The sequence below is a fragment of the Abramis brama genome (assembly GCF_963993115.1).
Source record: "Abramis brama genome assembly, chromosome: 9".
Taxonomy (NCBI): Eukaryota; Metazoa; Chordata; class Actinopteri; order Cypriniformes; family Leuciscidae; genus Abramis; species Abramis brama.
In genome coordinates this window covers 4309416-4381504 of record NC_139971.1, presented here as the reverse complement: position 1 = coordinate 4381504, position 72089 = coordinate 4309416, and the positions used below count along the sequence as shown (strand labels likewise).

General features: G+C 37.9%; 2 protein-coding genes across 2 annotated transcripts; both read left to right on the top strand.

Annotated features, from left to right (window-relative positions):
- The first annotated feature begins 31867 nt into the window (after positions 1-31867).
- Positions 31868-37116, top strand: rbm7 (RNA binding motif protein 7). The gene is made up of 5 exons (XM_084123828.1): positions 31868-32071; positions 32925-33087; positions 33911-33998; positions 35849-35942; positions 36052-37116. The coding sequence occupies exons 1-5, from the start codon at positions 31979-31981 to the stop codon at positions 36397-36399; spliced, it is 786 nt and encodes a 261-aa protein (XP_083979954.1). The 5' UTR covers positions 31868-31978; the 3' UTR covers positions 36400-37116.
- Positions 37117-41657: 4541 nt separating this feature from the next.
- barx2 (BARX homeobox 2) lies at positions 41658-58142 on the top strand. Its single transcript, XM_084124946.1, has 4 exons — positions 41658-42049; positions 50713-50983; positions 55503-55587; positions 56066-58142. Exons 1-4 carry the CDS (start codon positions 41863-41865, stop codon positions 56330-56332), a joined length of 810 nt encoding a protein of 269 aa, XP_083981072.1. The 5' UTR covers positions 41658-41862; the 3' UTR covers positions 56333-58142.
- The last annotated feature ends 13947 nt before the right edge of the window (positions 58143-72089 follow it).

The window sequence follows — 72089 nt, the reverse complement described above, 5'->3', positions numbered from 1 at the left end:
TCTTTTCTTTTGTGGTGCTGGAACATCAAGATTCACTTAAGTCATTGCACTAATGCGGTAATCCTATCTGAAGTACGGTTAGCTGAGAGTTGCAGAGAAACACATGCATGAACAGTGAAATGTACAAAATTGATTTAAATTGTTATATCTCCAGCTCTTTGCTATCTGCTTTAGCAAAGATTTACACTTTTAACAACAGAACACACAATATTTTCACACGCGTAAGGGTGGATTTCCTGCAGGGGTTCAGGCTGCAAGACTGCCGAATGACTAAAGAAACGTTGTCAGCAAGATGGGAAAACTGAACATTTATTGTCTATTACCACCCACTGCCACTTATACCAACGACGGAAATAAGTGCAGTTACAATAGCTTAATATGTGGGAGAGCGTTGCTATAGAGAGCGACAATATTGTATTGCAATATGTAGCACTTCAAAGTCGAGAGAGAGAGAGAGAGAGAGAGAGAGAGAGAGAGAGAGAGAGAGAGAGAGCAACAGTTACATTCTTGTTTTTTTCTTTCCCTGACCATGTGGCTTTAACCCAGATGTGAGACATTCAAACTGACCAATCAAATAATTACAACTTCCCCCATTATACAGTGGTGGTCAGAATTAATGGCACCCCTGGTAAATATGATAAAAAACGGTTGTAAAAAAATAAACCTGCATTGTTTATCCTTTTGATCTTTCATTCAAAAAATTTGCAAAAATCAAACCTTTATTGAAGTAAAAGAATTGAAATTGGGGGGTAAATCACATTATGAAATAAATGTTTTTCTCCAAAACACGTCGGCCACAATTATTGGCACCCCTAGAATTTTTTGTGAGTAAAATATCTCTGAAGTATATTCTCATTAATATTTACCTTTATTTAGCACACCAGGGTGACTAGGAACATGAAATTGTCCAGCTATGACTTGTTTCACAGGAGTATAAATATGACAAATACACAAAGGCCAATTTTTTTTAATCATCCATCACAATGAGTAAAACCAAAGAATATAGTTCTGATGTGCAGCAAAAGATTGTTGAGCTTCACAAAATAGAAAGTGGCTGTAAGAAAATAGCTAAAGAATTGAAAATCCCCATTTTGACCATCAGGGCAATAATTAAGAAGTTCCAATCAACTAAAGATGTTACGAATCTGCCAGGAAGAGGACGTGTCTCTATATTGTCTTAATGCAGGGTGAGGAGGAAAGTTTGAGTGGCCAAAGACTCTCCAAGGATCACAGATGGAGAATTGCAGAGATTAGTTAAGTCTTGGGGGTCAGAAAGCCTAAAAAAAAAATATCAAACAACCCCACATCCCCACATGTTGTTTGGGAGGGTTTCAAGAAAAATCCTCCTCGCTCCTCCAAAAATAAACTCCAGCATATTCAGTTGTCAGACACAACTGGATCTTCAAAAGGGACCGGATTCTATGGTCAGATGAAACAAAAAAAAGGGCTTTTTGGCAGCAAACCCACCAGGGGCCCTATCTTGCACCCAGCGCAATTAACTTTGTACACCAACGCATGTATCATTCCTATTTTGCACCCGCGCACAGCGGACTTTTCCCTCCACAGACGCACGTCGGTTAACTAAGAAATACACTTGCGCTCCCGGGGGCGGTTCAGTGCAAAGAGGAGGCGTATTCCAGCATTTTGCACGTTTAGAAAACAATTCCGCCACTGACCGAAAAAAACTAGTTTAAAGTCAGTGGTGCGTTGCGCATGTTATTCATATGCTATTTTAAGGGCGCATGCTTGTCCATAATCAATGTAGCGTGTGCACAACACGCATACACTTTGATTCTCTCATCTACACAGAAGCAGCAATTTTCATTTTTGCAAATCATACATTATTATGATAGATAGAGCGCCTGCTCTTAAAGGGAATGTGAGATGACGCCCTGATTGGTTTATTTCACGTTACGCCCAAACCACACCTATGAATAATGAAGCTACTTCAGACCAACCCATTTTAGATTTGCGTCGGGCGCAAGAGTCATTTATCCCGCCGGTATAATAGCAACAGCGCCCGAGACCCGCCCACAAAGTTACTTGCGTTTTGCGCTTGATACTTGCGTTTCAGATCGTTAAACTAGGGCCCCAGATGTGTTTGATGCAAACAGGGATAAAAAGTACCCCATGCCTACGGTTAAATATACTGCTGGATCTTATATGTTGTGGGCCTATTTTTTTGCTGGAGGTCCTGGACATCTTGTTTAGATACATGGTATTATGGATTCTAGCAAATACCAACAGATAAAAAATCAAAACCAGACAACCTCTGCTAGAAATCTTATAATGGGTCATGGTTGGATCTTCCATCAGGACAACGGTCCAAAACAAACATCAAAATCAACACAAAAATGGGTAACTGAGCACAAAATGAAACGTCTGCCATGACCGTCCCAGTCCCCTAAACTGAACCATATCATAGAAAATGAGTGGGTTGAACTGAAGAGGAGAAGCACCAACATGAACTTGTGAATCTGAAGGATCTGGAGAGATTCTGTATGGAGGAATGGTCTCTGATCTCTTGTCAGTTATTCTCCAAACTCATCAGGCATTATAGGAGAAGACTCAGATCTGTTATCTTGGCAAAAGGTATTTAATAACAGGGTGCCAATAATTGTGGCCGACGTGTTTTGGAGAAAAACATTTATTTTATAATGTGATTTACCCCCACTTTCAATTCTTTTACTTCAATGAAAGGTTTGATTTTTGCGAATTTTTTGAATGAAAGATCAAAAGGATAAACAATGCAGATTTATTTTTTACAGCCATTTTTTATCATATTTACCAGGGGTGCCATTAATTCTGACCACCACTGTACTAAAGGTGTGACAATTCATAGATCCCCGAAGTACACACATCTTGGCCTACAGGCCTTGATCACTATCAGCCCCTCTGTGCCTTTAGGAACTCCAAATGGTCATTGGGGAAAGGGCGGGTGGAAAACAGTAAAGCAAATGTCTTTGTTCATTTCAAATATCTTGTATTATTTAAATCCTACACACGGAAAAATGATAAAAAAGAGGCAAGTATTTCAGAGAGCGATTAACTGCCCAGAATATCATCATTATGTCTGCCTCCATCAGTAATACTATTTTAAGCCCAATGCAAAACTTGTGGACAAGTTCTATCTCATGGTTCATGGGTGAAGCCCTCAAGATTAAAAAACAAACAAACCTAATAAATATCTAGATTAATTTATTATCTCTCTTTACAGTCCATCACAGCACCCATAAGCCAAGTCTTTTTGCTGAAAAGATAAATGTTACATGATTTCTCAACTTTTAAACAATTGACAGCAGTGCTTTCGTAAAATATTAAGCAGAGTGTTATGTTTAACCATGCCTGTCAAGAGCATTTGGGACAAGAACATTGCGTGCCAACAGATTTTCTTGTGTAACATGCAATTCTGTCCAGAGAGATTATTAAAAAAAAAATTAAAAAAATAATGTTATGTATTGATTTCTCATGTTCGTTCAGCTATTAGACAGACTCTTTAACAACAACAGCAACGAAACAGCTCTTATTTATTGCAACCGCGTCACCACTGCCCAGCCATAAACCAGTGGAGCAAAGCTGACCTAAACAGATGACCTCAGCCCTTTAACGAACATGTGACACATCTTGATGAAAATCTGCCCTCGGCATTCTCTGTCCCTGTCTCCTAAGTGATCACTTACATGCTCTTTGTGCAGAGAAGCATTAAGGTGTGACTGACTCTCTTGCCTTTAGCAGATCAGACAAGAGTCTGATGTCTCTCAGCGCTGTTGCGCTCCTATTGAGGTCTTCTGTTCACTCTGAGCATGCTTGATATGTCTTTGAAGCTTGCCAGTATAGTTAGGCTACGTCCCATAAGTAGCTTTTAAAACCGACTCATTCTCTAATGTTTTCACTTTTTAACTTCTTTCTTTCCTTCTTGCACTCTATTTGTCCACTTTGTCAGGTCTCATCAGCACAGAGATGAAGAAATGCTCTTTCCGGGGTTTGTGTGTGTATGTGTGTCCATCTCCCAGAAGTTCTTTTCTTCTTTTCTTTGTACTTTGCCCTATTTTTCTTCCATTAGACTCAATCCCCCCCGGATGTAAGACTTGACTTTATGTTTTTGTCTTCTCAACATTTTCTACAACAATTAGCGTGTACAAGAAAGAGGCCACTGCCCTTGATAGGTAAGGTTTTTTAGTTATGAAATCCAGGCTAAAACCACTCATTTCATTTATCCTGGTACAGACATGATGTACTGAATGGTTCAAAAAGACCATTTATATAAACCTAACTGCAAAAACAACTCGCTCCAATGTTCTACAACTTTCTGATTTCAGACTAATACGTTTAAACATTTCTATACGTGTCTATTCAGGAACTACTGTTGCTAAACACCAGAGGAACTCAAATATAAATAAAATGTGTAAAAATGCCAAAACCTTGTTCTGTTCATGCTGTGTGTAGCACCTACAACTGTGTACATATATTCTCCCAGACAATCTTAGCGCTAGGAAAGAATGACTGAAGTTTAATTTTAGATGCAATATTGTCTCAGTGAAGACTAAAATTTCATAATTTAATAATGAATTAGTTTTTTTAGTCAAAACTGAAAATCTTTCCACTTTCCAATCTGTCCATGGCAGAGAAGATGCTGAAATGAAGACCTTTGTTTGGTCCATTGTCACTCTCTCCTATGTCTTATATAAAATGGTAAAATAAATAACAGATCTCCTTGCAAAATAACTGGTGTCTGTTTCCATGAAATTAAACAACAACAGGGGAAAAGCAAGATTTTTAAATCTACACTCAGACTGATCTTAACCGTTTTAGAAGCATATTTCAGTTTGGATCGTGATTGTCAAAATAGCTGTTTTTGGCGGATGGGGCAGCACAAACTATATTAGACCTAACCCAATGTATTAAAGTCCTAACCAAATACTGCACAACAAGATTAAAACAATAAACTAATTTTCCGAACTGCAATGTTTCACCTTATTTACCTCATATTCAGGGCTTGACATTAACACCCGCCAACCCGCCACATGCAGCCACTTTGGTGGGTTGAATGTTATATATAATATATACATTTTTCAATTGTAGTCTTTTAAAAAAGGCATCTGAAATAATAAAGTAATGTAGTGTTTGATAAAAAATATTGATTTTTCAATACATATCGATACTGAAATATCTTAAATGCTTTCAATACTAATTTTCTGCAGAATAGATACAGGATACCAGCTGCTCTTTCTCTCTCTCTAATCTCTCCGACAGCAAGTGACACACAAACCTGCCTCCACTCACTCGTTTCATTTGCTCTGGATGAATATTTTTAATTTTTAATTACGGAGTGGGATTGCGTGAATTTAGCATAATTTTACTCATTCCTGCAGATTTTGTTCTCACACCCAAAATGTGCACACATAAAGTCGCCTCTCAGCAATAAATCGAGTTTGCAGCTTATTGCACTTAAACAGTCATATTGTCTTAAAGTGACAGCAGCCTGATATACCTGCTGCCAAATTATGAGATAATATAAAAAAAATATCTATATGGCAGTTTTTACTGTATCAGTAGGAAAGTATCTTACTGTATCAGTATCTTACTGTATCAGTAGGAAAGCAATAGTTACATAGCTTACTGCATTCGGTGTCCGTCTGCTAATGTTACATTATAAAGCAGTTAAGTGTTTCAAAATCAGTGTATAACTAGCTATTAACGTAAATATTTTGGAGATTTAAATCGATTTTGACAAAAAAAAGTATGAGTTAGTTAAATTAGCGTTAACATTAAATCTGCGTGCAGTATTGGTGTAATGGTAATTATAATACTCTAACAATAACGGCGAAAGTAAGGAGGTGTTTGTCTCCTGTCGTCGCCGATTCGGGCTCTGAGTCCGGCTCGAACATATGAGGCCGGATAACATTTCCCTCAGCAATGTCCATCATTACAGGTGTTTTATTTACCTTACTTGTGAGCATCACCAAGCCACAGCAGGCTACAGCATACATGACCCTAGTTACCTGTGGTTGGCCTGGCCGTGCGTCACTCAGAAAACAACAGGCCAATCAGAAGAGAGGCTCATGAATATTAATTAGAAAGACCTGTTCTTGGCAGAGCTCCTGAGAAAGGAGCTGTACAAATATAGTGGGATGGTTTTTGGTACTTATACCGCAAATATATATTCATAAGGACATCAAGACCTAAAATAAAACTTCAGAAAGGTCTACAATATGGGTCATCGATGCTCCCTGGTTTTCACAGTGCATTGTGGGACTTTTTATGGTTTCAACATTTCAGTGCACTGGTAGGATTTTGCGATTGAGACGACCCTTAAAATGGCCGACTCCCTGATCAGTGACTACTGAACTAGGGAGCTGATTGAGATTCTAGGTCTTCATGATGCGTGATTTTTCCCCCACAAACCAGTTCAGATGAAATCCCGTCCTGCAGTTAATTTCATTGATTAAGGTTAGGGTTTCCTTTGACAGTTGGAGCATATTCAATGACGAGCTCTCCAAAGCGGATAGACAACCATTTCACACATTTATAAGACTGGAATACAGACAGACAGATGACTGGGCAGGAAAAACAGAATGCCAGGGAGCAAAAGGAAGAGAAAGAGGATGTCATGATGGAAAAGAGAGGGAGAGAATGGAGAAGCGGCATGTAAACTACTCATCCAGGGCTGGAGATGGTTGGCTGGCTGATCAGGGGGATGAGAGATGAAAGGGGCTCACGCTCCTCTCGTTGACTGTCTGTGCGTGTGAGATACAATGTGACAGCTGAGTGGAGCTGGAAGGCCAGACATGAATTCACAAATGGTAGCCCCAAGGATGAGCACGGGGTTAGGGATGAAAGCGTGGGGCCGAACCGATGTGAGGGTATGCAGGAGGTGAAGAAAAAATAGGGATCCCACATTTTTCCTTGCAGTGGTCAGTTGACATTCACATCCAGCACGCAAAAGTCATGATTGTAAATGTTTGTTGTGTTAGGGTATTGCTGTTCTTCAGATTAAGTTATACAGGCAAGTAATTGTCTAATGGCTTTAAAATGCCAAAGCAAGCAAGACAGTAGACACTTCCTGTCTGTTGAGACATAATTTAATTGTCTCCTTTAGGGAAAACAAACAGCCCAGACATGCTTGCATGTGTCTTTTCCAATGGACTGTGAAAGACAACACAACATATAAAGCAATTTAAGGCAGAGATTTTGCAATACCGTTTTTTTCAGCATGGTAGGTTTATTTGTGGCCTGATATCAATAGGCATGTTAAGTATGAGAGTGATAAAAAAACATTTGGAACGTGTCTAAAATGAGCCAAAAACAGGTTATTAAGGGGTGTTGGTAGAAACAGTTTTTACAGATGCAGTGCAATGGCGCATTAATGATGTACTAATGAAGAATTCAACTGATATATGATGCATTCAATGGTTTTACAATTGCTTAAATGTTGCTCACTCTGGTTGTGCTCTTTAAAATCAATTTTACCGTTTTTAGTCTTTTTTGTGTATTGTTAAGACAAGTGAAGCTTGCGTGGAGGGGTTTCCTCCTAAACAAACAGCTTACCAGTCTGGCCGGGCTGGTTTGATGATTTGAAAGGGGTTTTGAAACTTTTTGAAATTTTCAAACCAGTTGGCAAGATAAGACCAGATTGGCTAGTCTAGGAGAACCACCTAAATCCAGCAAAACATCTTAGGTTGATTTAAAGGGTAAGTTACCCAAAATTGAAAATTCTGTCATTAATGACTTAAATGTGCTGCGTTAACACGAGAATGAACCTCATTGGTTCTTACAAAAGCTCAAACGTGCTGTGTAACACAAGAATGAACCTCACTGGTTCTTGCTGAAGCTCAAACGTGATGCGTAACATGAGAATGAACCTCATTGGTTCTTGCATGTCAAGCAAACATGCTTGATCTTCCGTTTAGTACTGAGTTGATGAATGTTTATATGTGAATATAAATTTTATCCATTCATTATATAAAGCAATCGTGTGTCTTCGTGTCTCTTAGTTTAATGAGGTCTTTATGAACTTTTTGAAGTGTCAACGTGGTAGTTGCGTAGCTGCCAATGGAGTGACAGAAAGGTCTCAGAAAGATCTTTATTTGTGTTCCGAAGATGAAAGAAAGTCTTAACGGTTTGGAACAACATGAGGGTGAGTAATTGATGACAGAATATTCATTTCTGTCGGGACCACTATCGTCAAATATAATTGACAATTAGCATACAGTTAAGATTGGAGGTATGGTTCTGTTCTGTAATTAATTTTAATGTACAACATAATTAGAGAATTTTAGTCTGATTCAGGGGTAATCAGAATGCCAAATCCTGACTGATGAGAGGAGGAGCTGGGGATGGAGGAGGGTAATTTGTTACTGAGAAACGTGATAGCTGCTGGTAATACTGAAGGAGCTTATATATGTATACAGTGATAGGCGTCATATTCCTATAGGTAGACGAGGATCAGCTGAGAGTCAGCTGATGCGAGCTTGACTAACGTGACCTGTCAGAACTGACACTACGCTTCATTTTTGGGTGAACTAACCCTTCAAGCTGTTCAGTAAGGTTTTCATTCTTTTGTCATTAATATCTTATCATCATTTCAATTGCATCTATAAAATTCAAAACAAAAACAGAACACAGTTCTTAAAAATGAATTACATTTAATTTGTAAAGTTTTTATTAAATTGGTTTACCCAAAATATCTGTTACAGTTCCACTTTGTTATTTCATACATAAAATGTTTGTTTTTTTCCATGCAATTTTCAGCTAACTTAAATAAATAGCAATGCCATGATATAAAATTACCCATTTCATGAAGGTTTCAGTCATAACGACCACTCCTATTGGGAAGTACATGTGTGGCCAAATATTCTGTCCTGTCAAAAAGTAAAAAGACACAAAGTCAGTGTGACTTCTCGTGCCCCCATCACCACCACAGATGTGTTCTCATCTCTGTTATATTCATTTCTTCAGTAGGGCTCGGCATTCTGACACATTCATAAGGAGTCATGGGCATCTGAAGCCCAGGGGTTTTAGAGGAATCAATTTAAATTGGTCCGACGGATGATGTGATTCCATCGGAGGGACCTCAATGCATTACATCAGGGTCTGGGTTTGTGTTGCATCAGTAATTTTAATAAAAATACCATTTCTACCTCAGCGCGGCTCTAACACCATCGATAGGCACGACAGATTATAGATGAAATTGTAAGGTTTTATTTTTCTCCAGGGCCGGATGTAGGAAACAGGGAAGAGAGTATTAATATATCTCTCTTCTCCCTCCTGAGGAAAAAAGAAGAAGCAGCAACCCACATTTGCCTGTTAAAAATACCCACACCCCACTGCAGGGACAAACCTATATACAGCATCTGTGCCCCGATGAAGAGATTTCTCATGCCTCTCATTTAAAGCCCACTTTACCACTCTAAGATCCCTCCCTGCCGTCTTCCTCTGCTGTTAACCACTCATATCGATGCCCAATTGAATATGCCAGTGAGATCTACAATCTAAAAACTTAGGGTAGGGTAGTCCCCTACAAACTACAGTAACAGCATCTGTTAATGGCATATATCTTCCCTTTCCCCCTAACATAACCCAAATATTTGGGCCAATTTAAAATCCAGTATTTATGAGTAATGTGAACTTATTTCAATTAAATCCACCAAAACTTGCAGCTCATCATTCTCAAATATTTTCATGGAAATTTAACACATATATTAATTATATATTTTTTTTAAATTATTAGTTAGTCAAATACTAATTCCTTTCTGTCAAAAACAATCACTTAAAGGGTTAGTTCACCCAAAAATGAAAATTCTGTCAGTAATTACTCACCCTCATGTTGTTCCAACCCCGTAAGACCTTCGCTCATCTTCGGAACACAAATTAAGATATTTTTGATTAAATCTGAGAGCTGGCTCACTCCTCCATAGGCTTCTAAGACATTATAACTTGCTGGCCCAGAAAATGTATTAAAGACATCGTTAATTTAGTCCAAGTGACTACAGTGGCTCAATCTTAAGTTTATAAAGCGACGAGAATACTTTTTGTGTATTAAAAAAAAACGACTTTATTCCACTTTTCATTTCCTTCTCTCTGGGCCTCAAGTTTTTTCACGTAGTATAACTGCGCAGCACATCTGTGTTGTACGTCACCACGTAGGCTCACTATTGGCCGACGCTGGTCATGTGTGTGATGCGTGTGACGTGCAACACAGACGCACTGCGCTAAAACACTACGTGAAATAACTCGAGGCCCAGAGAGAAGGAAATGAATAGTGGAATAAAGTCGTTATTTTTGGGGGGTTTTGCGCACAAAAAGTATTCTCGTCGCTTTATAAACTTAAGATTGAGCCACTGTAGTCACTTGGACTATATTAACGATGTCTTTAATACATTTTCTGGGCCAGCAAGAAGCCTATGGAGGAGTGATCCAGCTCTCAGATTTAATCAAAAATATCTTAATTTGTGTTCCGAAGTTGAACGAAGGTCTTACGGGGTTGGAACAACATGAGGGTGAGTAATTACTGACATAATTTTCATTTTTGGGTGATCTAACCCTTTAAGCGATATTCATTTATGTAGTATAGTTATTTATTATGGTGATATTTACATTATTTTCTAGAATTTTTGTTTTGAATGTAACAGCCAATCAGGATGTATTGCTGTAATGGCCAGTTTTGATCTTGACCCCAAATGGGGTTTGACACTGACAACATAGTGAAGAGTTAGGAATAGTAATTTTTTTATGTCTTTGAAAGAAATTAATTCTTAATTAGCATTCATTTTTTTGTTTACCTGTAAGAGCAAAACTCATTCCTTCAGTCTACTAAAAAAACAATGTTGTGATCCTTCAGAAAGCATTCAAACATGATAATTTGGTACCTGTTTTGTTATTAGCGCAGCTGAAAATGGTTGTGCTGCTTAATGAAGTGTGGAAACAGCAATACAGTGTTTTATTTTCAGCTGCTGAAGTATTGAGCACATTTGCATTTCTCACAAGTCGCATTGCACTTGCTAGACAAGCACAAACACATTTTTCTAGAAACACATCAGTCTGATGTTCTTTTGAAATATGAAGGCTATTTCATACACTGCTGTCTTAAATTTTGAAATAAACTGGATCAAAGCAGAACAGACAGAGAAGTGAATGGAGCACAAGATGAGGAGCACACGGGCGTCTGTAGTTTTGAGAAACAGACCCCTGACTGGTGCTCAGCTGGAAGCTCCACTGAACACTGAACACTGCACACTAAACACCAGCTTCATCTGCAGCAGTGAAGAGAAGAGATGCTGCTGGCCTTTCGGGAGAGTTTCAAAGACAGTCACATCTGACACTGGCAAACAGAAAGCACTTTTTGAAAGTAGTCTCTAATGCTTATCAAGGCTGCATTTATTTGATCACAAATACAGTAAAAAACAGCAATATTATGAAATATTATTATATCCTTCAGAAATCATTCTATTATGCTGATTTGGTGCTCAGTTAATAACGGTTCTTACTATTATTATTATCAATAATTGAAAGCCCGCACAAGTAAAGATGGCAAATTTCAAATCCTGCATGCGTCAGCCGAGAAACTATCATTTGAATAAATGGGAATGCTAATGGATAGTTGGTAAGACTTTATTTTGATGGTTCCTTTTGAACAATCTGTTGATGTAACTTTGCACTTACATGTCAACTAACTCTCATTAGAGTATTAGTAGACTGTCTGCTTAATGCTAACTCTTTATTGTGATGCTCAAAACAACCATTCTACTGACTATAAGTAACTTTGCAAGTACAAGTCAACTTATTCTAACCCTACCAGTCTACTAATACTCTAATAACACTCTAATGAGAGTTGGTTGACATTTAGGTGCAACTTTACTTCAACAGAATGTGTTAAAGGGACCATAAAAATAAACTAACACCGGATAGTTTTCTCCAGGTGTTACAGAAATATTTGCTTGAACTCTATGTAAGGAAGGAGTACAATGGCAAGCTTAGGGAGGATTTTTAAATAGCTTTATTATTTTAAAATAGCTATGGCGCCGCATTAATTACAGGAAGTGGAGCAGTCGATGGTGTGGGATTCCCTCTCTTATTCACTTTACTACGCCATTACAGAGGGAACTAATCTGCGCAGCCAACTTTATCATGATTGGATGAGGGTGATTTATCGCTAGTCTTGGGGAGAGATGACAGGGGAAGCCCTGCGCTCACACTTCAGCTCTTGAGAAGAAGTGGATTAGTGTAGAAGGAGCATGCTAAATGTGCATTGCTTCTGTGCGAACAATGGCTGTCTCAACTCACTCATGCAGCCTCATTTGACTAATATGTTAATTCCTGTCTCATAGATGCATTACTGCAATAATTCAATGCAACTGACAACTAGGGGCTGACAACGGAAGATATTTTTCTGTAAGGGAGATATTTTTTCTCCTAGAGCAATTTATAGTCCACCTTTAAGGATGTGTAACCTCAGGAGATCTCACACTGTTGTAACAAAAGTTTCTGTGGTGTCAGACTGTTTAATACAATTCTGACTGGCACTTTACCTTGGACTAAGAGTAGGGAGGTGTGTGACATGTAAGGAAGCCTTTAAAAATACATTCACAAAGAGCTTTTAACAGACCCTGCACCAAAGCGCCGTAGCATCAGTCGCACACAGCGACAAGCTCTCTCTCTCTCTCTGCCTCTCTGACAAGTGTGCTGTTTCCAAGGCCGCTGAGCGTCTTTATATTTAATTTAAACAGTAGTTTGCATAGAATCTTGTAAAACTCAAAATGCACTTTATTGTACAATGCAACAGTCGGAAGATTTCTGCTCGTACACTGGGCAGCAATGTAGTCTTATGGCTCCGTTCACTCCAAGGACAATAACTATAAAATTTTAAGAGTCGTGAAACTTCCACACTGCCGCCGTCTTCAGTGAGAGAGAGAACTCTGATTGGCTGTTCAGCTTAGCGAATCAGTGCATGAGAAGAAAACCGAAAGCGATGAAAGCCTCTTACCTGACCATTCCGATACACAAACTGTTTTATAACGACATAAAAGTGATCCACATGATTCAAACTCAAAATGGTAAGTCTTTGCAGTGTGTTCAAACAACTTTTTTGGCCCAGACGCGAGGCAACAACACAGTCGGCTTTCATCGCTGCTAGTCGGTTTGATGAGTTATGCCATTTAAAGAATGCTTGAATTGTTATTTAGCTATTGGTTAATATATTATAAATGATGGCAGCAGAAAAGAAAAGTCTAATATGTGACCCTGGACCACAAAACCAGTCACATGGGTCAATTTTTTGAAATTGAGATTTATACATCATCTGAAAGCTGAATAAATAAGCTTTCCATTGATGTAATGTGATGAAAATCTGGAATCTGAGGGTGCAAAAAAATCGAAACATTGAGAAAATGGCCTTTAAAGTTGTCCATTTATGTTTGCGATTGTGCTGCATCCACTCACAAAAATAAATGTTTTATATATTTACGGTAGAAAATTTACAAACTATCTTCATGGAACATGATCTTTACTTAATATCCGTATGATTTTTGGCATAAAAGAAAAATCGATAATTTTGACCTATACAATGTATTGTTGGCTATTGCCACAAATATACCAGTGCAACTTGTGACTGGTTTTGTGGTCCAGGGTCACATATAATATAACATAACTTGACTTTAGCCGTTGTTATGTTTTAAATAAAGATTCTAAAGACTAACACTTGGAAAAACATGCACCAAGCATTCACAATTAGACCAGAAATGTGTATTAAGAATGTTAAAAGAGGCCATTTTAATGTTGACTTAATGAGTGTCTGAGTCTTGTTTGTTGTGTGTGGGAATCACCACAATATCCACCTAATAAGGGTCTTACAGCAAATTCTGTTCTTAATGTTACCAAATGACATTTCCCTCTGAGACTATCCCACATGGCCAAAGCAAGCTTCCTCAAAAGCTAACAAAAAAGAAAGAAAGAAAGAAAGAAAAGTGAAATTTACATTTGTGTTTTTGGCAGATGATTTCTTATCAATGCCGCTTACAAGAAAGCACACGATTAAGGAGGAAACAAGAACCAAAGTCTCAGCTTTAAATGGCACAGACACCAAAATAGTCAAATCTGCCAGTTACCAACTGGGGACGGATTCACGAAACATTCATAAGAGTAAAATTCTTCTAGACTGCAATGTTCTAATTTTCAAACATAGCAATGTTAATAATGTTATACAAGCTTTACTCTCGTTGCACGTTCATACTGACTGTATTAGAGGAGCAACTGTGAGTTGGTGTTCTGAACGTGACATTTCAAGACTCACATCTGTAAATACATGCGGTTGTCAATCCCAGTGTGAATGTTGTCAAAGAGATAGGAGCTGTACTTGCATGAATGAAATTGCAGCTCAATATGCGTTTCAAAGATGGCGGCCGAGTGAAATGACTTGCCTTAAAGGACAACTCCGGTGAAAAATGAACCTAGGGGTAATTAACACATGGTTACCGAGTCGATCTTTCCCTGGGATGCGTTTTCATGAAAATCGAATGTAAAGAGTTTTATCTCTAAAAACAGATTAGCTCATAACACTAGTATATGGGGCACAGAGTAAGTAAAAGTAAATCGCTAGTTAATACCACTAACAAGGCTCCAAATAGCCTCAAACCGAAGCACTGAGAACTTTGTAAGTGTACAGACAGTTTAATAAGAAGATACTTTATAAAGACAGTACATTACGCGTTTACAGACAGGATCCATCTTGGAAAACAGTCTCAACTAATCGAGTCACGAACGCCGTGCTAAGTGAGCTTGTTGATAGGAATTACATTTGTGAAATCTAACGTAGCACGGCGTTCGTGACTCGATTAGTTGAGACTGTTTTCCAAGATGGATCCTGTCTGTAAACGCGTAATGTACTGTCTTTATAAACTATCTTCTTATTAAACTGTCTGTACACTAACAAAGTTCTCAATGCTTCGGTTTGCATGTAGGGACCTTCATTATGCTACCGTGTTAGTGTGAGGCTATTTTGAGCCTTGTTAGTGGTATTAAAGGTCCCGTATTATGCCCCTTTTCACAAGATGTAAAATAAGTCTCTGATGTCCCCAGAGTGTGTATTTGAAGTTTCAGCTCAAAATACCCAACAGATCATTTTTTACAGCATGTTTAAATTGTCATTTTTGGGGGCTCAGAAAAACGCGCTGTTTTAGTGTGTGCCCTTTAAATGCAAATAAGCTGCTGCTGGACGACCCAGGGGGCGGAGCCTCACGAGCTCGCGCTCAGTCTCTCAGGACAATTTCATCTCATGGAATGATGATAATATCAGAAACTCTCAGTAACGGTGTTCATTTCGAGTTGGACAATAATGCCTACAGAGTCAGAGTGCTGTATAGAGATGAAACAGGTATAGTTTAGTAGTTTAATTACGGTTATTATAACGTATTTGTCATCTGCTTGTATGTATCCATTATTTATTAATAGCCTACAAGTCTGCTGTTTCGGATCAGGTCCGAATGATGATCAAACATATACTGATGAGTTTAATAAAGTTTATTGTACATCACACAAAAGATGAAGCGTCAGTTTTACTTCAGAAAATCACCGTAAGAGCTGAGTAAACACAGTAAGTTATCAGAAGTGCGCAAGTACATAAACGAATTTCGGTAGAGTTGAGGGAGCATTCCTGTGGGCAGAGGTTAGTCAAAAAACTGTTCTAGTGACGTCATTAAAGAAGGAAGTAGAGGGATGTAGTCCAAACGGGCCGTTCGATGTAGGCGACTTCTGTTAAATAAAATATCTCGCTTGGCATTGAACTTTGAGCTTTATAATTTTACAGATATTATTTATACTCTAACAGCAACATTACACACTAACTAAAGTTTGAAACATGGCATCGCGAAGAACGGGACCTTTAACTAGCGATTTACTTTTACTTACTCTGTGCCCCATATACTAGTGTTATGAGCTAATCTGTTTTTAAAGATAAAACTCTTTACATTCGATTTTCATGAAAACGCATCCCAAGGAACGATCGACTCAGTAACCATGTGTTAATTACCCCAAGGTTCATTTTTCACTGGAGTTGTCCTTTAATGGGACTTTGACCTAAGGTCCAAGTTAGTAGCTGAGGATACATATCAAAAAGAACAGTACATTCCAGGAGCAGCAAATGAGCCGAGTATTTTGTAGTGTTTATAGACGAGGACAAAAGCTGGTACCATGCCTCCTGTCTAATAGCATGGCATAATCTGCAGTTGCATTCAGGCACTATTAGCATAATGGGACCCAAAGAGAGAGACTCGGGGCTAATTACACTCTCTGCTCATTAGTGGACCATGGGGGTTGGAGCAACAGAAAGTGCTTGTAAATAACAGTAGTTTCAGCCTGGGAGGCGATGGAAGATGCTGGGAGGCTCGTGAAGGAAGTGTGAGGAATGGGACTCTTTCCAAAACCGACAGTTACATCGTTTAAAGGATGTGCCGATTGCGCTGTTGATTTGAGATCATTGTGTCAGCGTCATAACGGCGCGTAAGTCTCCAGATGGCTGTTTAGAGGGAAAGGCATATGATTTCATAACACCCAGAGATAAAGTCAACAAACAGCAGAAATCCTGGAGTATTAACACCTGAAAAAATCATTTCTGCATAGAGAGTGTGCATATTATTAATTAGGTTTAAATGAAATGTAGAGGATTTATAATAAATAAATAAAAACTCCATTAACATTTAACTAGCAGTAAAATGGAGTAACACAAACAACAGCACCTCTGGGCTAAATACTAAATCAGACCTAATTAAGATGGTGGAAATTATGAATATAAATGAATGCAGAGCCCTTCAGGATGAATAAGCAGACGCACACACAAACAATCACACTCTCACGATCTACACAAAGAAATTAAGAGTGACCTGTATAGGTGTTTATTACAAACGCATGTCAGACACCGCACTAATGAACTTTAATGCGAGAGGTAACCATTTATTAGAACATATAAACAGAGCGATTTCTCTCTCTCTGTAACAGACGAAGGTATTTTAAATACATCCTATAGCAAACATGTACTGGTGTGCAGTCATTACTATAAAAACATTATATTAAATGTTAAAATTAAATTAAAAAAGACCAGTCCCATGGTGCATTGTGACAAGGTCATTGAGAAAAAAAAAATCCATCTAAGAAAGTAGACAATGTGAGAGAAATGATTATAAATATACATACATAATCTTAATAATCTTTTGTATTTTGATGTGTTAACAAAAGCACATGTAAAATACTTGATTATCATTTAAACTGTAGTATAAACTGATTATAATTTAAACTTATTTAAAGTTAATACTTCATTACAAATGTGTAATTAATTACAAATATATACATAACACAAGTTTCAACAGAAATTACATTAAAGTATATTTTAGTTTAGCATAAATGCTTGTCAGTAGATTCGAAATAATTATAAAATTACATATAAAGATGTGCTTAATGCTGATCCACTTTTAGGACTTCAGTTCAACTGCATTTAAATCAAATGAAATGTAAAATGTAAACATGTAAAAAAATGTACATGTAAAAATGTAAAAAACGTAAAAATGTAATGTATTTTTAAATGTATTTAAATGTATTTTAAATGCATTTTTAAATGTAAACGTACAAAATGTAAACATATTTTAATTTAATTGTAAAAAAAAAAAACAGACAAAAAAAACACAATTAAGTATCTTAAAATATTACGTTACATTACATAGACACAAAGCGTACTTAAGAACTTTGTTTAAATGATGCTATAGTGGACTGCAGCTGATATGCAGTTTCCTATATTGGTGACTTCTGAGGCTCTATTTCAGTAAGGATTTAGTGATTACACTGGCAGTAGACAACATCTAGGCAACTAGAGTCCTAGAGTTTGTCTTTGATTTACCATTTTCACTCTACAGCTCATGACTTTCTGAAGGCATCCAGCAAGACATTGCTAAAGCAGTAACCCAGAACCCATCCCCATACTTCATTATGCATGTCAGTGTATCTCATTTGACAGATATGGGGCCTTGAGCATATTACACTAGTCATAAAATGCAGGAATTCTGTGTGAATTCTTCAGACCACAGTATAATATCCAACAAGTGATTTATGAATTCTTCCTCTGATTTCCCAATCGTCCACACACTGAGGTCTAATTACACTCAACGGTCTCTTTTTCCTCAGTACGTGCCATGCTCAAACTGATGTGCATAATTTACCTCCCAACAGTTTTTCAATAAGAAACACATAATAAGAAACGCTGCATAACCTTGTTGCATTCACCAAGCGCAGTCATCTCACTATCACTTTGAATATAAGTGAGTCTGGATATGCTAATTCAGTAAACACACAGTCGTGACTCCCTCCTGTTTGTCATCAAGAACTTTGGCCGTGAATACGGGAACAGGCCGTGGCTTGCTCTCTATTGCCACATTTTTTTATATTCATTTAAAGGGCTCAAAAAAAACAAAAAAAAAACAAAAACAAGATTGGTCTTTGTAAACCTGGAAATGTGCAGTCATTTTCTAATTATAAAAGTGTAATTTCTAAAGCAGGATAAATTATGCAACCTAGTAAAACCTTAAATGCAATTTTTTTTTTGCAAATAATATGATTGTTTAGTTATGCCAAGCTCTAATATACCTTAGGGTATAAATTGCGAGTAAAATATATTTAAAAAAATCCCTATACTTGGTAAATCACAAACGATCCTCTGCGAATGAGCAAAACACATATTCATTGGTCAAAAAAAAAAAAGTGGGATTTCTGAAGAATACTTACATTTTAAATATATATTTTATGAAGTTGTACACAAAATGACACATTCTGCAGAGCCCCTAGGGTCATGGTGATGGGGGAAAAAATATGTGTTTACATGTTTAATTCATTGTGTCACTTCCCATTTCTGTAATTATTTGTGAAATTTAATTTCAGAGTGAACATTTTTTCAAAGTCAACACTCTTTTAACTCCTAGTTTCAGTAAATAAAGCAAGCAGCTTTGTCATTACAGCAGATTTACCAGAGGCATATACAGTATTAGTCTACAATGAGTCAAAAAGATTGAGAACCAGTGTATTGGACATAAGTAAAGCAAAAGCACACAAACAAGAAACCTTGTCATTAAAGCATGTATAAAGGGGTCTTATGAAGTGACAGGACTAACAGGCATATTTACACTCTAAACAGTCCATAAGCATAAGAGTTCAATACATGTTCAATTGTGTTAGTTATGGACATAATCTCTGCTGGGTTAATGAACAGAACGAGTGTTTTCACTGCCCCGGGCAACATCCTACCTCTCCCATTTAGGGACAGCGCCTCCCATAATACAGAAATTAATATTTCACAGGGCCACAACACCCATCAGACAAATGCGTGTGGACGTCCCGTCAATACGTGGTTGAAAGATTGATGAAATATGATGGCTGTGGGCAGGCCATGAACCTGTGTGAGTGGGCGTTGACACGGGCTATTTTTGGGTGAGTTTTATATATTTTAGCTGGGAGCCAGAGTCGGGTGGGCAGGCGCACATCATGGTCTCCTGCTAAATTAGAGTTAACAGCTTCAATGCAAAGCACTGACTTGCCATCTCGAGATTTATTGGGTGCACGACAGTGGAATAATCTGCTTCACATCGAATATTCCATTTATCTCTAAATATCCACCTTGTGGCTTTTTATACACATTGATAAAGAAGAAAAATATCACAACAATAACCCTTAACTTGTAACCACGGTTATTCTATGATAAAAAAGTGTGCAAAAAGGCTGGACAGGCTGGTCTGTTTGCCAGTTTTATAGGGGTTTTGGACACTTTTCAGCTTCTCATTTCAAGGCCAATTGTAATTAAAATAATTTAACAGTGGTTTTAGTGATTAGAAGTCTTATTTTCCAAAATAAGCCGGAACAGTGTTTGTTTAAAAAACATGTGTAGAAAAAAATAATAAAATAATCAGCAATTATTTTATGTCAGTGCATGATTCTGTCATCATGTTGTCATTGACATTAGGTGGGGTATGTGATTCTCTTTTTTGTCCATTTTTTCAAAATCACTTGAAATCCTATTCCTAACCCACTTACAGCCAATGAGTTAGAAGCACTGAAATGAAAATTAAGCAATTTAATCATCTGTGGAACGGGCAGGACTCGAAAAACTCCAGCCAATCATTTCCAAGACCACCTAGAATCATTGGACAGTAATGGCGCTTTTCCACTACACAGTACCAGCTCGCCTCGGCTCTGTTTGGTTTTCCACTGTGTAAAAGTTGTACCTGTACCTGTTTCCAGGTACTTTTTTTCATACCACCTCCGGCGAGGTTCTAAGCGAGCTGAGGCGATACTAAAATGTGACGTGAAAACACAGCAGACTGCTGATTGGTCAGAGAGAATCATCACTATTCACTGCGTCATCATTGCACGCGCCAGACGGAGTATCCTGAATAAAAAAACAGCAAAAACAAAAACAAAAACATCCAAAAACAGCATACACTCGATTTCCTCCATTGTCCTGTGTGTGTGGGTAGCGGGTGTGTCTCGCGCGTCTCGCATAGAAGATTAAGTCACGGCAGTTTCCTGCGGCGTCGCTATGACGACCAGGTACTATTGTGGAGGTACTATCTGCAATGGAAAACGGAGCGAAAAGCGAGCCGAGCTGAGCTGGTACTGGTAATGGAAAAGCGCCATAAGTTCGTCAATCAAACGGTCGTACCATACCCCCTCCCCTCATCCTCCTCGCGCGCGTGACCCCTTCGTGCGCATGTGTCAGGCAAAAACTCCAACCTACGCTAGCCTGGCTCGCTCTCGCGCATCTGAGTTTTCGCTCGTGCATGATTGCGCGTCCATGTTCTTCGAATGGGTGGAGTCAGGGCCAGCGTTGGAGGAAAGAAGGTAGGACCATTTGAGTTGTGTATTTTCAAAATCTGCCGGCCGTTTTGCAAATCCCATACCCTACCTTTAAGTCAGTGAATCAGTGAGTTGCCGACTCGAGAACTGCGTGAATTTTGTTAAACGATTCAACTGACTCACTGAAAAGATCTGACTCAGAAAAATGTTTGCTTCACAAGCTGGACATTGCTACAGTCGTTTCATAACCAAAGAGAAAAATGATTAATCATATCAAGAAAGCAGAAACATCACCAGCACTGACATCCAATAGATCATATGCTAGAGGAGACTGAGTAAATAAGTAATGTGATGATCTAACCACAAGCATCACTTGCACTGATTGCCTCATTACAAATGATTAACATGCCTCTTCTGCTAAAATTAGCATGGCAATGTGTACAATTAATTAAAAATCTATTAGCTAAAATATCATTACACACTCCATGTACTCTTTCCGGGTGCTGATGAAGCAATTTCTGAATTTATCACATCTCAAAGCAGATGGATGCAGACTTAATTAGCAGAGACCAACTCATTTCAGACTGTAAAGATGTGTTCTCACACATGACTGTGACCTCGGCGTTGCGTGGCTGTGCCTCCTGGTTTATCTCTGAGGAAGAGAGGAAAAGGTGAAATGTCTGGATGAGAGAGAAAAACAGGACAGCCTCCAGAGAGTTCACTTCTTATTTGAAGGTTAGCTTTGCAATTTTATGCCGATATAAGTCTGCTACTTGATTCAATTATTCCATAAAGCCTCCGCCCGCAATTAATTTACACGCCAAGCGTTGCCAACAAGATTGAGGATTCTTTGACCTTCTTTTACACTCTGTAAAATGCTTTACTATACAAATAGATTTCTGCTATAATTACTTGGCTAAATGCAGGTCTCAGTCTTCTGCCCATTTCAGCTCTTGAGGCCTATATGCTCTTCTGTACCAATTAAAGCTCTGAAATCTGATTTATATGAATAAGAAAATCCTATACCAACACCTGTGTTTGTGCACCGCTCAAAAATTCTAACAGGAATTTTATAATGTAATTTTGCCAAGTATATGAGATGTTCCTGGATTAGGTTCACCAGTTTAGGTGAACGTGATTTCACAAGTATATGTTCCTGGATCAACATCCTTGTTGATCCTGGAACAACATTCCTGTCCCAAAACATACCCTTTGCCCATAACTTACCCCTAAAATCAGAGAGAAATGATAGGTGAATAAGAATGGTGTAGAAGGCCCTAACCCTTGTTGTAAACCTAAACTTGACATTAACTGTAAACTTTTCCCTCAAATATGATTGGTTGAGTGGAATGTTGTTCCTGGATCAACAAGGATGTTTTTCAAAAGATGACAAAAACACAAAATTACTCGGCAAAATCACCGCAACCCTGTGGTTAGAGAAGGAGCTGAAGACCCATTAAAGATACTGTTCCAGCCACGTGTCCTTAAATAATACCATGGACCAGATTTTCCCCTCAAAAAGGGAACCAATCACAGAACGGGGAGGGAGCAGCAAGACAATGATGATGTCTATGCGACACACCGAAGCAGTTTGTTTATATATATGGATCCAACATGGCATCAGATGCGAAGTTACCTTTCGATGCAGCTTTAGATAGTGTTCTAAGTAGTTTAGAACGCAGGTTTATTTCGTCTTCATCCTCGTCGAATTTCTGTTGCTCTACATACGTCATCTGGTAAAATTGAAACGATTGGCTATGAGCTACGTACAGGCGCATTTGATAGACATTCGTAGAGCCCAATAAACGGCTCTGGGCATTCGTAAACCACGCCTCAAATACGAGAAAATGAACATGTGGTTCCCAGACCACGTCTCAATGAGAAAGAGGTCTGACGTTAGCTAGGCTAGCATATATAGAGAGATTATGTGACAGGGTATCTGCACATTTTTGATCAACAAATTTAATGACTTTTAAGACCTTTTTAAGACCTTCAAGAATAAAAATTAAGACCATTACCATGGCAAAATATATATATAAAAATGACACTGATAGGGTGTTCAGGTTAACAAAGCACATTTGTATTTGAGCAACAGTGCAAATAGTCTTAATAGCCTTTGGTGGTCCAATTCATGCTTTCGTCAAACATGACAACGAAGCTGCCTTGATTCACACTTGACAGAAGTCCCCTTTTTATGTACAGAACAAGTCCAAATCGAGTAAGAGAAGAGGTTTTGTCCCTGCCACAACTAAATGTTTTTGCACATTCCTAGTCAGGGAACATTGCCCTGAAGTGCTCATGTCTTCGTTGGATGTATAGGAGTGATGTCGGCTAACCGTGTGCAAAACCCACAGCATTTCGGCCTTCAGTGTATTGGTTGGGGAGAATGTACCGAAGGCATTACTTGTACTGGGCCCCAAAGACACCAACGCGGCTGTAATGTTAGCCTCAGGGGCGTAGCCTAGCCATCATTTCAAAAGTGATTGACAGAATAACTACCAATTTTTTTTTTTCAGACTTGTTGACAGGTTTTTCCTTAATTGGCTTAAAATGCTATTTATTTTTTAAAGCAATACAACAGAAAGAAAGAAATGCAGATGTTCAGTATACCATATACTTTATATAAAAAAAGTGTACTTATACTTTATATACTTATGGTGAAATCCTGATCATGTATTTTACTATTTAATAAAGCTAACTAAGCTAATAAAAAGAAAAAATTGTGCATTTTAAAGATAAATTCATTAATCTGGTGCACTTTGAGTCACTCGAATCCGCTGTTAAAAATAAATAATCCACCGGCCAACCGCCCAAACCTAACGTTTATTCTCTGATTTAGATAACTGCATCTGATCATCGCATTACAATTATTCAAATGATCAGTGTTAAGCATGATAATATGGTTGTTATTTTGTAAAGTTGTTATTTTGGCAAAATTACTATTATTTAATTATACAAAATTATTATTAATTTGAAGGGCTTCGATAATATATCTGTGAAAATAAAAGATATTACGAATAAAAAAAGACTGAAAATAGCGCACGTTTGTGCGGGTAACAGTTGGTGAATATTTTAAATTTACAACAAAACTTGTTAATTATTCAACAAGAGAAATAGGCTGAGTTATCCGCATTGTGCAACACAATTCGAATACCACATGAATTATAGATGACAACTTACTTGCAGTTCTTGACTTTTTCGTGAATAAGGAGTGAAGAGTTTTTTTGCTGTTTTGAACTCATTGTGACCTCTATGAACATTATTCGGCGCGGCCGCGCGGTTGCGTGCATTTGGGCGTGTCGCGATGCACAAGTGACTGATTACCATGGAAACGTTAAAGTCACATATGTAGATAGACTATCCTTGACTCTTTGGATTAAAAATCTCGATGTAGGCTCGCGGACACCCGCGAAAACCTCAGCTCGTCGTGGATGCACTTGCCCTATGAAAAAGTGCGGGGGACGAATTTACATTTTATAAAAAGTGTGTGAGTGTGGCGTAATCCCCCGCGTAATTTACACCCATGGTTAGACTTTGAAGTAAGTTAGATACCGATGCTGCAAACATCTGAATGGGGACAGTTGGTGCCTGACTGTCGCGCTTGTGCTTCTCCCCTTTCATATGCGGTCAAGGGCTTTGCAGCCCACCGCACTTCGTATACCGTCGTTTTTTTGTAACCAGCCGCTATATTTCTCATCATCGAGCCAGTTATCATTAAATTTGCACTTCCCTATCTTAGCTCGCGTCTGCCACTCTGAGACACTTCTTCGTCTGTTTCTATGACAGGCCTACGGAAAACACTGTCCCCTAAATGGTGTGAGATGCCTGTGCAAAAGGCACACGCTACTTTTTAGTGTCTTTAGACAGAGACGTGCGCTGGTGAAATGGAAAATACCGGTAGTTTCTCCCGACAAAAGGAGAAACTCCGCCAGATGAAATTTAATGCCGCCCAGATGAAATTTAATGCCACTCTTCAAAAATTAGTGAAATTTAATACATTTTAAGACCTTAAAAAACGTATATTTTATTTAAGACGTTTTAAGACTTTTTAAGGATCCGCGGGGACCCTGTGTGAATTCTGTAAAACTTTTTTTATCATTTACTTTTAGTACTTTTCAAAAACCTTTAATTTTTCCTTCAAAAGACCCAGACATTTAACCTTAAATTATAAAACTCCATCATAAAAATATGAATTATTTTCAAAACTATGATAATGCATGGAAATAATTTATATAAACATTTCAAAGACTGTCACAAAGTTCCCGTCATTTTCACCAATTTTGCCCCTAATAGGCATCATTGAAGAGCATACATAGTGTACGCTCTTCATTGATGCCTATTAGGGGCTAAATAAAAGTTTGGGGTCCGTAAGATTTTATTTTTAAATCATATTTTTACTCAACAAGGATGTATTAAATTGATCGAACATTACAGTGAAGCCATTTATAAAGTTAAAATGAATGCTGTTCTTTTGAACTTTCTATTCATCAAAGTTTCCTAAATAAAAAATAAAAAAAATATCACAGTTTCCACAATAATATGAAGCTGCAAAAACAAACACATGTTTCTTGCGCAACAAATCAGCCTATTAGAATGATTTCTGAAGGATCATGTGACACTGGTGACTGGAGTAATGATGCTGAAAATAGATTAAATAAATTACTTTTCAAAATGTATTTAATTAGAAAACAGTTATTTTAAAATTGTAATACTATTTCACAATATTACTGTTTTTATTGAATTTTGATCAAATAAATGCAGCCTTGGTGTGCAGAAGAGACTTTTCTTTCAAAAACATAAAAATAAAAAATAAAAATAAAAATCTTATGAACCCCAAACTTTTGATGATAGTGTAATTGAGATGACATGATACATGTGACATATTCATGACAAGATTACAAGATTAATGACACTTATATATTAGATTAATGACAGAATATATTTGTATGGTGCATTATTTTAGTCAAGCTGCAAGTTTGGCAAATTATGCAACAAAAGAATATTAATTGTGTGTATTTAGGGTACATAAAATGTTAGCTATTAAATTAACCTTTACAGCATAAGGGAGGTGATTTCTAACACAGAATGCTATTAAACATAATATATGGAAATTACACTGTGTTGGGAATCTTCAAATAAATAAATAAATAAATAAATAAATAAATAAATAAATAAATAAATAAATAAATATATATATATATATACAGAATTCATGTCCTTCCTGACCTGTAAGGCCCTGAAGATTACGACATTAATGACATTAGATATTTTTGTCTCAGGCACTTATTGATTCCCAATTGTTATTCCCAGGGCTGTTTTGTTGCTTGTGTGTGTGTGTGTGTGTGTGCGCTCTCTCTCTCTCTTTCTCTCTCTCTCTCTCTCTCTCTCTCTCCTATCCCGTTCCTCACAGATCGCACCCTAATTTCCAGTGTGGTGACAAGGAGTGCAGGGACATTTGAGCAGAGAGAGAAGCCAACTGATAGACAGTTGTTGGGAGTTTTCGGGTCGTAACATCCAGGATGACTTCAGTCTAAATGTATGCAGATCAGCTCCAGTCCCACTCTAGACAAACAACTGAATTTAATCCGTAGTGACGACTTGGGTCAGAATCATGGCAATTCCTACAAATTAAACTCACTGTGGTGTCAAATTGCTCTTTTGGGTGAATTGTGTCTAATTTCACCCTCAACTGCACAGTCATGGTTACTCAGATTATGCTAACTAAGGATCAACGCTTTGTTTCCTCAACTTCTTGGAAGAAACATGAAGTGTAGCTATAATCTGATTCCTTCACTGAATCCACTCGACCTCAGTCACTCTCTGGTGCTGCAGGAGAGCGTTCACATATAAATGGGAGGTTTGACAGGAGTCATAATCTCCTTTGAAGCATCTGAAGCGTAAAATGCAGCAGACGCTGGAGATTGGAGACGAGATAGCACTGATCTTAATGTCACTCTGTTAATTAGCGCTATAGGCGCATGGCTAATACAACCCGACTCTTATTTCACAAAGCATCTTGATTCTAGCTCCTCTGGCTAAAGCTATCGTCTCAGCAGGAGATTGAGGACGATTGCAGAGAGAGAGTCTCTCCTGTGGGTGAATTAGGGCTAATGCAGTGAGTTTGTAACTCTTTGATTCATGATACGAGTGTCCTTAAGTCTCTCCTAGCAACACCAAAATGATTCAGCCTTACTGAAATAATTAAACACCTTCTGAGACAGACAGTTTGATTATACCAGTGGAAACCATTCTTCAGTCTATTTGTGTGTGTGTATTTTGTTGCCAGCTAGCACAGTGTGAGTGATGCAACTGTTAGCAGAGTGGCTGGTATGACAGTAATTGTGCCTCCATTCAGAATGGAAATGTAATAATGCTGCAGTGAAAACAAGTGTTTAATCCAACAGGGGGAATGTGTGTGGGAAGTTTCACACAAAACAATGACTTTGTGTGATACACTCTTCTTTATTTCCATCAATGGTTCCATGAACAACCTCTAACATCCAGGAAACTCTCAATTCCACAAAAGGTTCTTTGTAGTGGTTATTTATTTAGGTTATTTAGATTTTTAAATTGTTCTTCACACTATAAAAAAAAAAGGTTATTTTTTAAGAACTGCTCACTGAAAAGGTCTTTGTGGAACCAAAAAAATGGTTGGTATTGCTGTTAAAACAGTACCTCAAATCAAAGGATAAACTGGAGCTACTGTACAGGGATCAGGGGTGAGTTTCCCGAAATAGCAGACCTCTAGAGGTCCTCAAACCCACTGTCCTGCAAAGTTAATTCCCAACCTGATTTTATTTTTATTTTTAACAAAGCCACTTGAAGGCAAGCCTGCAACCTTAGCCGGAAAAAGCGTAACGCAGGAAGGAGATGAGGCCGTTTTTTTTTTTTTTTGTATGGAAGTCAATGGAAAGGAGTCTTCACTCCACTGATTAAAACCGCTTTTGTGAGGAAATAGCTTATCATTTAATGAATCATCGGCTAATCTTCAACATGTTTGCTCTTAAACATTTGTTTCGGATCGATCTATTCTTAGAGCTTACACCGGAAAAAAATGCTGTTTTACAAGGGAAGTCACTGACAATTGCACGAGATGCAGGTATAATTAGTTTACAGCGCTTCTTGTTCATTTCTATAGTATCCGCAAACAGTGATTGACTCTAGCTCAACTCTGAACAAAATTCAATGACATCAAGGCTGTAATGTGATTTCTTTAGTAGAAGAGCATTGGACCCTCGTCTCTCCCAATAATAAGACCATCTCTGTTTTCAGGCAATCCTGAAGATGTCGATTGACTCCTTCAGGTGTGTTTGATTAGGGTTGGAGAACAATGGATCCCCAGGAGCAGGGCTGAAGACCTCTGACCTATAAGTCAAGCTCCAAAATTACAAAAACAAACTAAACAAAAAACCATTAAAGTATCATAAAAGTCGTACATATGACTTGTGCACTCTGTTCCAAGTCTTCTGAAGTCATGTGATGGCTTTTTGTGGCAAACAAACTGAAATTTACATTTTTAATTTACCAGGTTTGTAGAAAATTCTGAATTAGCTTGCTTTCAATTCACAGGTGTGCATTTTAAATGAATTGGCCACATGACCCATAGGAAGTTGAATTGGAATTGGAATGCCAGGAAGAGGAATCTATCTATCTATCTATCTATCTATCTATCTATCTATCTATCTATCTATCTATCTATCTATCTATCTATCTATCTATCTATCTATCTATCTATCTATCTATCTATCAAATTCAAAACTGTGTCCTAAAGCAGTGCAAAGTCTCAGGAAATCAGTTTGGTTAAAGGAGAGTCTTTACGTCTGCTTGGGTTATGATACAACGTCTTCTGAAATTTCTCACAAAAGCAGAAAACTCTGGAAAACACAGTCAAATTTAATAACTAGAATTCTCCCAATCATTCTCTAGGACATAGTAATTTGCCTTTGGCCCTCTATATGACGCGCACACTGCAAACAGGACATGACATCAGTGTTTCGCTCTGCGCACTGATAGGACATGTATTCCCACTTATCTTCAGGACATTTCATCGCAGTCTGGCAGCCATTTCACAGCTACGACAGGCCCGACATCTGCTCCAGTCGAGACCCCCTATCACACATCTGCATAGTTTATGTCATGAGCCACATTCCGCCTATCACTCTGCTTTTAATACCATGTGCATGCCCATCCATGCACTCTGCAGATCCATCAATAATTACAGGCATTCACTTACAATGCAGCACAGGACAGATGCATTCCCTCGCCGTTGCATTAAGCAAGATTGATCATAGTGCGTCCCATGACACCTCAGGGGCATTTTAAAAGCAATCTCTCCCAAGCGGAGGGGGCAGAGAGGGTGTAAGTTGGTTCGTCTCTCACGAAGACACTGCGCGCCATTCTCAGCCATTCAGCCGGGCTGAAAGTGCCAGCGGCCGGTTAAGTTTTCATCCCGCAAATATTCATGTGCATTTAATGATGCTACATCACTTCATTCCACATGAATTATGAATACGATGAGTCAAAAAGAAAATTGCTGGGGAGGCGGAGGAAGAGGGAAACTGGGACAGAGGTTGAAGCCACCAGCGAATAATCGTGGCGATACTGGTGTTTTCCCCAAGGTTAGAGAAGAGGCATGCGTAGCTGATGGCCTAGATCTGGGAATCTCCACAGCCACGCTTTGGGTTTTTTTCACGGCCGTTCCAACCTCGCTCAAAGCGATAAACCCCCACGTCACGTTCCTCTGTGACGCTAAAATAATGCTGGCTGGCTAAAAACGCTCTAATATGATAGAGACATGGATGCCAGAGTGCATGTCTTAATCATGTTAAGTGTAACGGTTGACATTTCAGTCTGCCTCGAGCTGCCTTGGACACATTTTAATCAGGAATTCAATACGCTTAAGTGCCCCCTTAATATAAACAAACTAGAACTATTCTGCGCTCGCACGCTTTAACATTTCAGTGACTGACAAATAAGACTTTTCACAGTAAATAAAGAGAAAAATCTCTAAGAATGATTAATCACTAATTAATCACACCTAACATTAAAGTTTTTAATATATTTGTATATTGTAATACATTCACATTTAATCTCCAAACTGATGTAGAAATCTTCACATAAAACTACTGTAATAATTGTCACATTTACCTGTGCCTTCAATATATCAGGGGTCAATTTTTATCTATTGGCCCAATCAGACGGGTTCAAATTTTTGCTTGCTGTCAAAATGCACAGAAAGTTATTGTTTTCATTGTTTTTGACCCATGTAACCTTGCAAACAGTGTTTTGAAAGTTTTTCATGCATAAAGACCCTTTTTTTCTTTTCTTTTTTCACACCGTTCTTCTTTCCACACTTGCACTCTTGATCCCACTACAACTATCAGCTTTCCATCAGGATATCTATTTTAATAAGGCTAAAACAAGGTAGGCTACATTGATTTTATAAATGACTGAAAATAAAGGCATGATGCTAATTTGCACCACGCAGAAATGTTGCAACAAGAAAGGTCGTGACCATAGACTCTAAAAAAAAATCGACACATCAATTAAATATACTGGAATTTATTCTACCTTGCAATTAGCTAACACGGTCACTTGTTAGAGTAAAATGACACGCATTTAATTGTATTACACGAGGTCGTGACTAAGGCAGAAGACACCATCCCTCATCTGCGACGTCGAGCAGTCTCTGTAGAGCAACACTGAGAGCTCGCCTCAGGAAAAGTCGGAGAACTACAGAGGGCATCTTTCTATTGTTGTATCGCTCCTTTTCTCCTCTCTCACTCTGTCTTTTACTGACTGAGATTTGTACAACATACACACTGGCTCAACAGAGATTCAACAGAGTTAGCTATATTTTTATGTTTTAGGAGTTCGTCGTCTCTGTTGAATGTCAGTGAAGTTCTGAAGGCGAACATTGCCATCTACTGTTGGATAACGGAACTACACCTAAAGTTGAAGTGTGTGTGTGCGTGCGTGCGTGCGTGCGTGTGAGAGAGAGAGAGAGAGAGAGAGAGAGAGAGAGAGAGAGAGAGAGAGAGAGAGAGAGAGAGAGAGACTGGCTCAACAAAACTTGGTTAAGCGATGGCAGTGACTTGTTATAAATCCATAATTTTTCACATTTAAAGAAAACCAAAAAAAAAATTGATACTACAACTATACCATTTTATTGCTGCTTTAGATTTTGTGTGAAAAGGTGCAAATATGTGATTGTCACTTTTGATTGTAAGTTTAATTGTTACTTGTCCCCCGCTTAAACATTTCCATGGATCTCAGATCAAACTGATCTTTAAGTAAGCCTAGAGCCTATCCTTCAAATATGAAATAGGCTAACACCAAACACAACAACAGCATCAAAACTATCCATCTCCATAGTTGAGTCAATGAGTCTTGAAAACAGAGCATTTTGCATATTACCATAATAAATTATAATACACATTATTTCAAGCAAAAAAATTAAACATTTAAAAGTTATTTTTCTTTTTTTCTGCACGGTCTTCATTTTGAACCATATCTGGGCCATGGAGTGACTCATTTGTAAATATCGCATGAAAATATTAACATCTCACTCCATCACTGTGTCACTTCTTTTCCAGTTTAAGTTTACTTGAGGAATTCCAGCTTGTTATATGTTATATGGAGCTCACCTACGTTTTATTCAGGACCGATTTTGAACTGCCAAACCTGAAGTCTGTAGGCCTACCTCATTTCAGTTTAATTCAAGACCAATACTTAGTAGTATTTATATTCTTTATAAATATGCTACTTTATCTAAAAGTAGTTTTTAAATAAGGTTGAAGACTAAAACGCCGAACACATGCTGTTCTTTATCTGTGACAGAGCCAACCGCAGTGTCAACAAGTGCAGCCTTCTGTGTTCTTGAGGTTTGACCGAAAGAAATCATTGTATTGATTTTTGCTTTATTTAAGGTAATTGCTACTTTTTAGCTCACGGTGAGTTAGATTCTCTAAAAAAAAGTGCACAATAGCGCCTCCCTGTGGTTGGAAGTGCTGGAACTGTGTGTCGTGAAGCGGCTGTTCATCACGACAGTTATTGCTCACACACGGCAAAAGCGTTTTAAAATACAGATGGGTTGATGATAAATTCAAGCTAACTGAGTTAACGCAATCAACCGGGTGGATTATCAATATTTTACAAAATGGGAATCGCCGACGAGGCTGACCGGACTCTGTTTGTCGGGAATTTGGACCCTCAAGTAACAGAAGAAGTTATATTCGAGCTGTTTTTACAGGTAAGTGCGTTAGCGTCATTGATTAGCTTGCTAATGCTAACGATAGACTGTTTGTTGTTGCTCGATTTGCAAACTAATTAGACGCGTGTTTGACAGATAAGTATCATCTTATATGAAGTGCCATCACCGTGTCTCTGTTATTTGACTCTTTTTTTTGTTTGATGTTTTATTTGATCAGTTAACCTGTAAGAGTATATTATGTGTTGTTGCGCTGTTGATATTATGTTATCGTTGTTGTCTTTTAACACACTGTCGCTCTAGTCATTCATTTACATTGTCTTTAGTGTGATTAATCTGTCGTTCATTAAGGCAATACACCACAGGTGAATAGAGTAAACATTTCAACGAATAGTTATCGCCATACCTAGATGATTAATCACAGTAACGTTACATTAAGACAATTGTTTTGTATTGCAGGATTTCTGTAATGTAATGTTTAAATATGCTATCATTATGCATGCATTTCAACATTGGATGAAGCCAGGTTTAAAATCCTTGTTTCATTTTGTTGAATGTAAATCAGGAAAATTATATATGAATAAACCTTCACAATAAATATCGTTTGGTGTATGCAAGTGTAGATTACTGCTTCTGTGCATGAGATAATCTTTGGGCGAAAATGGCCTTTAAAGATATGTATTGTAATTGAAATATACTGACACAAATAGATAGTGTAATAAAATAAACATCTAAATATGTATTTTGGATCTCTTTCTTTCCACTGGTCTTAAAGAAGACATGTTGAAGAAGCAGAATAGGCCAAAATCTCAAAAATAACCTGTGCATGAAGTGTTTTGCCAGTAGTGCTTCCTTAAGTGACATCAGAACTCTCTCCTGTATTTCTTTCCAATAGGCTGGGCCGTTAATCAAAGTCAAAATCCCCAAAGACAATGATGGAAAATCAAAACAGTTTGCATTTGTGAACTTCAAACACGAAGTGTCTGTGCCGTACGCCTTGAACTTGCTCAATGGAATCCGTCTGTATGGACGGCAGCTCAACATACAGTTCAGATCCGGTAGGAATTTCCATATTATACTGCTTTATTTGGTATTCATCATCATCATCATCCATCATTCCAGCATAGCCACTCACCAATCATTTCATGAGTTAGAACAATTTTTTACAATTGTCTTTAAGAACATGATGTTAAAAAAACCAAAACAGTAGTAATTAAGGTTGTGCCTCCATTTTAAACAAATTTAAAATTAACATTGAAGCCATTTATTTTAATGGTAGTTTTTGGTCATTTTGTGAGTGATTGTGCAAGTGTGCAAATTATTTGAAATAATATAAATTGCTCTTTCTCTGAAATGTTCTGCAATTTAGAAACAATGCATATCTGATGGTAAAACATTATTGAATCTGCATTTACAGTAAATGCCAAATGGAATTAATAACAAACTATATGAGGTGAATCCAGTACTAAATCAAGGAGATAATTGTTATTTTGAAAATGGATATATGAGCAGGTTGTATGATATGTTGGATTGGTCACTCAAGACTCACTCTTTCATATTTATTGAAAGGGGAAGAGAAACCAGTTTGTTTGTTTTTTACAAAGGAAGAGAAACCGGCTTGTTTTAAGACAAAATTGTTAGGCTAAATTGTAAACAATGTATTGAAATGGCATCGTAATCATAAAAAACCGCAAACGAGAACTGTTGATGTTTGCCATGAATATAGCCATAGCTGCATGTTAAATCATAAATAAATGAAACGATGCTTCACATTACAGAAATAAAATGGGCTGTGAAAGGGTTGTTATATTTACTTTATACATTAATTAGAAAAAGCAGTAACTGATTAATCATCATCTGAATCTGTTGTGCTCCTAACAGGCAGCAGTCACATTAATCAGGAAGGCAAAAGTCCGGCAAACTCTCAAAACCCCAGTCCAGCGAATACTCCAGGTCACCGTGGTGGAAGGTAATCTTTGTTATGAATGTAGTTATTCAGTGCTTATGTTTCCACCTGGTCAGAACATCTGTTTGAAGTGATCCCGTCACGAGATGTCAGCAGAGACGGATTTACGTACATGGTCTCTTGTGACCATTTGTGATTGGATTTCATCAAGTGGCGGGTCTCTGATTTCATGACTGCGTTCTTTACTTATTTTCTTTTGAATCTTTGATTGTGTGATTGTATATACAATACTATTCAAAAGATTGGGAAGATTTTTTTTTTTTCATGTTTTTGACACAAGTCAAAATGTGAGGTTTTCTTTTGTAACTTATTTTAAAATGAAATTTATTCCTGCAAAGGAAATCTGAATTTTCAGCATCATTACTCCAGTCTTCAGTGTCACATGATCCTTCAGAAATCATTATAATATGCTGATTTGATGCTCAAGAAACATTTCTGATTATTATCAATGTTGAAAACGGGTGTGATGCCTCATATTTTTGTTCGAATCAAATGACAGTAGTAGAATAGCTACAACAAATTAAATTCTGCCAAATTTTAAATGTAGCAATTTATCATCTTTTTTTATTTATTTTTATGTAGCAATGACATCCTGATCATTTATTCAAATGTAAAGAACATTAGATTATTCGTTTAACGACATTAATGGTCATATGAGAATTTACTTTCAGCTATTCGGCTAATTTGACATGTTCTGCGGCTCTTATAGGCTGCGTTTACACTCTCAATGCCCAGTTCTGATTTGTCGACTAAACACTCAACGGTGACCCGGAAAAGCTTAGGCTGAAAAGAAAGACGGCACAATTTGCAATTGGACGCAGACAAAATGATACAACCTTTTTTTTTGAGCACCATCTTTAAAGGTCAACAAAACATTGGGTTGAGCCTTCGTCTTCCCTTGCGCCATAGAAAAGAGTCATGTGATCGTGGTTGGTGTCCACCTGAGTTGATGTCATTCGCCACCGTCACTTTTTCAATGTACTACCCTCATTAACGGGAAAATTCACTTACATGGCAGATGCAAATGCACGACTTAATATAATATATATATATTAATATACAACTTATTTCTACATGTGGGTGAGGCCAGAAAACGATTTGAGAGTATCAGAATCCATGTGCTTTTTCCATGCCGTAATTAGTGTACTTGGACCATGCACTGTAGATGCGGCCCTAGACAAAATTAGTGTTGATTTGGTGAACAAGAAAGGGGTGGACACAAACATCCAATATTACAGTGTACTTAACAGTATTAATTATAAGTGGCAAGTTTTATAGTTTTGTAATGTTTACTATTTGAATCAACCCAATAAATTCAATAAAGATTTTACCCTTTGGACATATCCCACAAGTTGGCTGTGATCCTAAAGCTGCGCTCAGACTACAATGTGGCAACAGCACGACGGCCTTTATAATGTCTCCTCATGTAATGTCTACAGCAGGTTTCCACAACACAGTATTTTGTATCTCACTTCCCCGTGAGATGACATGCTAAATCTGGCATTATAATCTTAGGAATATCTTGTAGTGTGTGATGCGCCACGGTTTTCAAATCTTGTAGTGTGTGCAGGTTTGAGATTAGGAAGAAGAGAATCTGTGAAGATTTCACAATCGGTTAAGATTTTAAAACTCCTGTAGTCTGAGCCCGGCTTAACTTTAAGAAATGTATTCACGGGTGATTTAAGAACTTAAGTTTTGTCTTAAGAACAATGATAAGAAAAAAACTTTTTGGGGGGGTGGGATGCAAATTATCCTTTTATTTGTATTTTATCTTCTAAAATAAGAAAATGTCAGTTAAGAAGAATTGTTTGTTGAATGTGTGTTGTTGAGCTTGTGTCGTGTTGTTGTGGCAGAACCCCAGAGCAGATGAGCTCTCCGTCCTACTCTCCTCCTCAGAACATCCAGAGGTCTTTCAGCTCACCGGACAGTCTGCAGAGACAGGCAATGGTGAGAACACCTCCGCATTCAAACTTCTGTTCATTCATGTACATTTTACTGCTGCATGGACATGTGTAGATGTATACCCTGTAGCATTTAAAGTTGTTTTTTTGAATAGATGAACAACATGTGGCAGGTCCAGATGCAGCAACAGTTGCAGCAGTTTAACGGGGCCTTCCAGCAGAGCATGCAGCAGCTCCGGGGCTCTGGAGACGGTAACCCATGGCAACCGGACTGGTCTGGCCAGCGAGGTCATCGCCACTCTCCCCAGGACAATAACAACCATCACGGCAGAGACCAACGCCACGCAAACAGCGGGAACAACTACGACCGCCATCGGCGGGACAGCCAGCGGGGAGACTTGCATCACCAGGACGAGCGCAGTGGAGGAAACCGAAATCACACCCCTGAGAGGCGCAGAGACTCACGGGACGGCTCACGGGACGGCCGGTGGAAGCGCTTTTAAAAATCTACTTTAGTTGCACTTTTAGTTCTCCTGAAAACCTTTTTTTATCAACTGTTTTTATTATCTTTTGTTATCCTCAGATTTTTAAATCTGTTTAGGTGGATTACATATTATCTGTTAAAAAAAAAAAGTTAGCAGTACAACGGAAGGGGAGGGGGGGGGCAACAAATTTGACACAACAAGGTTAAGGCATTTTGACCAGAATCTCTTTGTTGAGAAACAAGAACAAAAAAAAAGAAAAGAAAAAAAGACTAAGGTCATTTAGTGTGACGGCCTGTTTTAAAAAATACATGTTTTGATCTCAGGGGGACGCCTATGTTTATATACATTTTTATTTTTAAGAATGTCCTTTTTGAGAAACTTCTGTATGTACAACATCAAAGTGCATAAAATAATCAGATTTGCTATGGTGGATTTTTGTTTTTATAGAAATTTGTAATTTCTCAGGATTTCACAGAAAAGCATCTGAAAACTAGTTTTTCTATTCTTTATGTTTGATTAACAATGTTTAATGTTTTTTAAAAAGCAGATTGTTTTACTTTCCACGTTCCTCTTTTGGGATGAGAATGGGATTATATTGACTCTTAATTAATCAAGACGCTCTTTAAAAACTTGGAACAGTAACTAGTTTTAATACTTTTGTAAATACACCATTTTTATTGTCAAGTGCAACATTTGGTTATTTGTTCGTTTTCATAAAAGTCACTGTTTCGCTGATCTTTTTCTGTTGTGAATTAATTTATTGCACTCCCTTACATTGCTTTACGTCCATATTAACACCATGTTGATTGGTTGCTATGATTCAGCTCGTATTTGTTAACTGATTATTACAAATTTCAAATGGTTCTTATAGTGAATTTAGTAGTCTGTACCAGTAGGTGGTGCCATACTTCCTTCCAGTTGAAGATATTTAGGCATAATATTTATAATTCTGGCTTATAATGTATACTTTTAAAATAATGAAAATGTAGGGTGTTACATGTAGGCTAAGTTTTTTCGGTAGATTTGAAAATTGTTTACATGCCCTAAAAACGTGAATGACATCAGTTTTAAGTTAAGTTAACAAGTTAACTTAAATTTAAGTATTGCACATAATAAAGTGTCAAGTTTTAAATATAAATTAGATCTACAGGAACATCCCTGCCATATCAGCATGAGGACAATTTTGCTTTTGCTTTTTTTTTGTACAGTTTGTTTTCGCGTTCTTTATCGAGAGCAATCTCATTCGCTCAGATGTTGATAGTTTGTTTTTGTCATACAATTAACTAATTATTTTTTTCCAAGAGTGCTTCTTGATATTTATAGGGAATAAAAAATAAATTAAAAAAACTATTTGCCCATTTATGACACGCCAACGTTATTCAATCACTCGAGAATGAAAATAAAACCCTTCGCCAAATTACTGTGGGCAACAATGATTAAAACTATAATCTAAATAATAAATATGGAATTTCCTGCAACCAGAGAAGTTTTCAAAATATGTAATTTGCCTTTCTAACTACCCTAAACTTTTTTTTTTTAATGCAAAAAATGGCACATTTATGACACGTCTTCCGTTCAAACATTAATTATTGAATCACTCGAGAATAAAAATAAAATCCTTCCCAAATTACTGTAAATAGTAGGCTAAATATGGAATTTCCTGCGACCAGGGAAGTTTTCAAAATATGTAATTTTCTCTTTCTTACCATAGCCTAACTACCTTTTTTTGTGTGCAAAAAATTTGGCAAAGGTATAGTCTGGGAAGTTGAACGGGAACATTAATAGTCGTGATGTGATTAGCAGAAGTATTGAGCTGCCGGTGGTCAGTCTTTTAATGTCCGATATAAGGTTTTATAATCTGCCCTTCCGAAAGTGCTTTAGCTGCTAACAGCGGCTCCCGGTGTGTGTGAAGCCGTAGGCTACATCCCCGCAAAGCTCCTCGGTCCAGAAGCGCCATGCATTAATCTGCGGAGGATCGTGTTCTCTGTGTAATGAATCTGCCGGACTGAATAAAGCGCTGGTTAATAGGTTGAGCTGCTCGGCGTCCGCGATCCCGGAGGCTTGAACTGCAGCTTCACACACTGTCTCTCTTCACACTAATATAGGCTAGGAATTGACTCCTGTGTCTCTGTGAGTATTTTTAAGTGAGTAGGCTTATCTTCATGTTCTATAAGGCTATACATTTTCTCTACAAAAAAAACAAAACAAAACAAAAGTAATAAAAAAATTTTTTTTTAAACTTTTTCATTGTTAATTTTAAGTTGAAATATTCTACCTGTTAAAAATAAAATTTTAATGTAGGCCTATGTATGTGTACAGATCGTGTTATGGAAAAATAGATGGATTATAGATGTCGTTATAGGCTACCACAACATCAGTGTAATATATATAGCCTATATATCAACGCAATTATTATTTTTGCTTTGTAAGTTAAATGTTAATTAATATGTTTGTCCAAAAAGTGAAAAATTTCATTACCTTATTTTATCCATCCATCCATCTAATATTTCATATCTATCTATCTATCTATCTATCTATCTATCTATCTATCTATCTATCTATCTATCTATCTATCTATCTATCTAATATTTTATATCTATCTATCTATCTATCTATCTATCTATCTATCTATCTATCTATCTATCTATCTATCTAGCCTATCTAATATTATCTATCTATCTATCTATCTATCTATCTATCTATCTATCTATCTATCTATCTATCTATCTATCTATCTATCTATCTATCTATCTATCTATCTATCTATCTATCTATCATCTATAATATTTCATATGTATCTATCCATCCATCCATCTATCAGTTCACAGGTGCCGCCGTGAGTCCACTTCACTTCCCATTTACTGTCTGTCAGTTTATCTTGATATTCTGTTTTATCCCTCTGTTTTAAAGCCAGCAACAGTTGTTCTCATTTCTTCCCTTTGATCGAACAAAAAGAGCTCAAAGCTTTTCCAGTGGAGATCTTTATATTTCCTTTACATAATCCCTCGCTTTGAACACGGCGGCTGTTATCTCGGACTCTCTGCGAGTTATATTTACTCTCATACATGGGAAAATGATAATCATTTGGACAGAGACACACAGAAACCCGACACTCACATCAAAGCAGCGCTCCATCTGTAATAAGCATCATAATGTCAAACTAAACTGCTGCTGTCTGGAAAGAGCTGTCTTTCTCACTGTTCTGTAACAAAAGCGAGAGAAATATCTGTTCACCTCCATCATTTCACACGGTCTGCACTGTCTCTGACACTGATATGAGCAACACTTCAGGAACACCTGTTGATTCACCAAACACTCTACAGAGGCAAAGCAGGGGGAATATGACTTCATTTATTTCAAAATATTCTTTTTACAACGATTTTTGCTAAATAAAAGGGAAATGTTTCTCACTGAATGTTGCTCATTGTTTCTGCCTAAAATGAATTCATGATGTTAGCTAAAACGGTGTGTTTTATTATCTTAACTGTAGCCTACATTTCTGAAATATGGACTTTACTTGGACACAGTCACCTCTGATAACAGATCAGATTCTGTGAAGCTGCTTTGGAATTGTGTTGTGAAAAGCGCTATGCAAATAAATGTTAATTTAACTGAAAATGAATTATCCATAGAGTTATATCGCCAATTATACATAGCCTATAGGCTACTTCAAATGTAGAGATTCACGCTCTTTTAAGTACTATTTTTGGGATCTCAGTGACTACTGAAAGTTTAATAGCCTACACAATATAGCCTACGCTATTTATTATTATTATTATTACATCAATTACATCATTATTAAATCATTGCTCCTCCAGAAACTAATACTAACCGCTAACAACTCAAAATAAAATGCATTCCGTCTGTAATTTATTCAATTCAAGTTACAACAGAAGTGTCGTTAACAATCGAATATTTGATTAGACTAGACTACTACATGATTAAGTTTAATGTTGCATTAAACATTTCCCAATTTTTAAAGTTAAGAAAACAAGTCATCATTTGATCAAATATAGCCCTGCATTACAGACTGGGTTTGGTATCTTTTCTGTCCCGCTGTTATCGTTAATAATTATTAGACAACCCGTTAACAGTCAACAATTTTTTATTAAAATATATAACCAGAAAGAACTGTGTGTGTGTGTGTGTGTGTGTGTGTGTGTATATATATATATATATATATATATATATATATATATATATATATATATAGGCTAGTGATCATTTTTGTGAGTGTTAGATATTAATAAAAGTTATGCCATTTATTATTACCATCTTTGAAGAAAAAAAGAGCCCCGCGCTTAACTTTGCCCTGATTTGTGAATGAATGATGCCGCTTGTTCTGGCAAGTGAATAGTTGCTGTAGGTGATCGCTGAAAGTTTTAAGACTCGCAGGCGTTTCCGTATCGACAGGAGTTTTCCACAACAGCAGCAAAAAATAACCGCAATAAAAGAAATCCTTAAATGATTAAAATTCGTTGCCTTTTCAATTTAAATGCTAACTCTTTTAAATAAATAGCATGCCTGATCCATGTTTACTTAAGTACAAATATATTTTAGGCTAAAATATAACATTTTTAGCATGAATATTTTAGAATAATTCGGTTTCTTTTATTTTCTAGATAGATAGATAGGCCTAGAGATAGATAGATAGATAGATAGATAGATAGATAGATAGATAGATAGATAGATAGATAGATAGATGCCTAATAATTAGAAATGCAGACTTTTAAATGGACACTAAATTAACTGTAATTCCGTTTTGTTGTTTACTGTAAACAATCAAATCTGGCTGAACCTCATTTGCGATTTTAGGAAACAAAGCTTATTGCGAACCTTTATCATTTGTAATAAAGCACATGTGTTTCCCCTGCAGATAAACGGCTAGCTTTGTTTTAGATAGATAGATAGATAGATAGATAGATAGATAGATAGATAGATAGATAGATAGATAGATAGATAGATAGATAGATAGATAGATAGATAGATTTCATATTTAATATTATTTCTACCTTTTTTTCTTTATTTTTTTACAAGAACCAGCACAAAAATAATAATACTGATCATAATAATAGGCTACTTATTAGAAACACTGCCTTTTAAACGAGCACTAAATGAACTGTTATTCCATCAAATCTAACTCAGAGTTGGGGGTGCAGAAAACCGGTTCATTGTTCTTATGTAGAGAGAGAGAGAGAGAGAGAGAGAGAGAGAGAGAGAAGAGTGTGTGATTGACGTGAAGTGTGTCTGCTGTGTAGTGACAGGAGAGCTGGTTTATATAGCGGTGACTCAGAGCGCAGCGCGCACTCGCTTCATGAATGAGACACTGCAGACACTAGCAGCGAGAGCACGCCAGGGCTGTTCAGATGAGACGTCGTTTTAGATCAGCAGCACATGCAATAAGTTTTACACAACTTTTAACGAGGCGAATATCAGAGCTCTTGTCTCGAGCGTCCCGCTGAAGGCGCGTATCTGGACACTATGCATTGCCAAGCAGAGCTGAGACTCGCGAGCAGCGCGCAGCTGAAAGCAGTCAGAAGACGATACAAGACTTTCATGATCGACGAGATCCTCTCCAAGGAAACATGTGATTACTTCGAGAAACTTTCTCTTTACTCGGTTTGTCCCTCTTTAATCGTCAGACCCAAACCTCTGCATTCATGCTCGGGTAAGTGACGCCAGTTCACAGGTTTTCAAGAGATTTTTTTTGTTTATTATTTGAAATGCTGAGTAATTTTGAATGGGCATTGATATCTTTCACTTTTCTTGTCTTCTCACTTTCTCTTTGACTTTTATATTTGTAATAATTTATTTGCCCTCATAAATGAAAAAAACAACAATACTTGCACTGCACTGCAAATTCAACCCATTAAAACTAAAAACTGACGCGTTTAACTTTTTGAATTTTATTGCAATTACTACTAATAAATAAAATCGAGCGGAAAATATAGTCATAATATGAGAAGAAACTAAACAAATTATTGTGACAAGTTAAATGGAAGGTTTAATAATGAAAACATTTCTACAGTGTGCATGCAACATGAAAGAGCATTACATATATTCATGTTGCATGCACACTGTAGACATGTTTTACATATACATATGAAATATTTGAACAATATTTTTTGAACAATACTAATTTGAAGCATACTTTTCCCGAGTTGTGTGTACCACGTATTTTGCTTTCTTATAATGTGTTCATTGCAGGAACTGCACGCTTTTTTTCCTCTTTACGAACTAATAGTAAGGGATACAATATTACTGAACCCATTGTTTGCGAAGGAACGGCCTGGAAACTGATGTTTATTATTGATATTTTTGCCCTTAATTAAACTACGTCCACTTGAAAATAATAAACTTGCATATAGTTACCCATAGACGTTAAAGCAGTCTGTCTTCTTGCGCAATATAAGCGCGCTTTAACATGTTCATATTCAAATTAGTTGATTGGACGCATTCAAGTACAAAACATGTTAATAGGTCGTGAGTTAAACTGTAAACACTGTTTGTGCGGTAAAGTTGAATTCGCACCCACAGCAACATCCACTGACGAAAACACACGAGATAACGAAACAGCTTACAGCGAAATTACATTTAATCTTATAACATAAAATTGTGTGATTTAACATAAAATTGTGTTTTATTACCTTTACATTAACTTTGTCTGATTGTTGACTGATATTGTCAACATCTAACATTCATTTCATATATACATTACACATATTTATTTTATTGGCACCAGATAGAGCTCAAATTATATTAAATTAAATAATAAAACAATGGCCACAGAAATGTTTTGACAGTTCAATAGATTAATAGTTGACACTCCTTTGAAATATCACCACACCTCACTGATGATTTATCATTGCCAGACAACACTCTCATCATATTTCATCTTTAAACCGTTTTCTGCACCATGTTTTGAGCGTTTACCTTCACTGACCTCAGGGTTCAGGTGTGTGCACATTCTCCAAACTGCATTTGTTTCATTCATTTAAACTGACACATTTATAATGAGTTGGGTATCTGTGGTAAAATAATGACATATTCTCCTCTTACTTGCCCCAAGGAACACAAACTCTTGGAAGCCACAGGACATTTATCTATTTAGAGAACTGTTGCCACACACTTGACTATGCAACATAGGATGCAGTCAGGTGTGACATCCTGAAGCAACAGGTGTGATGTCATTCCATCGTGATGAGGAGCATTGTGTGAAGTTCACAAGACATTTTCAAAAGTTCCTGGCATGTCATTAATCCGGGTTGTAACACATCAGCCAACATGGGACGTGTACAAAAGCGTTTGACCCTGAAGATCATGATGGTGTCGTGCAGTATTGGTAGCGGCCCGCGTGTAATTAGGTTTAAGGGATTGATTAAGTGCATTTGTGACCCATCCAAAGGTTTAGCAAGGACTTGTGTGGTTTCCGATGCGATTTTCACAGATCAAATATTATTCCGGTTGTCATTTGAAAACAAACTCACTGTTCCATATACACAATGTATATAATCGTGACCTATATTAAAACTTGACATATGCAGAAAATGTACAGTATTGACAGTTATCCATACCAGTGCAGGCCATTTAATTATTTTGTCTGTTTCTTGTACGACCGGATAAAATCTCCTTGTCTCGTAAAACTAAGTGTTACTTTTGACACTTGTAAGACAAGCAAGTTTTTCAGGTCAGAATGACTGATCTCACAGCAAATCCTGTTTTGCTTTGATGGATAGCTTTATGGGTACATATTTATCTTGTTTCGCTAACCTTAAAGACATTTTCCTTTATTAATTTTGCTCATTTCACAACCAGGCGTCACCATATTCAGATGATGACGAAGCCAGTATTGGAGATGTGAGGTTTGATATTTTCACATGTATTTGTGTATAAAACTGAGTAACAATTCATTACTCAGACAAATTGCTTTCACTTTATTTTGATGGTCCCTTTAACACATTCTGTTGAATTTAAGTAACGTTGCACCGACATGTCTACTAACTCTATTAGTAACTCTCATAGTATTAGTAGACTGGTAGGTTAGGGTTCGGGTTAGAATAAGTTGACATGTACTTGCAAAGTTACTAGTCAGTAGAATGTCTGTTGAGGAGCATCAAAATAAAGAGTTAGCAGATATTAAGAAGACAGTCCATTAATACTCTAATGAGAGTTAATTGACATGTAGTTACTTAATTGTACACTGTAACAAAAATAAAGGGTAACACTTTATTTTGATGGTCCCGTTTGAACATTCTGTTGACTCTAAGTTATATTAATTACATTAAGGGTTAAGGGTGCAATTTCGCAAGATTTATTCTATAATAAGTACTTGTAACAAGGACACTGTAGAGTAAAGTGTTACCGACAAATGAAAGTGATTTAGCAGCAAGTGTTGCAGTGCAAAATTCCAAACTAGGCCAGGAAAGCGCAAAGTATCCACTCCAGACTCGATGTGTGTTGACAGAAAGCATCTTTGCTCCCTCATTCCTGCTGTGCAGTTTGTGAAATCGGAGACACTTCCTCTGGATGGATGGGACCACGATAAAAATAGCTTTAGCAGTTTACTCACTTTCTTCACACACAACCCTTCAAACACACACGTAGCCCATGTAAGCACAACACATCATGCACACAGACGTATACATACACATGTATGAAGTCATACACATGCATGCTTGAATGCGCACATGCTTCCTTGTGTTTGTAAGTCCAGCTGTGAGGTAAAGGCAGTGTGAGAGTTTTGGCAGGCTTTGGTGAGGATAGAATATCCAGCCCGAATATCAGAACGCTGCGCGCACTGTCTCTTTTCAATCTGAGGGGTGTGAGATATTCTATATGCCAGCACATCAATGGATGGTAATGCTTAATATAGAATGTAGCTGGCATTAAGACTGGCACTCACTGAAAGGCCACTGGCTCTGGACTCTCCCACATCATCATAACTCTGAGCTCATACTGTAAACGCTGTCGCCACTAGGGGCCGCTGTACGACACGTCAAAATACTACAGGAGAGTCTGCAGTCAATTAGCAGAAAATGACATGATATTTCATAAACAAAACAAGTAATTATACGTATTTAAATCTAAAAGACGTTTAGGCGGAGGTCCAATTTTTTCCCTGTCGACTTCCAAACTCAAACATGATTGATTTCAGCCCCGACTTCTCATATGTGTGCAATACCCATAATATGAAACTTTATGTTTAGATATGAAGATACATTTCTATACCTACCCCTAAACCTAACCGTACCCATAAGTTATCCCTAAAATCAGAAGGAAATGATAGGTGAATAACACTGATGTAGAAGCATCTAACCCTGGTTTTAAGCCTAAACTAGACATAAACTGTAAACTTTTCCCTAAAATCTGATTGGTTGTTTGGAATGTTGATCCAGGAACATGTTGTACTTGTTGAAATTGTGCATACCTCTCTGAAATGGTTCATATAGGCTATACCATTAACTACACCAGGGCAGTGGGATTAAATGGCCTATACACTGTAAAACCGCACTCTTTTAGGGACGTGCATTTATTGCATGGACAAAGAACATAATGCGTTTAAAATGCATTTACACAGTTCAGTTGATTGATAACATTTGCCCTCTTCAATGCTGTTAAACTGAATGCACAAAGCAAACTGTTCGCAACATTGAAATAGGAGTGCACAGTTTATCTGTCAATCAACTGCGTGTGGAAGTTTCATACTATAATTGTATATATTTCTATATACGGTATACACACATCGTATTAACACCAACCCCCACACACCCTGGTCCTACCACTTACAAACTTGATGTGAGAGTGTAATAACAGGTTTTAATATTTCGTTTGGAGACATGTCTTTAACTAGAACGCGGGAAAGGCTTTTAGAAGCATTTCTGAAAGGAGGAGATAGTGTAATCTTCTATGACAGCATGCTGAAAAACAGCCTAATAGGAGGATGAGTCTCCCTTAGAGGAGTAAACCATCACAACCGTCTTCACATTTATTAACTGCAGACAAAGCAATGTCATTCAGACGAGAACCAGTTATGTTCACACACATGTTCACACACAATTACGGACGCATTTTGTCACAATTGTCAGACCTCACCCATGATGCAACCCGGAGGGTGTGGCTTTACACATTTATGGAAATGCATTATCAGGGTGAATATCTAATTCATGAGATCTTAGCTGTATTCACCCTTCGGGCAAACATGCCAAATCATTCACAGGGTTTTGTTTCATGTCTAAACATTTATAAGTATTATAGACAGAAGTATACACTGCTTGATTTTTTAGTTTAGAAGTGATGTTGTTAGATTTCTGGAAGAGTCCAACAGAAATCCATCAGCTGCATTAACAAACATTATCTTGCTTGTGCAAATTCGGCTTCAGCAAGAGACATTTAGAAAAGATACACTCTATCCATTCGCTTGCAGAGTCTATCTTGTGTGTTTTTTTCTGTTCTTCAGAACTTGCTGGATAATAAATATTGAGAAATAAAAACACAAACGATTAAATCTGTCACCACACGGCCCAACCAAACAAACTGTACCGTGTTATTAAGAGTTCAAATGTTCATCAAGTGCCAAATGAAATCATCTCGCTGGAATCCAATCAATCAGGGAAAATAAGACAGGACTGAAAGAGCGCAATCAAGAGCTTAACGTTTGCTACTGTTTTTCGGCCATCAGTGGGAGAAAGAGCGAGGTTCAGCTTGATTGCGAGTCATGAAAACTTGTCACTTCGTTCACAACACATGAATGACAGGTCAAGATGTTGAACTCAAAGCATAAAAGATTTCCTGAACTCGGCATGTCATAACAAGGAAACGCAACACCAAAAACTGTCTTGGATATTTTTAGGTCAAATGAAATGTTACTGCTTTTTTTAGAACACAATTTTCACACTACTTTCCTCAAAACATGAGCACGACTTAATCCAGAAGTGTGGCGTTATAATAATAAGGCCTCGGGAAAATGATCTCATTGACTCGTTTAAGTAAGTGAGCTAATTAACTGAGATCTAGGATATTGTTGATTGTCTAATAAAAGTGAACTAGTGTAAATGTGTAACAGGTTTATGATTAATTTGCTACAAATGAGAGAAATAGCATGTCTATGCGTCTGCTGTTGTGATAATTATACAGAACAAATATTTACAGGCTTCTTGACGGCACACAGTGTCAGGGGGATAGATAGATTTGAATTGAGTGATAGACGTTATAGATTTTGAAGAAAGAACAGGGAGGGAAAGAGGGAAAAACAGAGTTAAACAGATGAGCCAGAAGGGATGTCATGTCTAGACATGTTGCATTGACAACAATGAGATCATCCTGATTTGTGTGCAAGTGTGAGTACATGCATGTTTGTGCCTTTGTGTGTGCGGAAAAATGTCCTGTCCTTCCACTATGTTTCTCATTAAAAATGTACATGTTTTGTACAGACTGTATGCGTGTCTGTATGATTCATTCTTCAGAACCATAGAGTGCTGCAGGGATGGCATATTTTTGTAGGCCGAAACCCAGAAACGAATTGGCATTTTAGCACTTCCGCTTCCATCGTCTCTTAGTCATTGGAGTTTTTGAATGGGTTTGTGGTTAAAAGCCTGAAATAAGGTCTGTGGTGAACACAAGCTCAAGACACTTTCACGTTTTATTCTTAGTTTTTCCCTATCACATATTTTACCAATCATCACAAATTAGGAATAATTCGTATAATCCTTTTAGAAGGCTACATTTTTGTGATACCACAACACAACTTGGTTAGACATATGACTTTTTTTTCTCGAGCAATTTTAGAGTCCAATTTGTTTTGTAAAATATATATTTTGTATAACAGAAAATGTTAAGCCGATCTCACGGCAGTTCGTATGTATTTTACGAGGTGGCTAATTCGTATGAATTCGTACAATCTCACTCGTATGACTTTTGCTCAATCGTACGTATTTTAATTCGTATGAATTCGTACAAATGACCGACCCCTGACCCCGCCCCTAAACCCACCCATCACTGGGGTTTAGGCAAATCGTACGAATTAGCCACCTCGCAAAATATGTACGAATTGGTCATGAGATAGAATTGAATATGTTTAGTTCATTACATTTCCTTTGCAGTAAAATGAAACTTCTATAACTTTTTTTATACTTTAATTTTCTCACTTAAAGCTACTGTAACACTTTAGCCTACATCCCGCAGAGTACTGCGTAAGTAAAACGAATTTACATCGTAACTTTCGGTAGTTATAGTGTACCTATAAAGTATGTACGTGTCGGTTTAAGGGAAAATATGTAAAGTTTGGGGAATAAAGGGGTAACAACCAGGAAAATTAGTAAATTATTTGAATAAGTATTTTAGTAAGGGGTACTTATTCTACTACTATGATAGGCAACAATCTTATGTTTGGAGAAATTTAGCGAGAACATACACTGCGGGCCTTATTGTAATTACTTGTACATATAGCCTAGGCTTTTTTAAATTATGGGGTACATATCAGTGCATTTATACAGTCAGCTGTTTTAGTTTGGGCTTCCGTGTTTCAAAGCACTGAATAATCTGTAATAATACTTATATAATATAATAATATTAATAATATCTTTAAAAAGAGACCAGCCTAAGGTCTGTATTACAGATAACTCGTGAATTACAACCATTTATGTTCATATATGCTCAAAAAAGGAGGGTGAAAGTATTTAAGAGAGGAAATGTAATATATCCCCCCCCCCCCCCACAATATTTTCAGTATACAACTACAACTACAAAACCTTAATGCCTTTAAATGTTTCCTTCAGGTCATATTCAATAAGGAAATGATATTCGATCAAATATTTTGGCTTTACCACAGTCATTTCTTTATCTAAGCAATTAAACGATCAGATAAGACTGTAGAGATTACGTGAATTAAGATTGTGACCAATTTGCCTGTGAAAGGGACATGACGTGATGTATTCATTTCACAAAACGCTCTTCCATTCTCACTTTACTTCAATAAATCACAGGATCAGTTTTTTTTTAGCTTGATGACACAAGCTTTATTTCTCTTGGAGGTATTACGCTCTCTCTCAGCTCAGACGGGTCCCGTGTTGCATTTTATGGACTCTGGCGTCTCGCTGATGTCTGACTAAAGAAAGAGCAGGAGACAAGGAGAGAGAGTTGGAAGTATTAAAACTGTAAGGGAGGGCGTACAGATGCCCCAGTGAAAAAATTATTACCCAGAGTGCATTGTGTCGGTGACAGCGTGTATAATTATCCTCAGAGTTCAGTGTGAAACAGCAGTTACATCACCACAGCAGACCTCCAGTTCAGCACCTTACATCTCACAGGGCAAAACTCTTAACACTTACCTACACCATTACTGACGCGGGGCGAGACCATTACAAGCTTTGAGTTCACTCGGACATGATGGCTGGTTTAATAAAAAGGGTTTCAACTGGCTCACTTTAGCAGCTTGTAAATGGCGAGTTTGTCTGAATTGTGAGATAAAGAGTTGCAATTACCTTTATAAATTGCAAGGTTATATCTCACAATTCAGATTAAATTTTTTTTTCACAATTCCGAGTTTATAATGCACAATTCTGAGATTTTTTTATTATTTTTTTAGAAATCTGAACTGCAAGATATAAACTTGCAATTCTGGGAAAAAAATTGAAAATTGTTGAGCTATAAACTCGGAATTGTGAGTAATAATTTCCAAATTGCAAGATATAAAGCACTTCCAGTTATTGCGAGTTAAAAAAGTTGCAGTTACATTTTTTTTAATATAAATTCGCAAATGTGAGAAACAAATTTAAATTCTGAGTTATAAACTCACAATTGTGAGAAAAAAGTAAAAATTCTGAGTTAAAAACTCGCAATTGTGAGAAAAAAGTCAGAATTCTGAGATATAAACTCTGAATTGTGAGAAATAAAGACAGAAATCCTAGTTATGAACTCATTATTGTAAGAAATTAAGTCAGAATTGTGAGATATAAACTCAAATTTTGTGAGAAATTAAGTCAGAATTTTGAGATATAAACTCAGAATTGTGAGAAATAAAGTCCAAACTGCAAGATATGCGAGTTATTGCGAGTGAAAAAAGTCGCAATCAGCTTTTTTATTCCGTGGCGGAAACAAGTTTCCATAGTTTCGAGCCTTTTTTTATTTTTTTTTATTTTGAGGCACCAGAGGAATGTGAAGCCAGCCTACAGTGTTTGGCGCGGTCGTTGACGTTGCTTTCGAGTTACACATTTTAATCAATGTGACCTTATTATAAAGAGTTGCCTCTTCATTAATGTTTCCGGCAACAACATCTGTCAATATTTGTGTGCTATCAGTGCTAACAAGAGCGTTTCGTTGACTGTGTTCTCCCAGGCTCTACCCCTCTGAGATCGTACCCTCTCCTCTCCGTGATCACACACCAGCCTCAGTCTCCACACCTGCCCCTTCTCTCACCCCAGCACCCGCTCACCTCCGAGCCCACGCACAGCGAGACCCCCGTCAGCATCAGCAGCGAGTCAGAGACGGAGCACTCCGCCCCGCGACTGAAGAAACCCCGCCGCAGCCGCACCATCTTCACGGAGCTGCAGCTCCTGGGCCTGGAGAAGAAGTTCCAGAAGCAGAAATACCTCTCCACTCCCGACAGGTCAGAGGGCTTTTACACTTGATTTTACTGTGTGCGAGGGCATTTCTCCACACTGTGAAACATTATTGTTGGTTTAACTTAAAAAAAGGAAGTTACCTGGTTGACTTAAAATTTTGAGTCCATTGAAATAAAATATTTGAGTAAATATAGTGAAGGAAATTGGTTAAATTAACAGAAACTCAAAATGTTATGTTATCTGAACCACATCCATTCGCACAAATCAAAAAAGGTTGATTTGGCAAAAGATAAAAAGTTGTGATAAATCATGAAAATATTTTTTTTTACAGTGCAGTATTCGTGCCTCGTACATGGCCTGTCAAAGTTATACTGGAAAAGTGAAAACGTTATTCACAAATTCAATTTTTAAAAATATATATTTATTGGGTGGAAAAATGTATGAAAAAAAAAAAAAAAGACATTTAAAAAAAAAAATAACCTGTTAAAATGATTCAGATATTTTTTTTTTTTCATGTTTATTTCTGGGAATTGATTTGAACATACCAAATTGGCATTAAATAATGCACAAATTACAGAGAAAAACATTTTAGAATTTGGCAATGTGCAATGATGAATCTTGCTCAATGAAACAGAGATTTAATGTTGACTTTAAGAAAGCATAGTAATTGTGATATGCTATAAATTAAAATAATGCTAAGTGCATTTAAAGCCTGGAATAAACACTTTAACCTGAAGCAAATCACTGTTAGCCAAACTATTATATTGCCCAGAGTTGTAGTTAAGACGACAGTAACATTTCAACCATGCTTCGAATAGCAAAAGAAGCCTTTAAAAGAAACACTACCCCATTCAAGACAACAGGGACACATGCCAAGAAAAGCAAACAAAAATGTATTACATTGATTTCATGCCAATCATTTAAAGCACACGCAGGTGTATTTAAAAAAACTTTGGGGCTTTGTACAATGAGATGAGGTAATTTACGTGTCGTGGGTCTTCTCGCATGGGACAGTTTTTTTTCCGGCAATAACACATTTTCCATTTCAGTTTGGCTCTGCGTTTAGATTTGGCCGGAGTGGATGTGTTTCCATAGAGCCCTAAGGGTGTATTTGGGTAAAAATCCCAAAAAAATCAGTTCTGTCCCACCTACAATGATTCTGAGCGTGTCTGCCACACACACACACACACACACGCACAATTCTCAGAATTTTTGGTCAGACACAGCCGACATATGAGCTGTCAGACATAATTGTCTGAAAACTGTCAGCACCACCAGACGTGCAAAGTCAAGACAGCCGCCGCAAGACTCTCTCTTACACACTCACTCCACTTATTCACTTTTGTTTTACAGATAGCTCTCTTGTCTGTCATAAAACAAGAAAACAAATATTGCCATGCATCATGCAGTTGTGGTCTCATATCGACTCAAAGATGAAGTATTGTTTGATTGAGCATCCATGCAAAAGATTAGCTAAAATGAGTTATGAAAGTATACACACACACACACACATGCATGCATGTGCGTGTGCGCACGTGTATAATATATATATATATATAGTAGTGAACAAAAGTGTTGTCCGGTGGGGATTTTCTTTTTTTAAAATGACCCCACAACTTTGATTAAACCATAAAAATGTGAAGAAAATGTTTTACTGTATAAGTGTTACATGTTTAAGAACAAAACATTAAACTTTATTAAGGTATTTATCTGACAAAATTGTTTACAAAAAAAAAAAAAAGCATAAAAAAGCTTTATATATATATATATATAGACTAATCAGACTGATAAATAATAATTATAGTATGTAATAAAAATAAAACTATGCATGATTGATCCCGATATAGTTAGCAATATATTATTCATTCTTAATTTAGAATAAGTAATTTTCTCAGAAATCACTGACCCAAGTATGCAAAGTTCTGCAAGAAAAGCTGGCATGGAAGAGTCTGTTCTGTTGGGTCCTGTCGGGTCATTTGGGAAAAGGTTTTGGCTCAAGGCCGCTTAGTTCACCGCTAGGTCATGGTTAGCCTCTGCTCTATCACTCTGTCACACACTTTGCCTGAGGAACGAACAAATTCATTCATGGCTGAATGAAAAACAAGTGAGGGGAATTCCTCATCTTCTGGCAAGTTTGAGGAATGGGCCTCAAAACGCCTCGGGTTTGTGTTTATCAATCTCAAAGACGACCTGAAGGTGTTGTGCTGTTTTTGGCTTGTCCGCCTAGGCCACACAATCAGAACATGAAAGCAATGAAAAACATGATGCAATATGGAACGTAATGATTTATATCATTATATCACAGTATTTTTTTTTTTTTTTATGAGGCAGAGATGATTATAATCATCTTCATCATCATTATGAATAAATGTCAGAACCCAAACTGAGCTTAAATTAGGCTCATAGTTGCAAGGAGTGTGCCGGCATAGGAATGCAGCGTGTGTGTGTGTGGTTTCTCTCTGAAGAATAATAAGCACAAACACAGAGGTGCTTTTCTTACCACCAATTACAGCACAGAAACAGCCACAAATGACAGACAGCTAGACTGCTGCTTAAAAAAAGAAAAATCCCCACCACTCCTAGTCATACGTTTTGCTTAAACATACCTCAGTGTGATATGACATGTGACACTTAACAAATAAATAAACACATTTTTCATGTTTTACTCTGTCAGTCTGCAAGACAATTAAGGTTTCTTTTCTTTTACCATCAATAAAAGCACTACAAATACAGTGGTATTACCTTATGAATAGTACATGAAAATACCTGGTGCAAAATGTAATTGGTGGTATAGTTTTAATTTTATGAAATTATTTTTACAGAATTATTATTGTTGATATATATATATATATATATATAAAATTTTAAAATGTATTTATTTGGTAATTATGTGAGAATGGGATGAGAGAGTCTCACTATAATAAAATGTAATAATACAAATTAATCCTAAATGTTTTATTATATTAAAAGAGACCACAGAATTAGAGACATAATGTTTAGGAAATTGATACCCAGATTCAAAATACATAAAAATATATTTGCTGCAGCAACGTAATAAATTAGATGTAATAAAATACCATAGTGTTCGCATCTTTACCATAGTACTGCCATTTAAGGACATTTACCATTTAGTTTTTCATACAATGGAAAAGCTTGTCTCTCATGCACAACTTAGAAGAAAAAGGAGGAAAATGAGATAATAAACAGATAAAGAGGGAGAGAAGAGGAAAGAGCGAAGTCAAGGGCTTTTGAGAGCGAGTGTTAATCTGCTCATTTCCAGAAGATCACTGCACCTCATGTGACTCTCTGAGAGGCTCAGCAGAGGAGCTGTGTAATCCTGTGTGACTCTGAATGTAGATGTAGCAGAAATCTGTGCACTCGTTTGATATGTGGCTCTCTCGTTCCCTCAAATCCCATCTCGCATGTCCCCTCCTTGCCTATCAAGTTCCCGCAGACCAATCGCTGCATTAGTCATGCTCTGCCTGCCCAAGTGCCCCGAAAAGATCTACTATTGCCTTCGGGCAAGTCAGGAGCTCCATGACTGGATTACCTTGTCCTTGTTCTGTCCAGATAAAGCGTGATGGCATTCCACGGGAGGTCTGCGATTACATTCGGCCTGGGAAGACTCTTCAGTTCAGAGCTTGGCAGAACTTTCTGATATGTCATGCCAGCTTTGGGAATTTTGCAGTGATTAGATCTACATCTGCACTCTAGATGGCCACCCACTGGCTTTTATGTGTAGGACGACAGGTGACTTTGGGATTTCGGTCAATTACTTCCAGTTCTGAAGTTTCCCGCCTTCTTTGCAGTCATTCTTGTTACTTGCTTGAGGGTTTCACAGGTCAGAACGCCACATGCTCTGCTCCTAAACTGACCTACCACTGCCTATAGGTTCACAATACTCAGAAGTGTCGGATTTGGAATCACACACACATATAAGCTGTAGATATAACACATTTTTCATTTATTAAGATGAATTGATTTATTTATTATTAATTGCGAAAACAGCATGTCACCCATAATATATTTTGTCAAATACTTCAGTGGGATAAATTAATTCCCAGCCTGAACAATTATGGATTTTCATTCCATAATGTCACATTCAGCATTTTCAGAGCTTTTTTTTTTTTTTTTTATCAAACTGCTTCTTATTACACATTCAGTTTTATTAAAAGACATAAACCAAGCAATTTATCATTTTTTGCACCCATATTTTAAGTATTTGGAACATTTTTGCACTGATCACCGGTTCATTTCTGACTTGTTGCACTAGATATACTGCACTCCGCATGTCATACAAATAGGGCATGGTTAACGTTGACTCACAATTAAATTATTTTGGGTAAAGTAGTCCGCTTTTTAAAATTATTTTGAAATTATTTCTTTATTATTAGTTTAATACCACCTTATTATTTGGCATAAATATGTATCTTAGGTTGTAGCATAATTTAGTTTCTTACTTTTGGTGTCTTTGACTTTTGGAACAGAATAATAACCTATTTGTGTTTGATTTATGCCCTTTCTTTTAACCTGCACTTTGTATGTGTGTGTGTGTGTGTGCAGATTGGACCTGGCTCAGTCTCTGGGACTCACTCAGCTCCAGGTGAAGACATGGTACCAGAACAGACGCATGAAATGGAAGAAAATGGTGAGTCGAACGAGCTCGCTCAAGGCTAACATCACAAGTTCATAGGATTGTCTGCTTAGATAACTTAGGTCGTTGAGATACTGTCATCTTGTATCAATAAAAACATCTGTGTTGAAAATCCACCAAAGCTTTCTGTGTGGAAATGGAAACTCTGAGACATATCATTAAAAATCCATTAGACAGTGTTGAGCTGCCCTTCTCGGCACTCAATACAATCAGTGTGTGTAACAGCTACGGCCCCGGGCTGCTCGGTGAGTGTGTGTGGGACAAATGAGCGATGATTTAGAGGACAGTACAGGTCTACGTCAGCGCGATCGACCTCTCAAAGCGGGAACAAAAGATCCAGAGCGAGTTCACCTCTGAGAAAAACGAGCGTTGAGGGCCAGCCCAAATGGCTATATATCTTCCCTTAATCACTGTAATAACCATCCTCACCTTTGACTAGGCCCACATTTTTCACGTGTCCCTGTTTCTCTAGGTGCTAAAAGGAGGACACGAGGCTCCTACCAAGCCTAAAGGCCGACCTAAGAAGAACTCCATCCCGACCACAGAGGAGATCGAGGCCGAGGAACGGCTGGCGGCCAAACTGGTGGAGGAGGAGAAGCTGCATGTGGAAAAGGAGGTCTTCCAATGTCAACCTCAAGATCTCAGTACATCCTCTACATCCACCGAGTCGGTCTGTCCAGAAACCCCGGCGCTAGAACAGGCTCCTCCATCTCCGTCAGAAGAAATGACCACCAGCTAAACACAGCCATGCTGATGCACAACCAAAGACAGCTACTGAAAGACTTTTCAAAGACAGTTAAACGGCTTCCCAAGCCTGATTTTAAGAGGCACCAAACAGTATAGGGGTGCTTTAGACACAAAAATGTGAGTGTCATTGCAAAACAACAAAACATCAAACCAAGTGGCTTGTATTACCAAAAAAGTTTCATTTCACACACAAAAAATATGCTTTTGCTGGTGTTAAATGATGAAACAATTGGACAAAATGTTCAAAGTTCACCAGTGGTTACATACATCCACCAAAAATCACATTGAGCCCATTTGTTTGCTGATTTTGTTGTCTAATGCAATGACATGCAGGCATTTTACAGTACGCCGAAGTGTCCAAATACTTTCCACTACATATGGCGATGCAGTGATCAAGATTGTAACATTGCTTTAAATGTTTCTGTCATACAGCTGCCTTTCTGAAATGTATTTTATAAAACATTTTATAATATGCTGCCAGATACGGCAACATCGCACAGACTCACCGGTTCAGCGCCTTCTAAATGAACAAACAGTAAGTGTTTTTCTCTCTCTCTCTCTTTCCCTGTAAATAGTACCTGTTTAATTGCGCCTGTAGTTTACAGTGCACCTGTGTACTGTAGCTTGGGATTCTGTGCCAAAACACATATATTTGAATAGCTAAAGTGCCCTTTGAGGTATTTTTTCCTTTTTTTACACATCCATGAAGCTGCTGCCATTAAAAGTTAATAGGATGGGTTAGTATGAATACCAGTGTAAACATGTACAGAGTTCTGGATTTCACGTGAGAAAATGTGGCTCTTTTTAAAGCAGGATTGTCCAGTTTGGGTAAAGATTAGCTTTATCCATTCAACATCTCAATGGATAAAGAATCTGTCAGCTTATACAGAAAAAGAACATAAATTTTGAGAAAACATTAAAGGGAATATTGATTTAAGTAAAGCTTCCAAAGTGCCCACTCTCTGCCAAACGACAATGTGTTTTTCTTTTTCTATTTGCAGAGAAAAGGAGTTTATTTTGTTCGTTTTATGCGTGACATGCTTCGAATTCATTGTATTTCAACCGAATCCTTTCTTCAAATCACTTTTTTTGTGTGTGTGTATAACCTTTGCACGGCCATTTAGTACTATTCTTTGAGGCTGAAACACATGATATATGAACTCCCAGATGGAGCATGCTAGCTATTGTATGTTTTTTCCCATTTCATTCCCTTTGAATGAAAAAAAAAGAGAAAAAAAAGAAAAGTTGAACCCTTTTCCCCCTCTGTGGTGTGGCGCAGTATGACACCACTAAGTGCAGGCTGGTTTTATTACTGTAAGAAAAACCACTTAATCTGTCAGGGGTGCAAAGCAATTAATAAATCAAACTCGAACTAGTAAAAAAAAAAAAAACGGCCAAGAAAAAGGAAAATCTGCGGGACATGTCGAAGCCCGTGGCAGCTCGGCACATGCCTACATCTGACTGACGGCCCACAAATACATCACAGCCTCTTCTATCCTGCATGTCATAAGCTCTTTCAAACCAATGTTGCCTTTTGCAAAGATTTTATTTGTATAGTTTTTTTCTGTGTTTGGCTAACAACAAATATTGAAAATATATTCCTTCTTTGATATAAAAACACTATTTTTCTGGTGTACATACTGAATTTTATTGGGTGACTATACCTTTGTTTTTGGAGGAGAAGACTATATAGATAGATATTTGAGGAGAATCCTTTTTCACCCAAACGTTATGTCGTTTTTATTGTATGTGTGTGTGTTTGCATATTTAATAACATTTAATAAAGATGCCATTAATTTTGAGTCAGTCTGATATGATGATTTCATGTTTGTTGATTTGCTAGACTGTAGAACACTGTGAAGAAAATGTTACTTTGAAGCCGTTTTCACTGAGAAATTGCTAGTAAATTTCACAAATAATAAAAAATGGCAAGTATCACATTAAATTAAACATGCAATTTTGAAGTAGAAACACTGAAAGATCGTGTCCTAAATGGTACACTTCTTGTGCACTTGCGATCATGTGAATGGCGTGCACATGTCTGTTAAGTCCACAAGATTTTAGGTTTAGGTTAAGTCCTAATTTTAGGTTTCATAAGGATGTTTGTGAGCACCCCCCTTTGTAGCCGATTTGCGCCCTCGATGAACACTATCGATGCACACTATTGCCGAGGCCTCAAACTCTGCAGCAGACTTCTACCTGTGAGTCTATGGCCCTGTCCCAAATGAAACCCTAAACACTCACGGTCTTCCTACGAGTCTGCACTTTTGTGACGTAACGCCACTTTGACTGTTGGGAAGAAGTCTGGTGAGGAGCTCGCATCAGTGCGGTCTCGGCAATAGTGTGCATCGAGGGCGCATATCGTCTGCTCGTGAGCACCCTTCTGAAACCTAAAATGACAAATGGGACACCCTACGTTCTCATGTACTTAACGGACACGCATAGCCAGTGTAAGTCGCAAAAAGATCGCAAGTGCACATGAAGTGTGCCATTTGGGACAGGGCCGAAGAGGCATCACGTCATGAAAGTGTGGACGGAGGAAGATCGCAAAGGCGTAGAGTTCCATTTGGGACAGGGCCAAAGTATTTTCTTGTAAAATGTTCTCCAATAATCTTTGTTTTATTTATGACTTTGAAAAATCGTTTTAAACAGTGAAGTTGAGTCTCAATCAGCTCTCTCATTCAGTAGTAAGTGCACTAGGAGTCGGTCATTGTCAAAATGGTTCCAGTGCGCAGAGTTTTGTTTCATAGAATTTCCCAGAATGCAACATAAAAGCCATTTAGTATCATTTGCTCACTATGTTCACTTACCAGAAATGTTGGCATGTCCTCTGAAATCTCACAAGTTGATGAGCACTAGTGTAATATATAAATAAAAGAAAAACGAAACAAAAAAAGTTACCAATTATATTTCATTCAAAACAATCCTGCAAACTTTTAAGTGCTAAACAGGGATTAAAGGCATAGTTCACCCAAAGCTAAAAATTCTGACAGCATTCTCTCACCCTAATGACGTTCCAAACCCACAAGACTTCATTAATCTTCACACAAAACACAAATGAAGATATTTTAATATTCTCTCATGCATTATTCTTTGATCTTCCAATGAAAGTGTCAAATATGCTAAACTGAAACTCAAACGTGCGTGATTGATGTGCGAGAACTAACTTTTGTTTTTGTGCGCCAAGCAAATATAATGTGCTCTACGTATGTACTGTATGTTCATCGCAGTAGGATGAGTCTATATTTAAAATACCACAGTAATCTTTTAACATTTACATCTTCACATTAACCAGGTATATTTTTATGCTCAACCTTGCTATTGTGTTGCAGGCATTAAGTCACCAGCATTGACACTTTATGGATCAGATTCATGTTCACGGTATACTGATGTATTATGGAACTACGAATATGGAGCAAAATGAAACACAAAACAAAGTGGAAAAGGTTTTGTTGTAGAAACTGCTTGCAGCAAAAAGTCTGTGAAAAATGTACTTAGCCGTTTTATAGGCCTGGGTCAACTTCAAGTCAATAAAACAGTCAATAAAACTGTAATTTACCTGGGTTGTGCCTTAAAAACTGGTAATACATTGATCATTATAATCTATGACACAACTTGATGAACATAATATAAAGAGGAGTGATGATTTGTCCTATTATTTTCTATATAAAAAAAAACATCCTCACATCCTTTTCTTTACACAATTATTTCTTGAATAAACAAGTTTGACTATTACAGGCGTATCATTCACTCCGCACTTCCTCCACGCTGTCCTGTAGTGCACCTCGCTCAAACAGGTTTGTACCGTCAAGTGCATTTTTGGTAGTTTATTGCACACATTGATGAGAGCAAAGGCAATCACCTTGGGCTGTATGTGAGCTTGTGCATGTGTGAACATACACACATGTGTGTGTGTGTGCAAACTAAAGGGGTCAGGGTCAAAGGTAGCTTCAAACCCTGAGGCAGAGGATTACGGCTGACAGGAAGTTGCAGTGGAAATGTCGATGATTGAAGTGTCACTGATTATCACTAAAGAGAGAGACACACTGTTTGGCTTCAACTTTTCGGGTCATGTAACACAGTCTGCAGTGGCAAACATTAGTTAACAAGAACTAACAATAAAAAAAAATAGTCCTAAAGCATGTATTAATTTAATTAATGTTAATTTCAACATTAACTAAAACGTTAATACAAATCAAAAGTTGTGTCGGTTAATATCATTTAATGAAACAAGCAATGAACAGTTAACAAAGATTAATAAACACTGTAACAAAAATGTATTGCTCATTGCTTAACCATTGTTACCATGATAAGTTTGCATGATGTTTATTAATCAGTTATAATCACTTTATAAATGCTTTATAACAAAATAGTTTTCATAACAGTAAAGATTTATCTCTGGTTTAGAGTCCATGACTTTCTGAGCAAAATTGAAAAACAACAACAACAAAAAACCATAATATGAATTCATATTTAAAATATGTATGTAATAAAATGTATTATGTATAATATGAATTTGATATGTAATATATGGTAAATAGTATGATTAAAATCTTAAAAATATACGGCATTGTTAATTTCCACATTTACTAATACATTTGTAAAATCAAAAGTTGTATCTGTTAATATCATTTAATGAAACTAATAATGAATAGTTGACTAAGATGCTCATTGTTAATGTTAGTTAATGCATTAACTAACGGTAACTAATGGGAGCTTGTTATAAAGTGTTGCCTCAGAAAGTTTATTAATCAGTTATAATGACTTTATAAATGTTTAATAATAGTACAATTTTTAGTTTAAAGTCTTTAACATTCATATCTGCTTTGGAATCTATGACTTTCTCTGAATAAAACAGATATGTTAAATCACATTTAATATGAATTAATATGCAATATACATGTAATGTGTAAAATATAAATGTAATGTGGTAAAATATACTGCAATAAAACCCATTTATATAAAACAACAGGGCTGCTGACAATACATATGCACTGTCATCAACACTTGTCTTGTGTTGCTAAATTGTCATATATTTCATAAACTGTCTTAATGTAACAAATTGTGCAACAATCATCAATGGCTTCCATATCTTTAATCAGCTTTTAGCTATGCAAGTAATCATCCGTGACTATTTTAGATAAAAACCCTGTAAATGTTTGGAAGAGATATCTTAAACACATACAATTCAAAATCATATTTCATAAAAAAAATGTTCTTATCAAATGCATTATAGGTTTAATCTAAGACCCAACAGCTTAGCATCGGGTCAACCCTCCGTGGACTATATGTGATGATTTACTCATGTACATCTATGTGAGGAGATCGCATTAATGATCCTGCAGGTACAGCCACCCCAGATAGAGAGGTCTGCTAAGTCTCTTTTAGCATGGCAGGTCACAGCAGGCCTGTTGCATTCTGGGTAATTGCTGTGTGGTATGGTCAGTTTATGGAAATAGCCCGCAGGTATTGCTCTAATCAGAGAGGCAATCATTTTGTCTCCTGGCCCTCAGGTTCACCGTCAGGTCAGTGGAGTCTGGTAACTCTGAGCGACGTCATCATCACCCGCACCTCCTGACGTCTGTCACATGACACACATCTATCCCCACCTTCACTTGTCAGTTTAGCTTTCGCGATTAGCATACTGCTAAAAATGAAAAAAAAAAATGAAAAAAAAGCACACGACTCGAGCTAACATCCGTGTGTTTCCTTTATCTGTGCTGTGACAGGGGAGGTGATTTCTACATACCAAGAGAAGAAACCGCAAACTGTCCAGAGGAAAGGATCCACCCTTCTATCGTACGAACAATGACCCTGTTGTCTTCACCTGCAGATGAAAACCTGTCATTATCAAGGGCACATACTTAAACTAACAGCAAACACACTGTTCTGTATCCATAATTCATCATGATGAGTTTCATCACTCTGACAGAGAACGTTTCACAGTGATTACATGTTTTTACAGCAATGCTGTAACTTTCCTCTGATTATGTAGTCGAACTACAAACATTCAACGATGGAGCTTTAAAGTGCACTATAAATAATCTTGTCTGAAACCGGTTTAAATATAATAAAAATTGTAATACTTCCCCAGTTGATTAATCACTGTACATTAATTGAATTGTTTTGTATTACAAATTTTCTAAAAATGTTATAAGTATTCAAATGAAGCAAAATGTAATATGCACTAAATTTTCAGAACCGAAATCTGAGCATGTTCTTGTTTCATTTTGTTGACATATAAAAGTCAAAAAAGGAGAATTTGGATATCTCTTTTTATCATTTATAACATCAACAGCCAAACATTTAAAAAAAAAATAAAACTACCTGTTCCTCTTCAGTCGGTCACTCCGACGCCACGTCGGAACCAACGAATAGGAATCTCACTAGAGAGGCCAATCTACTCCGAGTGTAACTAAAACAAGCCAATGCATATTGGCATGTGATAATTGCATCAGCTGCGCTGCATTGCGGCACACGCATATAATGAGCTTTTCGCTTCGGAGCCGAGTGGTTTGTTTGTTCTGTTACTAATCTGCAAGCAGTGTTATCTAAAAGAGCCAGTTCTCAAGGAAGACGCTTTCTCCTCATTGGTGTTGGTGTGATGGTGCTATACAGCAGTGATCGAGTCCTCTCGTGTATGTGTATGTGCGTTCAGTGAGCGCTAAAAAGCTGTTCTTACAGCTGGTAAGAACTGCGCCTTCAATGAGAGTGAGTGCACACTGTCTACAGGCTGCACATTCCCTGTTAGTGTTGCCGCGATCTTTTCCCCTGTGTGCTTCAGCACCAAGACAGAGCGAGTCTCCTAAAAGAGCTTACATGGGTGTGAGTTGTGTCTTTCTAAAGATGACATTCCACATGAGTGTTTCTGGATGGGTCGTTTCCTGTCCTCACTGACGGCCACGATCACTGTCTCGCATACCTGGGAAACATGTGAGACTGTGTTCGTGGGTGGTTCATTTTTTTGCATGGGAACATGACCACGACGGCACGCCGGTCGACTCTTCTTTATCTGGAAAGCTTGAGTCCCCTTTGTTGTTGGCCAGCCGCTGCTTATGAGTAAAAGCACAGCTGCAGGTCTGCTCGACACTCTGGGAGATTGTGGAGATCTGCGAGAGCTTCCGCTGGGCAAAACCCGGACTCTCGCTCCTCAGCGTGTCGTGTGCCGTCGAGCTGCCGGGCTGCCGCTCGGCGCTCTAGGTGCAGGGTCCCCTTGTCTATTCTCCATTGTAGCCCCCTCCCTGGTGGCCACCAGGAGAGGTCTACTTCAGTAGAATAGACCCTCCTCCTCTAGCACATCAGAAGCTGCCTCAAAAACGGGTGAACCTAGCGTTTCATTCAGGGCTCCAGTTGAGGGCAGATGTTGATTGCTGAGGAAGGACCTTCAGAGACGGGGCACCCTATGGCACCCGAGTCCAGACCTCTGGAAACTCCATGTGTGGTCCTTGGACGGAGACAGACCCAGCCCTCACTTTGCTCTGTCCCATCCGCGCTCTGCGACTGTACGTGGACAGAACTCAAAGCCTCAGGACCTCAGACCAGCTCTTCGTCTGTTACGGAGGCCAGCAGAAGGGAAAGGCTGTCTCCAAGCAGAGGTTGGCCCACTGGATAGTGGATGCCATCGCCTTGGCTTACCAAGAACACAGCGTGCCCTGCCCACTCAGGTTGCATGCTCACTCCATGAGAGGCGTTGCATCCTCCTGGGCGCTGGCACGTGGTGCCTCGCTGTGGGCTGGGCGACACCTAACACGTCCGCTAGATATTATAGCCTACGTGTAGAGCTGGTCTCCTCCCGTGTTCTCACCCTAAATGGGTAGAAGCACTGAGAGGCACGGCTCTGTCCGCTTGCTGCGCCCTTTATTGTTCCAGAGTGAAAAACCTTTTTTATCAGGCCTTTATCCATTGAATCCTTGAGAACCGGGTTTAGGCTGGATCCCATATGTGTTTTTTTCCACGGCTACTCCTAAACGGAAGCCTGTGTCTTTCCCTTGGGCTAAGTCACCCAGTATATCATATGCAGTACAACCTTCGGGTTATTCCATATGTATATCTCCACATAACTCCTTCGGGGAAGAATGTGGGTTCCACAGCATTCTCCTTCCTAACGGAAAGGGAACGCTTTCCCAGTGTTATCCAAAAGTCTCACTGTATGGGTTATCACAGAACAACAGTGACAGATACTCTCTGTGTACTCTCTGTGCACAGGGCGCTGGATGGGGTCAGCATCTGTGGCCCTTTGGTAGGGATTCCTATTCATCGGTCTCGACGTGGCGTCAGAGTGACCGACTGAAAAGGAACGTCTCGGTTACGTATGGTAACCCTCATTCCCTGAAGGAGGGAACGGAGACGCCAATTCCCGTCGCCACATCTGCTGCGCTCCGCTGGGGCAGCCAGGTCACCGGCTGGGCTCCTCATCGAAAAGCTGAAGATGCGATGCACCTGCTCATTATATGCAGGTGCCACAATGCAGTGCAGCTGATGCAATTATCGCATGCCAATGTGCATTGGCTCGTTTTAGTTACCAGTGTTGGGAACGTTACTTTAAAAAAGTAATTAGTTATAGTTACTCACTACTTGTTCCAAAAAGTAACTGAGTTAGTAACTGAATTACTATAAAATAAAAGTAACTCATTACCAGGGAAAGTAACTATTTGCGTTACTGTTAAAAAAAAAAGTTACTATATGTCAAAGAATTTGGATTTTTTTTTTAGCAGTTTTCACAAGTCAGTTGAAATGAGTAGAACAGCAGGTGTTTGTACATAACTTTCGATATTTATTGCATGTCGACAGACAGCAAGAGGTTTATCCTGCACTTCAAGCATTATCTTTGTAAGAAAAGTAAACAGTTACACCATATAAAGTGCATTTAACTCTATTAATAAAGTAAAGGCATAGAACCAGTTTATTTGTAGTGCACTGACAATAGTTTTATATAATTAGTTCATTAATTAAATTAATAAAAAGACAAAAAGACCTTGAGATATGTTTGGTAATTGTACCTGAATGAATTGAAAATTAATTTGCTACATTTCAGATTAATAACGTTATATTTGTTTTCCTTAAAATTTTAATTAGCAGTAACTTAAACACTTTGCAGTTTGAATATCCATAAACAAAATTACGGAGTATGTTTTTATGTTTCCACTGTTCGATCGCGTCCGCACCTCACACACACACACATACACACACACACACACACGCACGCACGCACTCACACAAATGTAAACACTTTGCGCCTTTTCGATCGTGCCCGCGCCTCTCTCTCTCTGTGGCGCGTGTGCTGGCATGTGTGTAAAAACACTGGCTCTGATTGGCTACCATGAAACACATGACTCTGCCTTAGCCAATCATAATCGCTTAACTCGTTATTAACCCACCTCCTCACTAGCTGTGCGAGCCAGGGGTGCGTTCGGATTACACAGTTTATTCAATCAATGCATAGTAACGCAACGACTTTAAAGTCCAGTAATGTTAACGGCGTTGTAATGACGGGAAAAGTAATTAGTTAGATTACCCCGTTACTGAAAAAATAACGTCGTTACCTAACGCCGTTCTTTTAAACGGCGTTATTCCAAACACTGTTAGTTACACTCAAAGTAGATTGGCCTCTCTAGCGAGATTCCTATTCGTCGGTCCCAACGTGGCGTCTCCATTACCTCCTTCAGGGAACAAGGGTTACCATACGTAACCGAGACGTTTTTAAGAATAAAATGTTACATAAATCATGTAAATGATATATGGACAAACTCTGTAAAAATCTTCAGATTAAAGATAGAAATAAAACTAAAGTTTAGTGCATGTAAGTGTTACTGAAGTGATTTTTGACTCAATGCAGGAGAAAAAATACTTTTGAGAAAACAGCCTTTAAAGATTTGCATTGCAATTGAAATCTGCTGACACAAATAGACAAAGTGCAATAAAATAAACTTTCAATTTTGGAAAGATCTTTTAGAAGACATGTTATGGAAGCGAAATAGCCCAAAATCACTAAATTGACCAATGCACTAAAAAACAATACAGTACTTTTTCTTGTGTCTTGCCTTAAATATGAAAAATATTTAACATAACTTGGTTAAATACATAAAATATTTACTAAATTATTTACTTCTGAGAGTGGCTTGTTCATGCAAAACTCGCCACCACAATGCAAGTGTGCTGTAATTGGGTCCCAATGCAATGCAGTTGCTAAAAAGTGTCTTTGCTATGTCACTGTTAGCTATGTTAGCTGTTAGTGCTAGGAGGATGGTGCCTCAGCAAGCACTAATAATTACATATTACAAGGGTAAAAGTGAAGAGCTAAAGCTGTAACTAGGTGACAATATAAATTATGTCTACAGGTGTCAGTGTTATTCACAGCCAGAGGAAATCACATGCTTCAACATGAAGCCATAATATTTCATCAGTACACAAACAATTGGACACACACACACACACACACACACACACACACACACACACACACACACACACGCAACTAGCTTTATTAGGCACAGCTTGCTAGTACCGTGTTGGACCCCATTCAGAACTGCCTTAATTATTCTTAATTACACCTAATTAATCCCTTAATTGAGGTGCTGTTCACATTCCTCAGAGATTTTGGTCCATATTGATATGACAGCATCACACAGTTGCTGTAGATTTATCAGCTGCACATCCATGATGTGAATCTCCCGTTCCAGCACATGCCAAAGCTGCTCTGCTGGATTGAGATCTGGTGACTGTGGAGGCCAATCCTCTATTGTTACATTAAGGTGAGTCCGTGAGAATTGTAGCCTTAGTTTCCTGTTCAGCTGACAGAAGTGTCACCGGTGTGTCTTCTGACCTCGGTTGTAATGATGGTTATTTGAGTTACTGTTGCCTTTCTATAAGCTGAACCAGTTTGAACTCTGACCAGGCATTTTCACCCACAGACAGAACTGACGCTCGCTGGATATTTTCTCTTTTTCTGACTAATCTCTGTAAATTATGGTAATGCGTGAAAATTCCAGTCGATCAGCATTTTCTGAAATACTCAGACCAGCCCGTCTGGCACTAACAACCATGCTCATTCTGATGCTCAGTTTGAACTTCTATATTCTATATATATTCAGTGAGAGATGTAGAACCCTTTATAGCATATAACAGTAACTGACTGGATCAAAAAACGATTCATATGCCAGCATGATGGTTGCAGGAGAGGGGTCGAAAAGTAAGAGAGATTCATAATGACAGCTGGAAAGGTACGGTATCTTTTTATTTGGAATAATGTGCACCAGTGAATCATTTAGGAATATTGAAAACTACGTTAATGTTGATTTCAGCGTGATTTTTAGTTTTGGAAAAATCATCTTTGGAAGACGAACAATCAGTTTAATAGTCTCTATATTTTCTCAGTCAATTTGCCAATCAGCGCATCAAAAGTCTATCAATCTTTTTCATCTCACACCTAATAAATTCCGGTTAATGCTGTTCCATGCAGACAGCTGGTTGGTGTTATTTTAGATACTTGCAAATGTATTTACAGTAGCAATTACCCTTCAGCAGTCCACCCCCGCTCACTCAGTCTAATACACTGGTCAACAATCTGTCCAGCGTCTGCGAGATGGCGCTGCCGCCTACACACACATTAAACACTCTGCCTTACATATACTGTACACAGGGCCACAAACCTAAAGAACAACACAATCTCTTGTTTGTCATTTTGGGGGATTTTGAGGGAATGCTTATCATTTAGACCTCATTGACTTGACAGACCACCTCTAAAAAACAATACACTGTTTTGTATCCGACTTTACTGACATATACAGTTAGTGGCCAAAAGTGATGGCATAGAAAAATTTACATCTTCACCTTTTATTCAAATATTATTCAAATTGTGTTAAAGATTTGGTAAGCATGTTGTGAAGTTGTGCTTTGAGTCAATTGTTTTATTGTGATTACGCAATAAATAAATGATGAATTATGTTGTAGTCAGTGTATGTTTTTTGCATAGTAAAATAAAACCTGTAGCTGTAGTTTGACAACATAATTTTGCTAGATACATACCTTAAACTAGTGGTTTGTTCTTTCATATCTTGATGGTTTAATCAAACTTGTAGGGTCATTAAAAACAAAAATCCCCCCTGAGCCCCCCACTTTTTGGCCACTTCTGTAACTATATTGTCACAGCTCTATATAAAATTGTATATATAAGTATATCCAACTTCAACCATATACATACAGCATATACACATAAAGCAATACATAGCAAATCTCAACTTTGCTTTTATTGTTACAAAATGTAAACTATATTTTCATCCAGCTCTATTTTACTAAATGCGACTACAAGGCATGAAGATATTAAGATATCATGTTGAGCTGTTTTGAAACAATGTATATTGTGAAAAGCACTATTCAAATTAATTTGACTTGGGGAATTACAAATAAATCACGATTTATTCATCCTCATGTTGTTACAATGAAAGTGAACCCAGACTCTGTAAGACTCCAAAAATGAAACATAAAAACATGTATTAAAAAAAAAGTAGTCAATATGACTCTTATGGACAGGAACAGACTGATATTTATATTATTTCATTCTAATATACGACATGTATTCAAAAGACTCCAATACAGCAGAAGAAATCGATTTTCGGTGAATAACAACTTAAATTTCAGTCCGTTCCTCACATGCTACAGAAGCACATAAACAACGGGATACTGTTGAGCTTACTTTTATGGTGATTTTTTTGTCATTTTTATGGGAGCTTGACATTCCTTGGTCACTATGCACTTTCATTATGTGGAAAAAGTAAGAGCATCCCGTCTGCGGTAAATGGAGCATGCAAATAATCAGGGTTTAAAATGACACAAGGGTGAGTAAATAATGACAAGATTTTCAGTTTTCGATGAACTATTCATCCGGTGCCCAAAACCTCAACCCTGGTCCCTGAGAGATCAACAGAGAGACGACTCAGACATGACACAGATAGCATGGAGTCTGCAGGACATGTGATCTGCCTGTTCTGGTGCCCAAACACTCCATTAAGGCAGCGATGGGGATGGACAGACAGTGAAGATGGAAGAGGAGGGCACAGCGGTCACTGTCACCCAGCTGGTCGAGCTATAAGTCATCACTGGGCACAGCTGCACACAGATCTCCCAGAAGCCACCAGTGCAGCCTGGTCTGCGGTTGTGTTTTCTCTCAACATGATCTAAGGCTCCGTTAAAGCTTGAGCCAAAAAAGACTTTAATGCAAATTCTTTGTGCTGCAATCCATGCCTAAGTCAACGCCAATTTAAAAGCACTGACACATACACTGTTCATTAACTCTCACACAGTGTTTAAACGGGCACAGGAGTTCCTGTGCCAGACCTCAACTGTTGGTTTCCTATTATGATAAAAACAACTCTTAATGCACTTCATGAAACGTTCGCTACAAGCTTGTAATCCACATTTTACACTGCTACTTGGATTTATAAGAGAAGCTGCTATCAGAGCCAAGGAAACATCAGTGGGATCGGGAAAGACTGCCACGCTGCAGACTGTGTAATGCAGGATCAACTGCCTTTGGAAATCGCTGCGCAATTACGTATTTGTTGACAGGCCGTAGCAAAAACGAATATGTCTTATGGAAATGATATGCTTCAATAGTGCATGAACACAGTCAGGCTGGAAGACTTGGATTCCAACTAACTGTTAAAAAAAAAAGAAAAAAAAAAAGATTTGAACTTCTGAAAAACTGATTCATTACTTTCGGCTGCACAATGGATTCCCTGGTCAATAATGGATGATGTACAGTCACACCGTGCAGCTGTTTTTGAAGCCAATGTCATTTAATTTACTGACGTTCCTATTTGAGAAAACAAATTGTGAACTGTGCAAAGAGTGAGTGGCGAATTCATTAAACTGTTTCAGTGCAAAAAAAATGCATTTTATCTGCTAAATACCCAAAATCCAGTTGACCTGAATGCTACAGGCCTGTAAAACACTTTAAATACCATTAAATCATGCAATATTTGCACAATTGTATTATATTTTATTGTGACATGTAACAAATGATGCATGTCCATCTCCCATTGGCAACAGTATAACATTTTTAACTCAAATGCTTATTATTTAATTAAGCTTATTTTGAGATGGACTATATATTATATTGAAAAATACACATTTTGTGTATTTGAAGGTAACATTGTGTCCCTCAACTTCTATTTTTCATCAATATAATCTTATTAAAATTTGCAAAATGTAGTCTACATTTTAGAAAAGTTCAGATTGTTTGTGAAGATACTGCCTGCAATTTTTAAGACATTGAAGACAGTAACTCCACAAATTGTTTACATTTAAAGTGTTTGATAAATTATTTAGATGATGTAAAACTCTAAAAGTTCCATTTCACCGGATCTAGCATAATAGCTATTTTTAAATGCATAACCATATGAAATGAGTAACACACCACTCCAGATGTTTGTGTAGGTATTCGATTGATTATGGCAGCCATTAACTAATTAATTGGCTAATTTAGCAGCTATGTATGCATGTACTGTATATGTTATCAGATCTGAATTAAAGCAAAACAACAGTATGCCGTCGATGTCGGGCGGAAACGATACTTGGTTACTCACGTAACCTCGGTTCTCTCTAGAGAGGGAACGAGTATTGCGTAAGCTTGCTTACGCTGCGGGAAAAGTCTTCTTTTCTCGAGATACTGAAGCCCAAAATTATCCTTAATTTCATATTTTGTCAACGCAGTGCAGCTGCGGGCAGCTGAGCTAGAGCGGCATACTGCACGCTCATTGGCTGCCGCACGGCAACTGCTTAAGCCTACAAGTGAGCCTGGCGTGACGTCACGCCCAATGAGGGCGCGCGCGTCACAGCCCGCCAGAATGGGCGGCGTCAGAGCGTATATAAGGAAGGCTCGTAGGCTATATTCTCTGTTTTCTGTCGAATGAAGCGACACGAGCTATAGGCTTTAAGCACGGCAGGGAACGCAATACTCGTTCCCTCTCTAGAGAGAACCGAGGTTACGTGAGTAACCAAGTATCGTTCTCTTACGAGAGGTTCTCTCGTATTGCGTAAGCTTGCTTACGCTGCGGGAACCCCTTGTCCACGCCGTGCGCGCCTAACGATCACATATGACTCTTTATGAAAAGCATAGAGGTGAAATGACAGGTGGCCAGCGGTGCGGGCCAACACATGTTCATAAGCACACCTAGGGAACACAAGAACGGTACGGCCGGTCTATGCATACTGATACCCTGAGCGTGCAGCTCAACAGACAAGCTAATCGATAATACAGCCTGCGCACATGAGCAGGACATGAACACGACTAGACTGACAGAAGTTTAGCCTGCAGGGCGGGAACTTCCAGGTTATAAAACCTAACAAATGTAGAGGGGGACGCCCAGCCCGCCGCCATACAAATGTCATGAATGGAAATCCCGCTGGACCATGCCCACGATGAGGCCATGCCTCTGGTGGAATGAGCCCGTATGCCCAACGGACATTGCAGGTCTTTTGACGCATATGCTGCTGCAATAGCATCCACTATCCATCTGGATAGCGTCTGTTTCGAGGCGGCGCGACCCTTAGCGCGCCCTCCAAACGAGACGAAAAGCTGCTCTGAGAGCCTGAAGGCTGCAGAGCGCATGACATAACACCTTAACGCCCTGACCGGGCAAAGGCGGTTAACACCCTCCTCGCTGCCGGATGACGGCAGGGCCGATAGGGTAATGACTTGAGCCCTAAAGGGAGTACCTAACACTTTGGGGACATAACCGTGCTTCGGTTTG

Excerpts from the sequence above, each read along its gene's own strand:
- barx2 (XM_084124946.1), top strand. The coding sequence starts at position 41,863 with ATGCATTGCCAAGCAGAGCTGAGACTCGCGAGCAGCGCGCAGCTGAAA. Across the intron at positions 42,050-50,712 it reads ACCTCTGCATTCATGCTCGG|GCTCTACCCCTCTGAGATCG; the intron begins GTAAGTGACGCC and ends GTGTTCTCCCAG. Across the intron at positions 50,984-55,502 it reads TACCTCTCCACTCCCGACAG|ATTGGACCTGGCTCAGTCTC; the intron begins GTCAGAGGGCTT and ends GTGTGTGTGCAG.
- rbm7 (XM_084123828.1), top strand. The coding sequence starts at position 31,979 with ATGGGAATCGCCGACGAGGCTGACCGGACTCTGTTTGTCGGGAATTTG. Across the intron at positions 32,072-32,924 it reads TATTCGAGCTGTTTTTACAG|GCTGGGCCGTTAATCAAAGT; the intron begins GTAAGTGCGTTA and ends TCTTTCCAATAG. Across the intron at positions 33,999-35,848 it reads CCAGGTCACCGTGGTGGAAG|AACCCCAGAGCAGATGAGCT; the intron begins GTAATCTTTGTT and ends TTGTTGTGGCAG.